Source organism: Pelophylax lessonae (assembly GCF_965119305.1).
Source record: "Pelophylax lessonae genome assembly, chromosome: 2".
NCBI lineage: Eukaryota > Metazoa > Chordata > Amphibia > Anura > Ranidae > Pelophylax > Pelophylax lessonae.
Genome location: NC_138769.1, coordinates 703,036,791 through 703,108,879, shown reverse-complemented (window position 1 = coordinate 703,108,879; position 72,089 = coordinate 703,036,791). Strand labels below are relative to the sequence as shown.

Here is a 72,089-nt window from a genome sequence, read left to right as displayed (position 1 = left end):
AGGAGGCAGCCGCTCCCCTCTCTCCGGGACCTGCTCTCTAGCCAAGGACCCCGCAGCACGTGTGCTCCTGGCTTTTATGCAGTATCCCAGAATGCACCGAGGCGACCTGCCTTCTGCTAATCACCAGGACGATGCACGATGGACTTCATCAAAATGTTTTTATTCAACCTGATTTCTCTAATGTGACACTACCCACAGTTTCTATGACATACTATTAGTTGGTATACATCATGCTATGGGCGATAGCCGTTGAGCTGACTTGCGGTTCTCCTTCACTACTGGTGTCTCTATGAATGTTGACATATTAAAAACATTTTCAGCTCTAAAAAAGAAAAGAAAATCAACATGAATGAATGCAACATTTTTATTAGAAATGCCTGTACTGACAAGGAAACAGGCAATCAGAAGGAGAGAGCAAAAGGAGGAGCCTGTCACTCTGCTACTTCTTCAATCAATCCAATCACAGCCTGGGGCCCAGAGCTGACAAAGCCTAACTACAGTTTATAACAGTGGTCTCTAAACTGTGGCCCGGGGGCCAAATGTGGCCCTTTGCTTGTCCATATCCGTCCCTTGGGGAACTGTTCCTCCCACTGGTATGAGACATTATTTTGCCAACTAACATTAACAATGGAGCTCTATTACTCTCAATAACACCAACAATGGGGCACTATTCCTCCCAATGATATCAATGATGGGGCGCTATTCCTCACGTAAATGTAGTGATGTTTACTCCCACTGATGCAAGAAAAATTTCCACTGCTGCTAGTCACAGTTTGGCCCTTTGTTTAGAAAGCTTGGCAACCCCTAGTTTATAATATGGCTCTACTGTCTGGAATAACTGGCAGTGGCGTAGCGTGGGGGGTGTGGAGGAGGCCGGTGGCAGCGGGCGCAAAATTTAGGGGGGCAAAATCCCGCGGCACCGTTTCACTCCCGAGCCGCCTCTGTTATTATTTTTTTATTGTGTTCCCGTGCACCATGCTGCCATGTCCCCTGTCAGGCTGCGCCCTGTTATTGGGCTAATAGGGTCATGTGCAGCAGGGGGCCTGGCCTGTCTGAGATTCCGGGTGGCACATGCGCACGGGTTGCTCCTGGAGTTCCGCCTCCATAGTTTGTGAGGTCGAAAAAAGACATCAGTCCATCCAGTTCAACCTGTGTGTGTTTGCTGTTAACCGTACATTGTATACCCCTGTAAGTTGTGGTCTTTAAGGTGCCCATCTAATAGGTTTTTTAAACTATCGATGCTCCCTGCTGATACGACTGCTTGTAGAAGAGAATTCCACATCCTTACTGCTCTGACAGTAGAGAACCCCCTACGTATTTTAAGGTTAAACCGTTTTTCCTCTAGTTTTAGTGAGTGGCCCCGTGTCTTATTGTATTCCCTTACTCTGAAAAGTTTGTTGTTTATGCTAGGGTCGCCAGTACAGTATTTGTAAATTGATATCATATCCCCCCTCAATCGTCCCTTCTCCAGAGAGAATAAGTTCAGTGTTTGTAGTCTTTCCTCATACCCGATGCCCTCCATTCCCCTAATTATTTTTGTTGCCCTTCTCTGGACTCTCTCCAGTCCCAGCACATCCTTCCTGAGGACCGATGCCCAGAACTGGACAGCATACTCCAGATGTGGCCAGACCAGAGTCTTGTAGAATGGGAGAAAAATCTCTTTATTCCTGGAGTGAATCCCCTTTTTTATACATGCCAGTATTCTGTTGGCTTTGCTTGCAGCGGCTTGGCATTGCATGCCACTGCCAAGCCTGTTGTCTACCAGGTCCTTTTCCATCCTAGACTCACCCAGAGGTTTCCCCCCCAGTGAGTAGCTTGCTTTCGTATTTCTGACGCCCAGGTGCATTACTTTACATTTTTCAACATTAAACCTCATCTGCCATGTAGTTGCCCACCCCATTATTTTGTTCAGATCCGCTTGTAAGTTTTCCACGTTTTGCATAGAAGATATTGGCATGCTTAGTTTAGTATCATCTGCAAATATGGAGATTGTACTCGATATCCCCTCCTCTAGATCATTTATGAATAAGTTAAACAGGATTGGCCCCAGGACAGAACCTTGGGGGACCCCACTTTCCACACCAGCCCAATCCGAGTACTCCCCATTAATCACCACCCTCTGGACTCTCCCCTGGAGCCAGTTCTCTATCCAGGTACTCACCCTATGGTCCATACCTACCTTCCTTAGTTTGTACAGTAAGCGTTTGTGGGGAACGGTGTCAAAGGCCTTTGCAAAGTCCAGGTACACCACATCCACAGGCTTACCTTTATCTAGGTGGCAGCTCACTTCATCGTAGAAGGTTAATAGATTGGTTTGGCAAGAACGATTTTTCATGAATCCATGTTGATTACTACTAATAATACCGTTTTCATTACTAAAGTCTTGTATGTGGTCCCTTAACACCCCCTCCAAAATCTTGCAGACTACTGATGTTAGGCTGACCGGCCTATAGTTATATCTCGGCCCTTTTTTAAATATTGGTACCACGTTGGCTTTTTTCCAATCAGCTGGCACCATACCCGTCTGTAGACTATCCTTAGATCAAGAATAATGGTCTAGCAATCACCTGGCTGAGCTCTTTAAGAACCCTTGGTTGCAAGCCATCCGGTCCCGGTGATTTACAGTATTTAAGTCTATCTTCTGTTAGCCATGGCGGTACTTCCTGGGGTGTATTATTTAGTTTAGCCTTACAAGCTGGGTTCGTGTAGCCCCTCGATTCTTTTGTGAAGACTGAAGAGAAGAAATTATTTAACACTTCTGCCTTTTCTCTGTCCTCTGTGGCCATATTTCCTTTGTCGTCTTTTATGGGGCCGATGTGTTCTGGCCTCGCTTTCTTACTGTTTATATACTTTCTTGGGGTTCTTTTTACTCTCTTCTGCTATATGTCTCTCGTGTTCTATTTTAGCCGCCTTGATTTCGTCTTTACATTTCTTATTACACTCTTTGCAATGCTTGAATGCTGCCAATGACCCCTCAGCCTTGTATTTTTTGAAGGCCTTTTCTTTAATATTAACATGCATTTTTATGTTGGAGTTTAGCCACCCAGGGTTTAGTTTTGCTCTTTTCAACTTATTTCCCTTTGGAATGCACTGGCCAATCCCTTTGTTAAGTATGCTCTTGAAGCACTCCCATTTTTCCGCCATGTTCTTTGTTCCCAGGGTTCTATCCCATTTGATATTTTCTAGCAGAGAGCGCAGTTTTGGGAAATTGGTTCTTTTGAAATTCAGTGTCCTTATATTACCCTTGTGTTTCCTATTACTGTAATTAATACTGAAACTAATTGACCTATGGTCACTGTTTCCTAAGTTGCCCCATATTTCTATATCTGTGATCAGGTCTGTATTGTTTGTAATCAGTAGGTCAAGTACCAAATTGTTTCTTGTCGGTGCGTTCACCATCTGACCCATAAAATTGTCCTGCAAAACATTTAGGAACTGCCGAGCCTTGGCTGAATGCGCAGTTCCTTCTGCCCAGTCTATATCTGGATAATTAAAGTCCCCCATTATAATGACATTACCCATCCTCCGCCTCTGAATGTGAACCGCAAAGGTCTTCTCCTCCTCCTCTCCTCAAGCCTGGATCTCAAGTAAGAGCAGCCACACAGCCAGACAGAGTGAGTTAGGGGAGAGCAGTTAGGGTCATGCTGTGTAGTGATCAGTATAGGAATACTGTAGGTAGGACAGTGTACTTTAATGGTTAGTGTAGTGGGCAGTGTAATGTAGTAGGCAGTGTAGTTTAGTGTAGTGTAGTGGGCAGTGTAGTGTAGTGGTCAGTGTTGTGAGCAGTGTAATGTAGTGGGCAGTGTAGTGTAGTGTAGTGTAGTGGGCAGTGTTGTGTAGTGTAGTGGGCAGTGTAGTGTAGTGGGCAGTGTAGTGTAGTGGGCAGTGTAGTGTAGTGTAGTGGGCAGTGTAGTGGGCAGTGTTGTGTAGTGTAGTGGGCAGTGTAGTGTAGAAGGCAGTGTAGTGTAGTGTAGTGGGCAGTGTAGTGGGCAGTGTAGTGTAGTGAGCAGTGCAGTGTAGTGGGCAGTGTAGTGTAGTGGGCAGTGTAGTGGGCAGTGTAATGTAGTGGGCAGTGTAGTGTAGTGGGCAGTGTAATGTAGTGGTCAGTGTATTGTAGTGTAGTGGGCAGTGTAATGTAGTGGGCAGTGTAGTGTAGTGGGCAGTGTAGTGGGCAGTGTAGTGTAGTGTAGTGGGCAGTGTAGTGTAGTGGAGTGTAGAGGGCAGTGTAATGCAGTAGGCAGTGCAGTGTAGTGGGCAGTGTAGTGTAGTGTAGTCAGTGTAGTGTAGTGTAGTGTAGTGGGCAGTGTAGTGTAGTGTAGTGTAGTGTAGTGGGCATTGTAGTGTAGTGGGCAGTGTAATGTAGTGGGCAGTGTAGTGGGCAGTGTAGTGGGCAGTGTAATGTAGTGGTCAGTGTAGTGTAGTGGGCAGCGTAGTGTAGTGTAGTGGGCAGTGTAATGTAGTGGTCAGTGTAGTGTAGTGGGCAGTATAGTGTAGTGTAGTGGGCAGTGTAATGTAGTGGGCAGTGTAGTGTAGTGTAGTGGGCAGTGTAGTGTAGTGTAGTGGGCAGTGTAATGTGGTGGTCAGTAGAGTGGGCAGTGTAATGAAGTGGTCAGTGTAGCTCTGCAGTGTAGTGTAGTGGGCAGTGTAATGTAGTGGGCAGTGCAGTCTAGTGGGCAGTGTAATATAGTGGGCAGTGTAGTGTAGTGGGCAGTGTAGTTTAATGAAGTGGGCAGTGTAGTGTAGTGGGCAGTGTAGTGGGCAGTGTAATATAGTGGCTAGTGTAGTGGGCAGTGTAGTGTAGTGGGCAGTGTAGTGGGCAGTGCAATGGGCAGTGTAGTGTAGTTGGCAGTGTAGTATAGTGGGCAGTGTAGTGCAGTGTAGTGTAGTGGGCAGTATAGTGTAGTGGTCAGTGTAGTGTAGTGGGAAGTGTAGTGCAGTGTAGTGTAGTGGTTAGTATAGTGTAGTGGACAGTGTAGTGTAGTGGGCAGTGTAGTGTAGTGTAGTGTAGAGGGCAGTGTAATGCAGTGGGCAGTGTAGTGTAGTGTAGTGGGCAGTGTAGTGTAGTCAGTGTAGTGTAGTGTAGTGGGCAGTGTAGTGTAGTGTAGTGTAGTGGGCATTGTAGTGTAGTGGGCAGTGTAATGTAGTGGGCAGTGTAGTGGGCAGTGTAATGTAGTGGTCAGTGTAGTGTAGTGGGCAGCGTAGTGTAGTGTAGTGGGCAGTGTAATGTAGTGGTCAGTGTAGTGTAGTGGGCAGTATAGTGTAGTGTAGTGTAGTGGGCAGTGTAATGTAGTGGGCAGTGTAGTGTAGTGTAGTGGGCAGTGTAGTGTAGTGGGCAGTGTAATGTGGTGGTCAGTAGAGTGGGCAGTGTAATGAAGTGGTCAGTGTAGCTCTGCAGTGTAGTGTAGTGGGCAGTGTAATGTAGTGGGCAGTGCAGTCTAGTGGGCAGTGTAGTGTAGTGGGCAGTGTAATGTAGTGGGCAGTGTAGTGTAGTGGGCAGTGTAGTGGGCAGTGTAGTTTAATGTAGTGGGCAGTGTAGTGTAGTGGGCAGTGTAGTGGGCAGTGTAATATAGTGGCTAGTGTAGTGGGCAGTGTAGTGTAGTGGGCAGTGTAGTGGGCAGTGTAGTGGGCAGTGCAGTGGGCAGTGTAGTGTAGTTGGCAGTGTAGTATAGTGGGCAGTGTAGTGTAGTGGTCAGTGTAGTGGGAAGTGTAGTGCAGTGTAGTGTAGTGTAGTGGTTAGTATAGTGTAGTGGACAGTATAGTGTAGTGGACAGTGTAGTGGACAGTGTAGTGTACTTCTACACTGACCACTACACTGTTCACTACACTACACTAAGCGCTACACTACACTACACTACACTAACCGCTACACTACACTACACTGTCCACTACGCTGACCACTACACTACACTGCCCACTACACTACGCTGACCACTACACTGTTCAGGCTGGTCAGTGTAGTGTAATGGACAGTGTAGTGTAGTGGTCATCGTAGTGTAATGGATATTGTAGTGTAATGCATAATGTAGTGTAGTGGACAGTGTAGTGTAGTGGACAGGTAGGACAGTGTAGTGGTCAGTTTAGGAATCAGGTAGGTCATTGTAGTGGACAGTGTAGGAATCTGGTAGGTTAGTGAAGTGGACAGGTAGGTCAGTGTAGGAACCAGCAAAAGACCAAGTTTTCCCTGGTTTAGAGATGGATGAGGGGACTCTGTGGTTATGTGAGACTCTAATGTGATGGGGAGACTTTGGTGTGAAGGGGGAATCTGTCATGGGGGTATTCTGATGTGATGGGGGCTCTCACCTCTAGGAGCAACTCTGGTGTAATTGGGAACCTCTGATTCTGTGATGGGGGACTCTGTGGTGATAAGGGGCTTCTGATGTATGGAAGGGGCTTTAATGTAATGGGGACTTTTAGCATGAAGTTGGGACCTCTCATGGGATGAAAACCTCTGATGTGAATAGAGAGTTTGATGTGAGGGGAGCGACCTGGCCCCTACTCCAGCGGGTCCGTGCGACTCCCCTATTCACCTGGATAGGGGACGGAGACATGTAGAGAAACCAATCCCTCTATGCAGCCACTGAACCCTCCTCTCCCTTCAGCAGACATTCAGTGGCTGCAGGAGGAAAATGGAGGGCATTGGCTCCTCCACATGCCGCTCCTGTCACCTCCCTTTGCCTGTCCTTCTGCCCCTGGACTCTGGCATGCTTCCCTGGCCCTCCCTCGAACCCCCCCCCCTCCCCCCCGCAGCACTGCTGGGTTTCCCCCTCCCACCTCCCACCTCCCGCCGGGGGATCTGTCAGGATGGAGAGCGGGGCAGGAGCCGGTAAATGTGTAATTTACCGGCCCCTGCCTTGTTTTAATGTATAGAGTCAGTGATCAGTATTGATCACTGTCACTGACTGTGTTTTGTACAGAACTATTCCTGTTCATTCATTCTGTCCAGCTGAGGCTGCAGAGTTAAGGACTGATGAATCTGTCCTCAGTCTATTTCTCAATGGGAGACATCAGGGGTTTGTTTAGACCCCTGATATTTCACCAAAGCCCCCCAAACAGGGGCCCTAAAAAATATGTAAAAAAAATAATAAAAAATTGTAAAAGTAAATAAATTATTTAATTAAAGATTAAAAAAATATTAAAAAAAAAAAACAACTGACACCAGTGGCGGAACTACCAGGGTTCGCACTTGCGACTCGGCGCTGGCATTCTGCCACTGTGGGGCAGGAAGGTAGCCAGCTACTTGATTGTAATAAAGGGCCCCACAATGGGAGTAAAGGGCCAAGGGATCAGTGGGAAGGGCCCCATTCAGGGGCCAGGGGGGCCTTCATGACTTCTTGCACCAGGGCCCTGAAGGTTCTAGTTACGCCTCTGACCCCAACTATGCCTGATTAGGGGAAGAAACATTTGGTTGGGATGGATTTTCCTAGCCAGTGCGGTTGCTTTCTCCCAAGACTAGCTGGGAATCCTTTTCTCCCTCCCTGCTCCATAGCCACAATCATGCAATAACATTCAACAATTATGCACATTCATAACAATTGTTCATAAGATTGATTGAACAGCGGCCAGATCGCGTCAATGTCTAATATCTGTAGGCGCCTACACATAAATATTCAGTCAAGCATAATACTATCGGGGTTTGCATCTCACTCATCCAAACCTTTACTTATCACATTTTATCTCAGCTTCTGCAGAACTCTTATAAATATGGAAGTGTTCCTCAATGAACTCTCTTCTACGATGAAATGGTTTGGAGCTCTCCCGTTTATCAGTCCTCGGGGAATGTCATAGAGCTGGTGAGGCTGAGCAGAGACACGCATTGAAATTTTGTAAAACGTACTTTTCTAACTGTAGGAAAATATAAAAGATCCAAAGTCCAAATGTTTTCCGCTGTGAGCTCTTGGAGGAGAATAGATGACATTCTGACTTGGAGAAAATGAAACACAAATGGATCATATTATTAGGATGCCTAAGTCCAAAGACAAAAATGTCCTTTGCAGGAGTTATATTGTAACCACTGCCAGCCTAAGATATCTGGACTTGTAAAGTCTGTTAGTGTACTTCATGAAGCCTTTTTCTAGGCTTAAAGCGTATCTAAACAAAAGAACAAAATTAAATATATAACAGTTTATCAGTCTTAATATGTGGTGGCTGCATTCTTTTTTTTTTTTAGGGTTTTTTTACTTTTATTTTAACCGCTTGCCGACCACCGCACGACTATTTTCTGCGGCGGTCAACCCCTCACAGGCAAAGCGACGTAGTACTACGTCGCTAGCCTGTGAGGGTCTAGGGAGCGAGCGCGCGCCCCCGGAGGCGCGCTCCCGCGCGGTCACGGACCCCCCGCGCGTGTGCCCGGCGGACCCGATGTCCGCCGGGCACTCGCAATCGTCCGTTACACCAGAAGAAAGGCAGGCGGCTAATGTAAACAAAGCCGCCTGTCATTCTTCCCTGTGTAAGAATGGAGATCAGACGGTTCTACTATGTAGGACCGTTGATCTCTGTTCTTACACTAGTAGCCACAGCCAATCACAGTTAGAAGCATGCCCCTAGGACACACTTAACCCCTCCCTCTCCAATACAGTTAACTCCTTCACTGTCAGTGTCATTTTTGCAGTAACAGTGCATATGTATAGCACTGATTACTGCAGTAATGTCACTGGTGACCCCAAAAGTGTCAAAAATGTCAGTCAAGGGTCCGATCTGTCCGCCGCAATGTCGCAGTCCCGCAAAAAAATCGTAGATTGCCGCCATTACTCGTTAAAAAAAAAACAACAAAAATTACAAAAATCTTTCCCTTTGTTAGTAAACGCGATAACTTTTGCGCAAACCAATCAAAATAAGCTTTTTGCAATTTTTTTTTTTTTTACCAAACATATGTAGCATAAAACAAATTGGCCGAAAATGTTAAAAAATTTAGATTTTTACATTTTTTTTTGGGGAATTTCATATAAAAAAATTTGAAAAATATTGTTATTTTTGCAAAATTGACGCTCTTTTTTTGTTTATAGCGCATGATCAAAAAATCGCACAGGTGATCAAATACCACCAAAAGAAAGCTCTGTTTGTGGGAAAAAAAGGACGTCAATTTCATTTGGGTACAGCGTCGCACGACCGCGCAATCGTCCGTTAAAGTCACGCAGTGCCGAATCGCAAAATAGGCCCTGGTCAGGAAGGGGGTAAAATCTTCCGGGGCTTAAGTGGTTAAACTGGCAAAATTATAATTGGTGTGTAGATGCCACAGTATTCACAGTATCTAGATCCCAAATTGATTGCCAAAAAACACAAAGAATTGTTATAAAGGGACTTTTTTTTAACCACCTGAGCTCCGGAAGGTTTTAGCCCTGTCATAACCAGGTCATTTTTTTCTAATCAGCACTGTGCTATTTTAACTGTCATGCGCTGCATCCAAATGAAATTTATATCATTTTTGTTTTTCACAGAAATTAAGCTTTCTTTTGCTAGTATTTGAACACCAATGGGGTTTTTTTTTTTTTTTGCTAAATAAACAAAAAAAGACCAAAAATTGTTCTACTCTCTGTTATATAAATAATATCCAATAAAATCACATTTCTTCATAAATGTAGGCCAAAATGTATTCTACTACATTTCTTTGGTAAAAATAAAATCCTTATAGGTGTATATTAGTTGGTTTGTGTTAAAGTTATAGCATGTACAAGCTTTGTTATTTACAGTATATTTGAAAATTAATCAATTCTGACGTACTGATGGCCTATCTCATTTCTTGAGGCCCTTAACCACTTGCCGACCAGTCACTGGGACTGTACTGCGGCACAGTGGCTCGATTCCGTCCAGCAACATAGACCTACGTCGCTGGACTCCTCCCCTTGTAGGCGGTGCTCGCGCGCCGCCGGAGGCGCGCTCCCGCTGTTTTCAGTCACAGCGGGAGTCGGGCCAGGGGAGGAGCGGCGGCGATTGCCGCTGCTCTTCCCCGATCGTCGGGGAATCGAGTTTGGAGATCCGCCCGCTTGTGTAAACAGAGCGGGCGGATCTCCTAAGTGACAGGCAGGGTCAGATTGCAGGGTTCAGCATAGCTGAACATGCGATCTGTCCCTGTGTCACTCGGTCCCCTCCCCCCACACACGTTAGTAAGCACCAGGCATACATTAACCCCTCCCTCTCCAATAAAATTAACCCCTTCCTTGCCAGTGTCATTTTACAGTAACAGTGCATATTTATAGCACTGATTACTATAGAAATGTCACTGGTACCCCCAAAAGTGTCAAAAATGTCAGTCAAGGGTCTGATCTGTCTGCCGCAATGTCGCAGTCCTGCAAAAAAAATCGCAGATCGCCGCCATTACTCGTTAAAAAAAAAACCACCAAAAATGACAGAAATCTTTCCCTTAGTTAGTAAACGCAATAACTTTTGCGCCAACCAATCAAAATACGCTTATTGTGAATTTTTTTACCAAACATAGGTAGCAGAAAACAAATTGGCCAAAAATTTTAAAAAATTTTGATTTTTACATTTTTTTGGGGGGAATTTCATATAAAAAAATGTGAAAAATATTGTTGTTTTTTCAAAATTTACGCTATTTTTTTGTTTATAGCGCAAAAAGTAAAAATCGCACAGGTGATCAAATACCACCAAAAGAAAGCTCTGTTTGTGGGAAAAAAAGGATGTAAATTTTGTTTGAGTATGGTGTCGCTCGACCGCGCAATTGTCAGTTAAATTCGCACAGTGCCGAATCGCAAAAAGTGGCCCAGACGTAAGACAGCAAAATCCTCCGGTGGTAAAGTGGTTAAAATGCAAGAACAGTACAAATCCCCCCAAATTACCCCTTTATGACAGTCTAAGGCATTTAGTAAGAGGCATGGTGAGCTTTTTAAAGGTGCAATTTTTTGTCACAATTTAAAAAACAAAAATAAATTCAACATTTATTTCACATTTTTTGTTTTACCTCTTGTCACCAGTGCAGTACAGCATCATTATATGACTGATGTGGCAGTGATCAGGGATATTGACTGACTGGTAGCAGTATGTTAAAGAAAAATTTAACATTTCTTTGTTTGCTTTTTTAAACCTTTCTTTTTAACATTTTCCTTTCTTATTTAACATTAAAAAAAGAAAAAAAAATACTTTTTTTTTTTTTTCATACACTCATTTGAGTAGTTCAGTGTCACCATAGTAACACTGTACTACTCTGGGGGGAAGGTGATCAGGAATTTTTTTTCTTCAATTGTCTTGATTTGGTTACATTCTTGACAGCTGTAGTTACTAGTAATCTGTGATTGGATACAGCTAATCACATGGTACAGGGCGCTGTGATTGGTCCAGGTCCCATGTGATAGCTGATAGAAATAGAAGCGATCTTACTGGCCACTGGCCAGGAAGAGGGAGGAGACACACGGCTGGAGGAGAAGCACAGCGGCTCAGCCATCCAGCGGTTCCTGGCTCAGACAGGAGGAAGGCGGAGGTAAGGAGGCAGGACGGCCGGCAGGCCGTTTGGGGGGGCGGGATATGGTGTGTTGTTTTGCCTGCCTTCTGGTCGGCCATCCTTCTGTCAGTCAGGGGAGAAGGAGAGTGGGGGGGGGTGCGTTGGTTTGTCAGAGAGTCAGGGAAAGATTGTGTGATTCAGCTAAGCTGAATCAAAGATCTCTCTGTGCCTCTGTTCAATCCACCCCCCCCTCTCCACAGTTAGTAAGCACATCTAGGGAACACACTTAACCCTTTGATTGCCCATGGTGTTAACCTCTTCCCTGCCAATGTCATTATTACAGTAACAGTGCATATTTTTATTTTTGTAGTTATGTCACTGGTCCCCCTAAAGTGTCAAAAATGTCAGTTAGGGGTCCGAACTGTGTGCCGCAATGTCGCAGTCCTGCTAAAAATTGCAGATCGCCGCCATTACTAGTAAAAAAAAATAAATAAATAAATAAAAATGACATAAATCTTTCCCGTCGGGGAATCGAGTTTGGAGATCCGCCCGCTTGTGTAAACAGAGTGGGCGGATCTCCTCAGTGACAAACAGTGACAGATTGCAGGGTTCAGCATAGCTGAACATGCGATCTGTCCCTGTGTCACTCAGTCACCTCCCCCCCACACACGTCAGTAAGCACCAGGCATACATGAACCCCTCCCTCTCCAATAAAATTAACCCCTTCCCTGCCAGTGTCATTTTTACAGTAACAGTGCATATTTATAGCACTGATTACTATAGAAATGTCACTGGTACCCCCAAAAGTGTCAAAAATGTCAGTCAAGGGTCCGATCTGTCCGTCGCAATGTCGCAGTCCTGCAAAATAAATCGCAGATCGCCGCCATTACTCTTAAAAAAACCCCACCAAAAATGACAGAAATCTTTCCCTTAGTTAGTAAACGCAATAACTTTTGCGCAAACCAATCAAAATACGCTTATTGTGATTTTTTTTACCAAACATAGGTAGCAGAAAACAAATTGGCCAAAAATGTAAAAAAATTTTGATTTTTACATTTTTTTCGGGGGAATTTCATATAAAAAAAATGTGAAAAATGTGGTTATTTTTTAAAATTTACGCTCTTTTTTTGTTTATAGCACAAAAAGTAAAAATCGCACACGTGATCAAATACCACCAAAAGAAAGCTCTGTTTGTGGGAAAAAAAGGACGTAAATTTTGTTTGGGTACGGCGTCGCACGACCGCGCAATTGTCCGTTAAAATCACGCAGTGCCGAATCGTAAAATAGGCCCTGGTCTTTGAGCAGCCAAATCCTCCGGGGGGCTTAAGTGGTTAAGGAGGTAAAACCTTCCGGGGCTGAAGTGGTTAAAGAACAGTCAAAATGAACAATGAAATAAACTACCCTAAATAAATCCCCACCCTTAAAATAAAGAAAAATAAATTTGAACTTAAATTTTACCTAAGCAGTTCAATCTGTGTTTCCACTTTGGCAAGATTTCACCAACCAAATCAGTTGGTGGAGTTTAGCCATGAAGCCTTGGAAATTCATCTTTGGACCCTAGCAAATATATATTTATACACATCCAGAAACTCGCACTTGGATCTCATTTTTGAAAAATATCAGCAGCTGCTACGCTTAGTATCTACGGATCAGAAGTAGGTAGGAATCTGCAATAAACTTAGCTAAAATCCTTACAATATGTATGGTTGTTCTGGTTTTCTCTTTTAACAAAGCTTCAGTTTCCCGTTACAGTTTCCTAACCCAATTTAAAGGGTTATTTGTTTTGTAGGCGTTATTTTTTTGTAGCGTAGTCTTGACGTGTATCTTCAGCAGAGCTTAAAACATTTCATTTATAATCCATGGTGGAAGGACAGATCCTGCCGAGAACATTTGTGTTCCCATCTCTGGTTACCTGGTCACTGCCATCTGACATTTTTCCTGGGATAAGCACTGATTGGGAAACCAATTGTGCAACAAGTCTGGAAAAACATCTGGGCAGCAAGAAAACAAATGAAGGAAAGCTATTTTTTCAAATAATTTTGAAGTTTATTTAAAAAAAATACAATATGTTGCTTATGGATACAATGGACCCTCTGATTCATTTTTATACTTTGGGACATGGGGTCTCCAAACTGTCTAAACAAAGGCCCGGTCTACTGTCCTTTAGACTTTAGGGGGGTCAGAGGGGCAAGTAGAAGTAGAAAATGCTCCAGCATCAATGGGTGTAAAAAAATGACATAGTGCCTGTAGTCAGTAGAAGGAGGAATAGTGGCCCATCATTGGTATTAGTGGGAGGAATAGTGCCTAATTGTTTATATCAGGGGGACGAATTATGCCCCATTGTTGGAGTCAGTGGAAGAATAGTGTCCCATCACTGGTGTCAGTGGGAGAAATAGTGTCCTATCACTGGTGTCAGTGGATGGAAAAATGCCCCATTGTTGGTGTCAGTGAGAGGAGTTGTTCCCCCTTTATGGAGTCAGTGGAAGGGATGGTGCAACCTTGATGGTGTAAGTGGGAGGGATGGTGCAACCTTGATGGTGTAAGTGGAAGGGATGGTGCACCCTTGATGGTGTCAGTGAAAGGGATGGTGCCCCCTTTATGGTGTCAGTGGAAGGGATGGTGCCCCCTTGATGGTGTCAGTGAAAGGGATGGTACCCCCTTGATGATGTCAGTGGGAGGAATAGTGCCCCCTTTTTGGTGTCAGTTGGAAGAATAGTGCCTAATTGTTTATATCAGTGGGACGAATTATGCTCCATTGTTGGTGTCAGTGGAAGAAATAGTGTCCCATCACTGGGGTCAGTGTAAGAAATAGTGTCCCATCACTGGTATCAGTGGACGGAAAAATGCCCTATTGTTGGTGTCAGTGAGAGGAGTTGTTCCCCCTTGATGGTGTCAGTGGAAGGGATGGTGCCCCCTTGATGGTGTCAGTGGAAGGGATGGATCCCCCTTGATGGTGTCAGTGAAAGGGATGGTGCACCCTTGATGATGTCAGTGGGAGGAATAGTGCCCCTTTTTGGTGTCAGTTGGAAGAATAGTGCCTAATTGTTTATATCAGTGGGACAAATTATGCCCCATTGTTGGTGTCAGTGGGAGAAATAGAGTCCCATCACTGGTGTCAGTGGAAGGAAAAATGCCCCATTGTTGGTATCAGTGAGAGGAGCTGTTCCCCACTGTTAGTGTCAGTGAAAGGGATGGTGCACCCTTGATGATGTCAGTGGGAGGAATAGTGCCCCTTTTTGGTGTCAGTTGGAAGAATAGTGCCTAATTGTTTATATAAGTGGGACAAATTATGCCCCTTTGTTGGTGTCAGTGGGAGAAATAGAGTCCCATCACTGATGTCAGTGGGAGACATAGAGTCCCATCACTGGTGTCAGTGGGAGAAATAGAGTCCCATCACTGCTGTCAGTAGAAGGAAAAATGCCCCATTGTTGGTATCAGCGAGAGGAGCTGTTCCCCACTGTTGGTATCAGTGGAAGGGATGGTGCCCTCTTTTGGTGTCAGTGGGAAGAATAGTGCCCAGAGGGCAAGCAAAGGGTTTTATTCGGCCCATGGGCCACAGTTTGGAGACCACTGCTTTGGGGACTGCAGTGTCATTATCTGGAGGCAATGCTGTGGGTGAACTGCTGTGGGCAATACCAGCACTTTTCTTTTAGCGAGTAACTCAGTGTTGGCCTTAAATACTGGTTTTACTGTAAGTAGGCTGATTGGCTTCTGGTGTTAGTGTGTGTACAGTAACTTGAAAAAGTATTCATACCCCTTGAAATTTTCCACATTTTGTCATGTTACAACCAAAAACGTAATTTTTTTTTTATTGGGATTTTATTTGATAGATCAACACAAAGTGGCACATAGCTATGATTTGTGAAGTGGAAGGAAAATTGTAAATGGTTTTCAAGATATTTTACAAATAAATATGTGAAAAGTGCGGTGTACATTTGTATTTAGCTCCCCTGAGTCAATACTTTGTAGAACCACCTTTCACTGCAATTACAGCTGCAAGGCTTTTTTGGGATGTCTTTACCAGCTTTGCACATCTAGAGAGAGTGACATTTTTGCCCATTCTTCTTTGCAAAATAGCTCAAGCTCTGTCAGATTTGATGTTGAGCATCTGTGAACAGCAATTTTCAAGTCTTGCCACAGATTCTCAATTGGATTTAGGTCTGGACTGTGACTGGGCCATTCTAACACATGAATATGCTTTTATCTAAACCATTCCATTGTAGCTCTGGCTGTATGTTTAGGGTCGTTGACCTGCTGGAAGGTGAACCTCCAACCCAGTCTCAAGTCTTTTGCAGACACTAACAGGTTTTCTTCTAAGATTGTCCTTTATTTGGCTCCATCCATCGTCCCATCAACTCTGACCAGTTTCCCTATCCCTGCTGAAGAAAAGCATCCCCAGAACATGATGCTGCCACCACCATGGTTCACGATAGGAATGGTGTGTTCAAGGTGATGTGCGATGTTAGTTTTCCGCCACACATACGTTTTTCCTTTTAGGCCAAAAAGTTACATTTTGGTCTCATCTGACCAGAGCACCTTCTTCCACATGTTTGCTGTTTGCTGTGTCCCCCACATGGCTTCTCGCAATTTGCAAACAGGACTTCTTATTGCTTTCTTTCAGCAATGGCTTTCTTCTTGCCACTCTTCCATAAAGGGCAGATTTGTGGAGTGCACGACTAATAGTTGTACTGTGGACAGATTCTCCCACCTGAGCTGTGGATCTCTGCAGCTCCTCCAGAGTTACCATGGGCCTCTTGGCTTCTTCTCTGAATGATGCCCTTCTTGTCAGTTTAGGTGGACGGCCATGTCTTGGTAGGTTTGCAGTTGTGCCATAATCTTTCCATTTTCAAATGATGGATTGTGCTCAGTGAGATGTTCAAAGCTTGGGATATTTTTTTGTAACCTAACCCTGCTTTAAACATCTTCACAACTTTATCCCTGACCTGTCTGGTGTGTTCCTTGGCCTTCATTATGCTGTTTGTTCAGTAAGGTTCTCTAACAAACCTCTGAGGGCTTCACAGAACAGTTGTATTTATACTGAGATTCAATTACACACAGGTGGACTCTATTTACTAATTAGGTGACTTCTGAAGACAATTGGTTCCACTAGATTTTAGTTCTGGGTATCAGAGTAAAGGGGGCTGAATACAAATGCACGCCACACTTTTCAGATATTTATTTGTAAAAAATGTTGAAAACCATTTATCATTTTCCTTCCACTTCACAATTATGTGCCACCTGTGTTAGTCTATCACATAAAAATCCCAATAAAATACATTTATGTTTTCGGTTGTAACATGACAAAAATGTGGAACATTTCAAAGGGTATGAATACTTTTTCAAGGCTCTGAAATTCTAGTAAGGAGATTAGATTGTAAGCTCCCATGGTGCAGGGGCTAATATTGAATTATTTTATGTATTCTGTAAATGGTTGAAGAATATATAGGCGGCATATAAAGAGGAAATTAAATCATAAACTTCAAATGCCAAATGAATTCACAGAAATAGATATAGGACCTGTGTTTGATGGGATTTTTTTTTGCTTCAAGCAGGTTATGCATTTTCATACAAGTCTATGGAAATACAAAATAAACTTGAAGCGGGTTAGATGGTCACCTGCAGGTCAAATATACCTGACAATGAATTCTGAATGCTCTCAAAAGAATCTCAAACTGATGCCATCAACACAAACCCACACATCGACTCAGTCTGTATAGTCAGATAGACATTGTACCGACACATCGGCTCAGTCTGTATAGTCAGATAGACATTGTACCGACACATCGGCTCAGTCTGTATAGTCAGATAGACATTGTACCGACACATCGGCTCAGTCTGTATAGTCAGATAGACATTGTACCGACACATCGGCTCAGTCTGTATAGTCAGATAGACATTGTACCGACACATCGGCTCAGTCTGTATAGTCAGATAGACATTGTACCGACACATCGGCTCAGTCTGTATAGTCAGATAGACATTGTACCGACACATCGGCTCAGTCTGTATAGTCAGATAGACATTGTACCGACACATCGGCTCAGTCTGTATAGTCAGATAGACATTGTACCGACACATCGGCTCAGTCTGTATAGTCAGATAGACATTGTACCGACACATCGGCTCAGTCTGTATAGTCAGATAGACATTGTACTGACACATCAACTCAGTCTGTATAGTCAGATAGACATTGTACCGACACATCGGCTCAGTCTGTATAGTCAGATAGACATTGTACCGACACATCGGCTCAGTCTGTATAGTCAGATAGACATTGTACCGACACATCGACTCAGTCTGTATAGACAGATAGACATTGTACCGACACATCGGCTCAGTCTGTATAGACAGATAGACATTGTACCGACACATCGACTCAGTCTGTATAGTCAGATAGACATTGTACCGACACATCGACTCAGTCTGTATAGTCAGATAGACATTGTACCGACACATCGACTCAGTCTGTATAGTCAGATAGACATTGTACCGACACATCGGCTCAGTCTGTATAGTCAGATAGACATTGTACCGACACTTTCCCATTACAGCAGTTGTACAGAGTGTCTAAGTGTGACTGCACGGTTCATTAAGCCCCAAAGTAAGGCCCAGGGAACATAAACAGTGAGCAAAAAGTCAGGTAAGAGACTCTCCTCCTCTATCTTTGCAATATAAGTCTGTGTGAGATCACATGTTAAGGGGCGTGGCTGTCACTCAGCTCTGCTGACATTGAGCATTGGAGTGGGAGGGCAGGAAGCAGCTTTTTACTTAGGTGTAGGGTATTTTAAAGGCAGTGGTTGGGCAAAATTAAAAAAAAAAAGAATAAATTCTGCCACACCTGTCTGTTTTTTCCTGCTTGGCTACAGAGCACATTCTTCTCTTCTCATATCCATAACATATTTGGAATATTTTTGTTTTGGGTGATTGGGGGAGGGGGGGGGGTGCAGGCACATAGTCTTGGCAGATACCCACTCCCATTTACTCTTTGATTGCCTAGGTGATCGGAGCAGAAGTTCAGCCTCTCCCTCTATGCCCTCAACCTCCTGAGACATGTCACAGGTCCCAGGAGGCTGCAGAGCCATTGTGACTCATATATGCACAGTGGGAAGCTGGCTGTGAAGCCTCAAGGAGTCACAGCCAGCTTCCCACAGTTCACTCTGGCACTGAGGACCCAAAGACCGGTGAAGAACCAGTCTAGGTGGGTACGGTGCTGGATCCCTGGACATGTGAATGTTTGTTTATTAAAAATCAGCAGCTACAATTTTTGTAGCTGCTGAATTTAATCTTTTTGGAAGTTCCTCTTTAAGGGGAGAACTCAGGGAGTGTTGACAACACTCCTTGGGATTTCAGTGCAACAGAAACGGTGTTGTCAGCTCACTACAGGAAGTAGACTTCTGGGAAATGAATAGGTATTTTTCTTGAACATTTTTTAACTTATTTAATTATGTTCAGGCATGCACTTAAAGGCATTTCTTAGCAAAAATAGGTCACAAATCAAAACATAGGAGATATTCCAGATTAAAAAAAAGCTTTGGGTAATTCTAAAAAATCAACTGATAATTTAATATATTTCCAATATTTATTTAGAAATCTATAGCTGTCTCCATTAAGCCACTTTCAAAGTTAAAAGCTATTGAAATGAACCTAGCTATGCATCCAAAAAACTTCTAGTGTCAGTTGAGACAGTGGGATATCCTTGAGTTATATCAATTCAAAGTCAAATCCAAACATGCAGGATGACAGGACTATATAGAGTTTAAAAAAGGCAGAAGACTTCAAGTGGCCTTCAACATAATAGTTCTATAAAATATTTCCATATTAGTGCATGTTCAGCGAAAATGATCACAAAATCTTTACTGTGTGCCATCATTGGGTAGCTGTCAAGGCAGGCAAAGGATGGTTGAAAACATCAGTAAAGATGTCACTTTGGCTCCACTGCACAAAAATTTCCGACAGGTTGCAAAATTCCTGTGAGCCAAAACGAGGGCTTCCAATATCAATAATGTTTGTTGTTATCCTCCTTGAGTATCCCTAAAGTACTTGGTGCTACATTGGTTTAAGGGGTTTGGGGCCTTATGGGCATCCTAAATGTTCGGGGACCTAAAAAAAACCTTACGTGTGCATTCTTGTGGCAACTAGTGATTGGCTTTTTCATTTCTGTCACTTTTATTTGCTTATTTATTTATATCTGCTGTCTATGAATATGCATGGTTGGTCAATTCATGGCTGCGATTTTTATTGAAACAAAGTATTGTAAGACACTGACTTTTCTGCCGAGTACTTTTTGATCTTTTACATGTTATTAAACTATATCCAGCCTTATATCTGAGGATGTGTGTCATTACAAATGAGCTACGTGATTTTGGCATTAGTGATATTTTGACAGAAGGTCTCAATTTCTCTTATTAAACTGTTTAGGTGAAATTTGATTACCTTTTCCCTTGATTCAGAGGGTTTTTTATCTTGAGAGGGTAGTGTTTTGGGTAATTTAGTTTGGTTTAGTAGTCTTAGTATTTGTGTTTATGCCTCCTTATTTTTAGGACGCACAGCCATCTATATTCAATATTTGGCCAATCACACATAGAAACCCCCAGGTTTCCTGCTGAAGGGTATTGTCAATACTACATCATACAAAGACCTTTAAGACATTTGTGCACTTCCAACCATGTGACAACATTTTGGGGAAGACCCTCTTCTGTTCCATCATGACTGTCCCTGTGTACAAAGCCAGATCCATAAAGACATGGTTTGACCAGTTTGGTGTGGAGGAAATCGGTTGACCTACACAGAGTTGTGACCGTAACACCTTTGTGATGATTTGGAATGATCCATGAAGACATGGTTTGCTTGAGTGGCCAGAGCCAAAACCTCAACCCTACTGAACACCTTTAGAATGATGTGGAACACCAATTGTAAGCCAGGTCTTCTCATCTACTGGACTCAACTACCCATTCCATTGTGGAAAGCCTTCTCAGAAAAGTGGAGGCTGTTAAACTATGATGTTTTTTTATTGGACTAAACTAAGGTGATGTTCTCTACACTCCAATGCATCTTCTTTATTTTTTTGCATTCATTTTCATCATATGTGCAGGTATATTGTCAGCTGGTAAGGCAAGCAGACTGCCTAGCAGTCACAGCAACCTAGATCTGTTTGTCAACCTTTTTTCTACATTACCACACATCAATAGCATTATCTACAATGAAATGATCTGTTTTTACATGTATATGTAATGTATAAATGTAAAGATGATACATCATTCCCTTTAAGACTCTCAGAATCCCACTCACCACATGCAGATTTGGATGGATTTACTTTGTAATTCTCTATTTCTCAGTCCACTGGCAGCAGAGAGCTCCACATCTCAGCTATTAGCTGTAGAACACTCTCCTCTCGAATGGTACCAGTTCCAGCACCCTTAGCAGCAGGGCAGGAAACATGGCACAGAGTCTTGAAACCTCTTGGATTGATTTCAGACTTTCCAGTTCTGGGTTTACCATCTGTAAAAGGAGTTATAGCCCCCTTTATCACTACAGACAGCCGGGGCAGTGCATGAGCAATGGTGGGGCTTGTGCCATCATAGGGACTCAGGCCAGGTGGTCTAGCGAGGATTTTCCCTTTGCTACAATGAGGAAAGAAAGGATTTACATTTATAGAGAATATTGCATCCCAGTTAAAGATTTATAGACCCAAAAGGCTGAAACGCTTTTCCTCTTTGGAACGTGGAGTATGGCAGTCGCCAAGATTTATTTACAGTACATCCAAAAACAAAACCCTAAATCCTGGGATAGAGTAGGGAAAGTCTGAACCTCAATCAGAATTTTTTTGCTGTCTGTGTCCTAGCTTGGGAAAATTCACGTTCTCTCTCTGGTAATTGGCAAAAGTGAAGACAGTGATGGGAAATCCAACATTTTAAAGTTTTTAGCAGAACAAAACGGGAAATCTTCCAATGGGGACACAAATTCTAGTGAGAGCGGATTTTCATTTGCTTTGGAGAGATTTCTTTTTACTCTATCTAGTCTGTCTCCAGGACAGGAAGTGAAATCTCCCCAGTGGGGGACACAGACAGCAAAAAAAGAGGGACCCTACCGCGCATGCTCGATTCACGCTCACGGTTTGGATATGACAGCTGGAGGTGAAGAGCATAGGATGTACTGAGATACACCGTGGAACCCTTAGTGTCTGGCAGACACTTTCCGAATGTGAGTTTTAACATTTAGCTTTTAATAAGCGGACATTACTATTTATGGAATTACGCTAGGTGGATCCTTTTTTCTTTCCAATACATGATATATCCTTACGTGCTCCTGTGGATCTTATTGTGGACCTGCACGCTGGACATATATATTCTTGATAAAAGACGTAGTAGCTGGTTTATAACTTTACCAGTCATTCCATTTGGTGAATCAGATTGGGGTGATTGGTGGAAGCAGCACTCAAGGTGTTATCTTAGCACTCATCTCTCACAGAAGATTCATTCGCACTCAGTTCATTCACTTCTTTGCACTTTATTTGACTTTCTTTTGGGACGTTTTGGAATAATAATGAATGGACATTATATATGATGATTTTTTTTGGACTTTTTTACATTATTTATCGATTTCATTGATTTTTTTTGCACTGATCTGAATAGTTTTGTTTTTGTTATACATAATTGCTTTTTCACATTGATTATATATGATACACATTTTTTATCTTGAGATAGTAATTTTAAATATTTTTTTAGAAAAGACGCTTTTCTGATGACGTCTGATGAAACGCGTAGAGCACCATTACCTCACCTTCGGTTCTGGCCTTTGGAACGCGCTGCGTTCCAGTAGTCACTATTACAGCGCTTTGATTCCTTTATATGCATGTGAGTACCTTGTAATTTGCTTTCAATAAATCCTTACATAAACGGTATCGCACTATATGGTCCCTTCTTGTTTATCTTTATGTGGGGAATGCCTCAGGACCTAAGGATTGCTGAAACCTGTGGATAAGCTTGGCACCACGGACACCCTATCCGGGAATTGGGGCGCCCATCCCTAGGAGACTCCAGTGAGTGAGACCCACTCTAGAGATCCACTCTAGCTATACTTTAGCGTAATACCCCTGTGTGGGGTTGTTTCATCTGGTGAGTGCAATATATACTAGCGGGATCACAAGAACTCCAACTTCACCTAGTTCCTATTGATGCTTGGGCAACAGCACGGCTATTGATTTTTTCATTGAATTTGTATGGTTGCAAGGACTTTTTTAAATTTTTTATTTATATTTGCTTTGAACACCTGATCATTCACCACTGTTTATTTATTTATTCAGTGTACATATATTTATCTAGTTTTGATATATTTAATCACTATATGCACTTTGTTATTGCACTTTAGTGTGTTGCTGTGAATTATTTCACCTTTATTTATTTATTTAACCATATATTCAATAATTTATTTGCGAATGATCGCAATTCACATATGACTGCTTTTTAATTGATTCACTTTATTCACACAATTAATATTCACTGGCCTTTACCGGCCAATTTATTGTTGTGTTATTCACACTTACCGGCTTGTATTTTTTTGAATATTACTGACACTCTATTTATATTTGTACTCTATCTCATATCAACACTTCCTTTATACTTACTAGGCCTCATCTCCCCAGGCAGCGCCACTATCCCTTCCATTTTTTCATTAAATCTTTTTTGCACTGTTTTTTAAAAACAGTTTTATATTTTTAAAATATGTGATTTTTCGATAGGCACTTACTGTATAATTAATAAGGATTTGCACTTGCACTTTTTTGGGATAGGGTATTTTTAGAACACTGTAGTACTTAGGGGTAGATTTGTGCTGATTTACCACTTGCTGATTCATCTCACGCTGCACAAGTCTGCAGCCAATTAGCAGCAACTACATACTTTAGTACACCCTTAGAAAAATTTACTGCCATCGATTGTTTTTTGGCGCCAGATCAACATTTTTTTTATTATTCTCAGCCACAAAAAAAAAAAAAAACAATAAAACAAAATAGTGGTTTTAACTAGTGATCGACCGATATCGTCTTTTTAAATGCCGATATCGATATTTTGGTCATCGGATATCGGTATCGGCCGATATTTTCGGACATTTAAAAAAACATTTTTTTTATTTTTTTTTTTTACACAGGTACTGTTGTGGAGGGATTTGGGGGTCTAAAAGACCCCAAACCCCTCCTCTGCACTAAAAAGCATTTAAAACGCCAAGTATGGCTGTTTTGAATGCTGTCATTTTTTTAATTTAGCGCCGAATACCTGGAAGTGATGTCATGACATCACTTCTGGGTTTTTACATGGAGACCCGATCAAAAGCCGAACGCGGCTTTGATCGGGTTTTCTCTTCGGCAGCCATGCAGGTAGGATGCCCAGGTCTCCTGGTGGGAAGTCCCCCCCTCCCACTCCTTGTAATGACAGCCGAGAGGCTTCTTAGCCACATCGGTTGTCATTACAAGACAGTCGACCGTCGGCTATAGACGCCGGTACCGGGGTGATGCCTCTGGCTGCAGGTATCACTCCAGTACAGCACTTTCCCTAAATATCGGCAATATCGGTAACCTCAGGGGCCTAATCCCAAAATATCAGGAAAAGTGCATATCGACCCCTGATATATCTGCATTGCCGATAATCGGTCGATTGCTAGTTTTAACCAATCCTACTCTATCCAACGCTGAAAAGTTGGCTTTAGATATACTTTAAACAAGGATTCATGATCAATAAAGCCATAAAAAAGTTGGGTTTGCATGTGTCCAAAAGCAGGTGCACAATGCTGTATTTAGAGGATATCCTAACTATGGCCCACAGGCCGAATCATCCATTCTGCTACAAGATTTTATCTGGCCCTTTGACGTAAGATGGACTGTGATGGGGACCATGATGTATGGGAATCTTTGATGGGGACTCTGATGGGGACCTTGATGTGAGGGGGGACTCTGATGAGGATGTTCATGTAAGAAGGATTCTGAATAAAGTGGGAATTTGATAGGGACTCTGATATTAGGGGGCTCTGATGGGGACACTGATGTAAGTGGGAATGGGTTTAGGTTTATTTGAAATTTCTATGCTTCGTTTACTGAAGTTTTTTCTCCCTTGATATAAATCTTAGGCTGATTACACAAAAAAATCCAAATAAAATGTATTCTTTCTTTCATAATTGATTTGTTCAATTATGAAGAAGATTTTTTTATACCCATGAATATTTTTAATATAGACGATGTGGCCTTCACACTGAAAAGTTAGCCAAACAACAAAATTATTAAACCCACGTTGGTGAAGCATTTCAGGAGGAGTGGTTCTTTTAGCGGAACCAATTGCTAAAGCTTTTCGACTAATTAAAGTTTTGGCTGTGGAGATATCATCGGTAGTGGCTTTATTCATTTTTCATTTTCTGCACTTTTTTCTAATTTGACTCCCTTTTTTTCTACTTTAACCACTGTTAGTTTGAAAAAAATGTAGTGCTACCATAGGTAAAATGTATCAATGTTATTCCATATTTTTATTATGTATAAGAGCACTAAAACTATGTTTGTTAGTACAAAGTATTGCATGGATATTTACATATGAAATTAAGACTTATTTTTTTCAGTTTTGTACATTTTTTTAAATGTGAGTCCATAATTCCAACAAATGGAATAAAAAAAAAACAAAACTTTAAAATGTTGTTGGTTTAAAAAAAGGAATAAAAACCAGCAGAAAAATAATAAATAAGAGGAAAAGACGATGAAGGAGCTTGGGCTGATTATGATTAGAGGAGTTGTAAAGTCAGAAGGCTTTTTATTGTCCGGACTGATCACACATGATGAATTAGCCAACAAGATTACCAGTGTCCTGTGCGAGCTGACTTCCTATGTGGGTGGAGGAATATGTCCGCCGTTCAGTTCCGCTAGAGCACCAATATGGCCGCACAATGTGTATTGGTTGCTAGGACACGATGGGCTATAAGAAGGCCGGGAGCACGTTAGATGGTGCTGCTCCAGTAGACGTCTGATGACGAAACGCATAGGGCGGAGCTACGTACACCACACGTCACTTCCGGCATAGTGGTTTGGAGCCATGGAACGCGGAAGCGGAAGCATCCCGGCGTCATTTGTAGCTGATGTGATCGGTCCGAATGTGAGTCTATCTATGCTTGCTATTTTACATTGATTGTATACTACGCCATTGGGGTCTCTGTCTATCTGCTTGAGCACCACAGATCCAACACATCGGACGGAGGCATCTCCCGGCGTGGCTCATTTAAGGCTGAAGGAACCCTGGACCCACAATCTTCTTCTCTGTGGCAATCTATCCTATCCATCTGGCCCAGAAGAGGGATAATAGGGTGAGAGTGATACCTAGTGGTTTCACCGGTATAGGCACTTTACTCACCATTACTTTTTTTAATATCACCCATTCATGGATTTACTACATTTTTAGGGTGTTTTTTTATTTTTTTCATTGTTTTGCTTATTGTCAGTGATATTATTTACAAACACCGCTGTTCACTATAACTGTATACTTGAGAATATGTCATAGATGCCAATGGAGTGGAGTTTATTGAGGAGGTGGTCAACTGTGTTAAAGGCAGCAGAAAGGTCTAAGGCATGGGTGTCCAACCTTTTGGCTTCTCTGGGCCACATTGAGTGTAGAGAAATTTTCTCGGGCCGCATATAAAATATACAGTATACTTTAGTTAAGATATATAAGTAATAAAACGCTGCTGCGCCCTCCCAGCACTAATTTAACACAACTAGTGGATGATCCCCTCTGAGGCAGCCTCTGCCTACAGTTAGTTGGAAACCTCTGTGGCCATGCCCCCGACTCGACTTCCTTCCTCCCTAGAAAAAAAAAAAAAATTGTCAGGGGGCAGTGGGCCGCATTGCCTGTGGTTCTGGGCCACATGCGGCCCCCAGGCCGCAGGTTGGACATGCCTGGTCTAAGGGTATGAGTATGGAGTACTGGCCATTGGTTTTAGCAGTTAGTAGTTCGTTGGTGAGTTTTAGTAGGACAGTTTCAGTGGAATGTTGTGGGCAGAAGTTGGACTGTAGGGGATCGAGAAGGTTGTTGTCAGTGAGGTAGCAACTCTTATGGTTGTGGACAAGGCGTTCAAGAAGCTTGCAGGCAAAAGGGAGCAGGGAAATGGGTCTTAAGTAATTCAAACAGGTGGGGTCCAGTAAAGGTTTTTTTTCAGTAGTGCATGATTGAGCGGAGAGGGAAAGGTGCCAGAAGAGAGGGAGAGGTTGAAGATGTGGGTTAGAGACTTTAGATTAGAGCGGAAAGGTAATCGCAGGAGTTGTGAGGGGACAGGGTCCAGGGGACAGGTGGTATAGTAGGCTGTGGAAAGGAGTTTGGCAACTTCTTCAGTGGTAACAGGGCTGAAGGAGGAAAGTGTTGAGTGTGATGTTGGACACATATGTTTTATATGTGTTCTTAGTCACACAACATGCCTAGAAAATGTTTTAAAAAATGTTTCTCAGGAGCAGGTCTTACCGCAAGCTTCAATAATTTCTGATCAACTGAGTCTGTCCCAAGCTAGTGGAGAAAGACAGCGTCTAACTTTTTACCCTTTGTTAAAACAGACAGTGTACAAATATGAAGAGGGAAGGATTACCGCTACTCCTGACCTGCCTTGGTGAATAAACGATAAAGAGCATCCTCAGCCTACATGTCTTCACCAAATCACACACCCTGATGCATTTCACCCCACCCACCAGGGACCCTATGATCAATCTGGGTCGGTAGTAGCGCCGATCCTTTCCTCTTTACATTTACTAACCCCCTGGATTGGTATCAGGAAAAGCCTGCACCCCATGTTTAGGGACACAAGGATATGCTTTTACCTTTACTTTGAGCAGCGTCATAAGCAATCAAGCAGGAAGCGGTGTACAAATATAGTTTACAAGTGATAATTAGATCTCCCCGACAACCTAATGAACAAAGAGAACAAATAGGATTTTTCAGCGCTGTATTTTTTAGAAAGGAACATCTAAAATGGAAAGTAGTAATTTGTAAATACTTTTTAACTGCCAAATCATTTACCTGTATGTCATTGGCTTCAAGTGGTTTTACCGGAGTGATGCCTGCAGCTGTAGGCATCACCCCAGTACCATTTTTTAGAGTCGACGGTCGGCTCTCTGGTAAGGCTGAGTTCACACTGGTATTCAAAGCAGATGTTTGAGAGGAGTTAAAAACACCCTTAAAACGCCAATGCAAATGATACAATAGACAGCACATAGTGCTGTTCACATTATCGAAAAATGAAGCGTTAGCGTCGCGTCACTTCAAAACTGAAGCTTCATGTTGAGTCAGAAGGAGTTTGAAGCCTTTCAATGCCTCCTGTTCAAGTCTTTTCCTCATTTTCCATATACAGGTATGGAGACGCTGAGCCTTACCTGGCTTGTGCCTCATTTAAAGTCCCAAACTGCCTTTATTCTACATATAGATAGGGATGGAGGTGCGTGCTCCTCAGCCGGTCATTTTTGTTTTGACCTTATGGCTATCACATAGCTATTAGATTGTAATTACAGGTGATGTTGCAATATACATTGAAGGCCAGTTATAGATGGGGCAGGGGCAACTTAGGGGAGGTCTGGGCTACCTCCAGGCCCACCTGTCCCTCATCTATCTATTAGCTAGCATGTGCTCCCACTGTGGAGACACTTATAAATTAGTAGTGTTAGGACTGCAAGCAATACAGGGTGTGGTGAAGTGGCCTTGCAGCTTACACATTTGTTTGCAAATTTGTGTTAACTAAACCCCTGTTTTTAATGTACATTGTTAAACAGGTCAATTCGATTTGCAAGCAGACTGGTCGATGAGAATATTTACTAAGGCCCGGTTGTTCTCACGCACCTCATTTAAAGTCCCAAACCTTTTTCCTCATTCAAGTCTATGGTGATGCTTCACAAATGCTCTGGCAGGCATTTGTGGTGCAATTGCGGAGCGTTAAGATTCATTTATTTCCTGTAATAGAATAGGCATTTGTGGAGCTGTTTTAACGTGCCTTAACGCTCATCAAACGCTTCAAAACTGCTCATAGAGCATTTGGGTAGCATTTTTTAACTAATCATTAACACTTGTAAAACGCAAGTCTAACACCTAAACAAATGCTCATTAACACGAGTCTAACGCCCATACTAATGCTATAGGAGCGTTTGTTAAGTGTTAGAAATTTTGTCAAGTGTGAACAAGCCCTTATAGCAACCGGAATGGTTAACTATCCACTCAGTTGCTATTACAAGCAGCGCGGCTCTCTCAGGCTCTCCTGTCCCACAATGAGACCTGAGCTGCTAGCTGGGACAAAATCAGCTTTGATCGGGTCTCCACTTTAGTAACCCGGGAAGTGATGCCATGATATCACTTCTGGTTTACCTAGCTGTCAACGGTGCCATTTATTGAAAATCAAAGGTATAAAATGCAGATCTTGGCGTTTTGGATGTTTTCAAGTGCATAGGAGGGATTTGGGATCTTATTGACCCCAGATCACTCCATAAAGAGTACCTGTCAGGTGCCTATTGCTGTCACAAGGATAGGATGTTTACATACAAATAAAAATGAAGCAACAGTGTAGAATAAAAAAGTTAATAATTAAAAAAAAATAATAAAGTCCCCCCCTCGTGGTAGCGTGCAAAGGCGAATGCGCGCTTCGGTGCCACACACACGCAAACAGTGATCAGTCAGCACATGTGAGGTATTCCCAGGAACGCTGGGTCATGGACAGTAATTCTAGTACTAAACCTCCGCTGTAAATATAGAGTGGTAACCTGTAAAGATTTTTATAGCATTGCCTATGGAAATAAAATTTAAGTTGTGTGTCGCCATCGCATGGGCATGCTCAATTTTAAAGCGTGACATGTTTGGAATCTATTTACTGGGCATGGCATCATCTTTTATATCTAACCAAAAAATTGGGTTATGTTGTTTTTTTTTTTGCATTAAAATTTTAAAAAAGTGTATTTTTCCCCAAAAATTGTGTTTAAAAAAACGCTACGCAAATACTATGCGACATAAAAAAATTGCAAAACTCTCCAATTTATTCTCTAGGGCCTCTGCTTTAAAAAAAAAAAAAAAAAATGAGCTACAACAGTTTGACCAATCAAGCGACTGAAGAATTCGAACCCAGAAGGAAGGCTGGCAAATGATGTAAGCGTCCGTGATGTAAGCATCCGTGACAGCTGGGAGCCATAGTCTGCCATAATGGGCATGCTAGCAAATTATAGCACAAAACTCAGTGGGGCCATTTTTTTTTTTATATTTTTATATCCCGCTTTCAATGGAAATGGGAAAAGGTAACAAGTATAAAGTAGGTGCTATCCGAATTTGGCTGCAAAAGTGGAAAATACATTTTAAGTTGTCATAATGGACCATGCAATGTATTTATGGTCCACTGAACTAACGCTTACAAAAACACAAAAATGCATTAAAAAGATATATTTTGTAATAAAAAAAAAACTTATACCAAAAATATCCATATTTTAATAAAGCCTTACCAGTAAATGTTAATTTTTGAATTCTTTTCAGTAGAACTAGAGAAGGATTTCTAAGGTGAAGTGACTCACGTTGACTTCTGATTTAGACCTGCAGTGGAATGTGAATAATATATCAGGAGTGAGTGTCAGACGGAGCCTCCGGTGTGGGGGTCATGACACAGTAAGGAGCAGAGGAAAACAATTAGTTCACTTCCATAGAATGCTGCCAACTTTTAAACATTAACTGAACAGAGCGCTTCCCCTCCTCTGCTGAAGATGAATTAGTTTGCAGATAAAAGGCCCGGATATCAGAATGTACTCTACCATCAAGAAACAAACAGACTTGGTGGATAGTTATAGCGCAACCAATTTTAAAAGAATCTATCATTTAAAATATATATTTTTAGATATGGACGGAATGTGAATGTGGTCATTATAATGTAACTAATCTTACCGTCTGTACAGTATAAAACCAAAAAGGTACAGGTGGTCGGCTCCAATGAAATAATGGGCGGGCAACAATATAGGCACAAGAGGCCGGCAGCATTTCAGAAATAGATCCCAATCCTGTTTTGGTTTAATAAAGGAGTTGTAAAGTCAGGAAGGTTTTTTTTTTATCTAAAAGCGGAGTTCCGGCCTAAAAAAAAATGTTTTCGAAAAAAATACCCCCGGGACAGTCAGGGCTAGTGCATTTCAGCAATGACAGCCTCTGAACTGTCCCCGGGTTCACTTACCTTTTAGAAGAAATACTTACGTTGAAAATGTCTTGTCCAGCGCTGCCAACTCAGGTGTGGGCAACTGAAGCCAGTGCGTCCTCTTCGGTGACGTCGGAGTCCCAGAATGCCCTGCACCGTCCCCTGTCCCTGTTCGTCACTTCCGGTCTAGGCGCATCATCCCTGCACAGCTTCTGGGCATGCCCAGAAGCTTTTTAGTAGGGAATGATGCGCCTGCACCGGAAGTGATGAGCAGGGTCGGTGCAGGCGCATTGACTCCTGGTAGAGATGACGTTCAGCTCCCAGGAGTCAATGCAAGCAGGAAGAGATGGCGCGGGCTGCGGCCGCAGATGGAGGAAGTGGAAGGAAGGTAAGTATATTTTCTTCAAAAACAAGGTAAGTAAAGCAAAAAAAAAATTGTGATTATCCAATTCTTTTTCAGTTTACTTAGAGCAAGCGGATGTCAAATTTTCATTTTGAGGCTGGAACTCCACTTTAATGCATTCTATGCATTAAGATAAAAAGCCTTCTGTGTGTAGCAGACCCAGCACCCCCTAATACTTACCTGTGCCCCCCTCTCTGTCCAGCCATGTCCAAGAGTGTCTCAGCCATCTGTCAATCAAAGTCAGTCAGCCAATCAGGAGAGAGAGGAGGGCAGGCCCGGGCTACAGCTCTGTGTCTGAATGGATACAGACAGGGCTTTTTTCTCAGAAAATAGGTACAGGAACTCAACCACCACCCCCCAAATTTTATCAATTCCAAACAGCATCAAATAGTAGGTGTGGTTAAATTTCACAAACAGTGGGAGGGTCTTAAAGGGTCATTAAATACCAGGATTGCAGAGTTTGAGAAGGGGGGGGGGGGTTACACACAGAGCGCAGAGTTTGGGGGTGCGCTATGTACTGTACATAGTGCAGAGTTCAGGAGTGTGCTACACACAGAGTGCAGAGTTCAGCAGTGCGCTACACACATACAGTAGTTTATAAAAAAGATATAACATATAAAGAAATGTGTTATAAAGGGGCACTACTGAGTGAACAAATTGACAATGGTATAACATCCAATGTGGCAATGTAAATAAAAAACGATAATCCAAATTGTGCAAAAAAAATGTATTAATATAGTGAAAAAGTCTCTTTCATCTAGAAAGGGTGACCAAATTGCCCAAAGTGATTTGTGAAGAAGGTCCAGCTACTGGAGTGGCACTGGTATGTATAAACCAAGTTGAATTGGCCTCTTACCAAATGGCAATCCACAAGTGTGATATGAAAACAAAAGGTGCAATCATGCTGGTGACACCCGGTGATGTGAATGGACAAATACCATTTATACCACAAATGAGGGAGAATGGAGCATTTGCTGTGGTGCCAAAGAATCCAATGTTAGATCAGCCAAGGATGATGGAATATCCAGTAGGATGGATGGATCAAAGCAGCTTCCTAACTGTACGGGTCCGTAAACTTCCGGGAATGGGGATTCCAGAGGGAAAACCACCATGGAAAGAAGGAAGGGACTAATAGTGCATTACCCACAAATTTTTATTAAACATGTAAAAGGTAAACACTTACAGACATCCGATGTAAGACAGCAAGTGCTCAAGTAAAAATCACGGTCGCCTGCAGTGCGATCTGAGACGTGTAGCAGCGCGTTTCTACTGAAGAGTCGGCTTACACATTTTAAGCAGCTGCAGCAGCAGTTTGCCTTTTGATGGAGGGGGGATTATGGTGTGGGATCGTTTTTCAGGAGTTGGGCTTGGCCCCTTGGTTCTTAAGGGTACTCTTAAGATGTTGGCATACCCAGACATGTTGGGCAATTTCATGCTCCCAAATTTGTGGGAACAGTTTGGGGATAGCCCCTTCCTGTTCCAACAGGACTGCGCACCAGTGCACAAAGGTCAATAAAGACATGAATGAGCGAGTTTTGGGGTGGAGGAACATGACTGGCCTGCACAGAGTCCTGACCTCAACCCGATAGAACACCTTTGGGATTAATTAGAGCGAACACTGCGAGTCAGGCCTTCTTGTCCAACATCAGTGCCTGACCTCTCAAATTCCCTCTGGAAGAATGGTCAAACCTTCCCATAGACACACTCCTAAACCTTGTGGACAGCCTTCCCAGAAGAGTTGAAGCTCTTATAGCTGCAAGGGGTGGGCCAACTCAATATTGAACCCTGGGATGCCATTAAAGTTCATGTGCGTGTAAAGGCAGGCGTCCCAATACTTTTGGTAATATAGTGTATGTTAACAAGTGCGTTGTCACAACACACACATGTGAATGAGCCCGAAGTGTTATGGACATGTTTTATTATGTTCTCTGAATATGCAAAAACAAAAAAGGACTACTGGCAGTGATGGTGAATGAATACGTCAAAATTTGATTTATTGTTGAGTCATTGGAAAAAGAAGGATAGGTGGATACTAACAATTTTGCTTTACAATAGGCAAACCATCTTACTAGTTACTGGACCTGAAAACCAGTGAGCTCCATTGTCTTCCTTACCATTATTACCATATTATTAACTAGCAGAAAGGAACATTGGTACCCCCTGTGAACTGGTAAAGAGTTGATTCACCCAACATATTAATGATTCCACACCAGAAATTGTTTCAATCTTTCTCAAATCCTGGTTTGAATGTAGAAATCTAATTGCCAAATTTAAGCAGCATAACCTAAAGAAGAACTTCATCCCTCAGTTATTTTTTTTTTATCCTTCTCTCTCTCTCTCTCTCTCTCCTAGTTTCTCCTGCCACATGCCAGGTCCTTTGCCATCATCTGCTTTGCTTGCATCCTCAGGAGCCATATGTCTCATTTCAGTGGCGGCTGGTGCTCAAAATTTTTGGGGGAGCGCAAAAAGAAAAATGTAATAGGTATTGCTTCGCGTCAAAAAACGCAGTAAAAAATTGCGTGACTTTGAAGTCATGGTACAGGCATGGCACAGGTGATGGTATAGGCATGGCATAGGTGATGGTACAGGCATGGCACAGGTGATGGTACAGGAGATGGTATAGGCATGGCACAGATATGGTATAGGCATGGCACAGATATGGTATAGGCATGGCACAGGTCATGGTACAGGAGATGGTATATGCCCGCTTTCAATGCAGAGACCAGCGTACATGCCCCCTTTCAATGCAGAGACCAGCGTGCGTGCCCCCTTTAATGCAGAGATCAGCGTGCGTGCCCCCTTCAATGCAATGAACACTGTGCTGTGCCCCCTTCAATGCAATAAACACTGTGCTGTTCCCCCTTCAATGCAATAAACACTGTGCTGTTCCCCCTTCAATGCAATAAACACTGTGCTGTGCCCCCTTCAATGCAATGGACACTGTGCTGTGCCCCCACAATGCAGAGTTCAGCGTGCATGCCCCCTTCAATGCAACTGTGCTGTGCCCCCTTCAATGCAATGAACAATGTGCTGTGCCCCCTTCAATGCAATAAACACTGTGCTGTGCCCCCTTCTATGCAATGAACACTGTGCTGTGCCCCCACAATGCAGAGTTCAGCGTGCGTGCCCCCTTCGATGCAACTGTGCTGTGCCCCCTTCAATGCAATGAACACTGTTCCGTGTCCCCATCAATGCAGAGTTCAGCGTGCGAGCCCCTTTCAATGCAGAGCACCACAGCATTGTCCCCAATCACTGCAGAGCGCCACAGCACTGTCCCCAATCACTGCAGAGCGCCACAGCATTGTCCCCAATCACTGCAGAGCGCCACAGCATTGTCCCCAATGATTGCAGAGTGCCCACAGCATTGTACCCCAATGATTGCAGAGTGCCCACAGCATTGTACCTCAATGATTGCAGAGTGCCCACAGCATTGTACCCCAATGATTGCAGAGTGCCACAGCATTGTCCCCAATGATTGCAGAGTGCAGAGATTGCAGAGTCTTCTTGCACCATGACCTCACATGCTTGTACCTACCTGTTCTGGCCTGGCCTGGGTCCATCCAACCACCCATGATGGATGGACCCAGCCCATGGCAGAACAGGTAGGTACAGCAGGCATGGATGGCATTGGTGATGGCAAATTGACAAGGCATGGATGGCAATCTAATTCGGCATGGAATGGATGGCAATGGCTGCCCAGTGCCCACAGTGCTGCCCACACTGCCCAGCATTTTTGTTAGGAGAAGACTGGAGGAGACTGACAGGATAGGACTGAGAGGATAGGACTGAGAGGAGGACTCACTTACCGGTGGTGACCGAGTCCCGACTGACTGGTTCGTGTCTTCTCTTCCAGATGACCTCCGCTCCTCGAGACGCTGCCGCTGCGGCCTGGTGAGGTGACTGGTCGTCTGGATCCTGGTCTCCTCTCGCTCTGCTGTGCCAGTGCCGCCGTCACTCCCGTCCGTCCACCCGACTCCACTGTCCACTCCAGTCAGGTGACTGGTCGTCTGGATCCTGGTCTCCTCTCCGCTCTGCATTGCCGGTGCCTGTGCCGCCGTCACTCCCGTCCGTCCACCCGACTCCACCGTCCACTCCAGTGACTGACGTACGCGACGCATGTCAGCGGGGTCATCATCGGATGTCCTGGATGATGATTGGTCCAGGCTTGAGACTGGACCAATCAAAGCCAGGATATCACGAAGGTGGGGGTGGCCAAGCGCTCTTTCCTGCGCCCAGGTTACGCCCCCAGAAGGCAGCCAATCGGCGCCTCTTCTGGGTCGTAAACCCCACCCCCCCTTTAGCCACCACATAGGCCGGTCAGGCCAGCGAACCGATTTTTTTTTCCTAACTTTATTGTTCTTTTTGTCTTTTTTCTTTTTTCCTTTTTTTTAGGGGGGGCGGCGCCCTGGCGCCCCCTATGCACGGGCCGCCACTGTCTCATTTGTATTCTTGCAGCTGGCCTCCTGGTGATGCACAAAGGCACACATGCAGTGCATTCTAGATTATCTGTGAAGCCTCCTGAGATGTTGTGAGTATACCAGGAGGCTTGTAGGCAGATGCAGTGCAGCCTCCCTTCATGGGTGGTGCTACAGGTGGCTGCTGTGCAGGAGAACAAGGGGGAAACAAAGTCCCTCCAAGGCCTCTGTAGGTCTCTTCAGGGAAGCAGCTGTCTGATTGGGCACTGTTCCCCTGGTGGACCTGGCAGCCACCTTTAAGTTAGGCAGGGCTTATAAAAAGGCGCTCATTCAAAATAGTGGATAGGTTAGAAACAGATTCCCCCCTGGCTAGGGAAAGTCAAAGTAGCATAGTGTCAGATTCCAGAGGAGGAGGGACAAAGCAGGGACTATCACTGTGTATCCACAGTAGCCTTCCTGTGTTGTTCCCAGGTTTCAGTTTGCCTTCCAGCCTCCTCTCCTTCCAGATGTTGTTAGGTGTCTCCAGTGTGCAATCTGTGCTCTGGTCTGGTGTGGCCATGTCTGAAGAGCTCACTGTCACTTCTCCATATTACTACGTTATTATACAGTACTTGGCTGCATCACTCAGTCTCCATGTGAGTTTTCTTCCCCTGCGAATAGTGAGCCTGGGCCACACCTACAGGCTGGGGACATCATTTTAGCCTAGGCTAGAAAGGCAGAAGCATGGGCGATCAGCAGAGAAAGGTATTTAAAAAACGATATCTGCAATTTGATTAAAGAAGAAGGGAGCCCTTTTCAAGCTGCCTCTCGTAGTGTGGCCAGCTGTTTATCCCCAGTCTGTCGGATTCGGGACTTTTAGAGCAGCCCATCGATGCCCGGGATAATTCTAAGCGAAGAAATAAAGAACGGAGTCGGGAAGAATAAGAAAAACTCTAAAACTCCCACACCCAAGAAAATCAAGAGGAAAATCCAAAATGGGGACACAGAAGAACTTGATTTTGAGCAAGCAACTGAACTCAATGGTTTGGTGAACGAAAATGTAAACAACAATGATCAGAAGACACCAAAACTGAAAAAGAATAAGAAGAAGCTTGCAGAAAATGAGAATTCTTTTGAAGCAGTTGAGAAGTGTAGTGAGGAGCTGGACAACTCGGACACTCCAACACCATAGAAAGGAAAAAAGAAGAAAAAACAAAAAAAGGATGTGGAAGAATCTGAAACAAAGCAAGATCAATGGAGAAAAAGGTGGCAAAAAAACGAAAGCAAAGAAAGTAAAGGAAGATGTTGACAATGAAGACAGAGACGTTCCTGCAGCTAAGAAAAGAAAAATTGAGCCTGAAATAAATTGGCTGAATGAGGAATCTAAAACAGAGGAAGAGGAAATTATCTTGGAGAAAATTTAGGGCGATTTTTCTAAATTTCCTATTTCCATAGAAAGTGTTGCTAATTTACAAGCCAAAGGAGTCGCTTACCTGTTCCCCATACAAACTAAAACCTTCCACACTGCCTACAGCGGGAAAGATGTTGTTGTTCAGGTTCATACTGGTACTGGAAAAACCTTCTCATTTGGCATTCCTTTAATTGAGAAGCTAAACCAAGAAAAGGAGCCGCTGGCACAAGGACGCCCACCGAGGGTGCTGATCCTAACTCCTACTAGAGAGCTGGCGATTCAGATTATGAATGAAATTTGCAGCATATCTAAAAAGCTAAAGACATGATGCTTCTATGGCGGAAGTCCATATCAACAGCAAGTACTTGCTATAAAAACGGGAATTGACATACTCGTTGGGACACCCGGTTGCATACTGGACCTTATCCAGAATTATAAATTAAACCTCACTGTACTAAAACATGTGGTGCTAGATGAGGTGGATATGATGTTTGAGATGTGGTTTGCTGAACAGGTGGAAGAAATTTTATCTGTCCATTACTCATCTGATCCTGAACAGAACCCACATACTCTTCTACTCTCTGCAAAATGCCCAGATTGGATGTACAATGTTGTCAAAAAATACATGAAAAAGGAGCACTCGAAAATTGACCTTGTTGGACACCGTAGTCATCACTGTTGAGTATTTGGCCATTGAATGTAACTAGTGTTGAGCGAACACGGACTGTATTATTCGTGTTCGTACCGAATAATTGGATTTTTTGTACCCGAACACGGACACGGACACTTTACTGTATGTTCGGGTAAAAATCCGTGTTCGGTCGTTTTATTTCCGGGTTTTGCATGCTTTGGCGCTCTTTTCATGGCGGGCTTTCAACAGCCAATCAACAATCGTTTAACTGGTGTGCCTTAAGCCATCCCAGCCATGCCTGCAAATGTCTCAGTAGCTGTGATTGGCCGTCTGAAGCATGTGACCAAGTCTTTATAAGTTCGAGGCAGCCGCAGCGGCGTCATTATGCTGCTTAGATTCAGGGACAGAGCACACATCAACGTGCTGGCTGCTGATTAGGGAAAGATAGGCAGGAAAAAACCATTTGTGTCCGGATAGAATTGAGGGACAGGTCGGAGTGTTTAGGCAGGGCGAGTTGTAGGCATTTTAGGGATAGAGTCTGCTGAATTATATAGGGTCAGTGTCTTCTACAAACTACAATCGATATTGCTGTGTGGGGGGTGGGGTCTGCACTCAATCCTGATCTACGATCTCTTCTCAATCCTGTTAGGGACAGAGTCTGCTGAATTTTAGGGAAACTGTGTTCTACAAACTACAATCGATATTGCTGTGTGGTGTGGGATTGGAGATAGGCAGGTGTCAGTGATCCACATCCATTTTTCTGTGTGTGAGCTGCAGTGAACACAATCTTTTTGGGCTGCAGTGAACACAATCTTTTTGGGCTGCAGTGAACACAATCTTTTTGGGCTGCAGTGAACACAATCTTTTTGGGCTGCAGTGAACACAATCTTTTTGGGCTGCAGTGAACACAATCTTTTTGGGCTGCAGTGAACACAATCTTTTTGGGCTGCAGTGAACACAATCTTTTTGGGGTGCAGTGAACAAAATCTTTTTGGGGTGCAGTGAACACAATCCTTTTTGGTGTGCAGTGAACACAATCTTTGTGGGGTGCAGTGAACAAAATCCTTTGTGGGGTGCAGTGAACACAATCTTTTTGGGGTGCAGTGAACAAAATCCTTTTTGGGGTGCAGTGAACAACATCCTTTTTGGGGTGCAGTGAACACAATCTTTTTGGGGTGCAGTGAACAAAATCCTTTGTGGGGTGCAGTGAACACAATCTTTTTGGGGTGCAGTGAACACAATCTTTTTGGGGTGGAGTGAACAACATCCTTTTTGGGGTGCAGTGAACAAAATCCTTTTTGGGGTGCAGTGAACAAAATCATTTTTGGGGTGCAGTGAACACAATCTTTGTGGGGTGCAGTGAACACAATCTTTTTGGGGTGGAGTGAACAACATCCTTTTTGGGGTGCAGTGAACAACATCCTTTTTGGGGTGCAGTGAACACAATCTTTTTGGGGTGCAGTGAACACAATCTTTGTGGGGTACAGTGAACAGAATCTTTGTGGGGTGCAGTGAACACAATCTTTGGGGGGTACAGTGAACACAATCTTTGTGAGGTGCAGTGAACACAATCTTTGTGGGGTGCAGTGAACACAATCATTGTGGGGTGCAGTGAACTCAATCTTTGTGGGGTACAGTGAACACAATCTCATACTTCTGAAGGTTTGAGGGTGCTGCCTGTTCCATACTCCCCCTACTCCTCATCTAGCCTTTTAGGGGTACAAACAATAGTAATTGGGGCCTAGTGTGGTTGTGTACGTGTGATATACATACACTTTTTTGGGATCATATTTTCTATTCCGCTATTTAATCAAAAACCTTTGGGGATCAGTTAAATTGGGGGATAGTCTGTGTTGGTACGTGTGAGAGAGATCCACCTTTCCAAGTTGTTGGGGTTCATCTCATACTTCTGAAGGTTTGAGGGTGCTGCCTGTTCCATACTCCCCCTACTCCTAGCCTTTTAGGGGTACAAACAATAGTAATTGGGGCCTAGTGTGGTTGTGTACGTGTGATATACATACACTTTTTTGGGATCATATTTTCTATTCCGCTATTTAATCAAAAACCTTTGGGGATCAGTTAAATTGGGGGATAGTCTGTGTTGGTACGTGTGAGAGAGATCCACCTTTCCAAGTTGTTGGGGTTCATCTCATACTTCTGAAGGTTTGAGGGTGCTGCCTGTTCCATACTCCCCCTACTCCTAGCCTTTTAGGGGTACAAACAATAGTAATTGGGGCCTAGTGTGGTTGTGTACGTGTGATATACATACACTTTTTTGGGATCATATTTTCTATTCCGCTATTTAATCAAAAACCTTTGGGGATCAGTTAAATTGGGGGATAGTCTGTGTTGGTACGTGTGAGAGAGATCCACCTTTCCAAGTTGTTGGGGTTCATCTCATACTTCTGAAGGTTTGAGGGTGCTGCCTGTTCCATACTCCCCCTACTCCTAGCCTTTTAGGGGTACAAACAATAGTAATTGGGGCCTAGTGTGGTTGTGTACGTGTGATATACATACACTTTTTTGGGATCATATTTTCTATTCCACTATTTAATCAAAAACCTTTGGGGATCAGTTAAATTGGGGGATAGTCTGTGTTGGTACGTGTGAGAGAGATCCACCTTTCCAAGTTGTTGGGGTTCATCTCATACTTCTGAAGGTTTGAGGGTGCTGCCTGTTCCATACTCCCCCTACTCCTAGCCTTTTAGGGGTACAAACAATAGTAATTGGGGCCTAGTGTGGTTGTGTACGTGTGATATACATACACTTTTTTGGGATCATATTTTCTATTCCGCTATTTAATCAAAAACCTTTGGGGATCAGTTAAATTGGGGGATAGTCTGTGTTGGTACGTGTGAGAGAGATCCACCTTTCCAAGTTGTTGGGGTTCATCTCATACTTCTGAAGGTTTGAGGGTGCTGCCTGTTCCATACTCCCCCTACTCCTAGCCTTTTAGGGGTACAAACAATAGTAATTGGGGCCTAGTGTGGTTGTGTACGTGTGATATACATACACTTTTTTGGGATCATATTTTCTATTCCGCTATTTAATCAAAAACCTTTGGGGATCAGTTAAATTGGGGGATAGTCTGTGTTGGTACGTGTGAGAGAGATCCACCTTTCCAAGTTGTTGGGGTTCATCTCATACTTCTGAAGGTTTGAGGGTGCTGCCTGTTCCATACTCCCCCTACTCCTCATCTAGCCTTTTAGGGGTACAAACAATAGTAATTGGGGCCTAGTGTGGTTGTGTACGTGCGAGATACATACACTTTTTTTGATCATATTTCCTATTCCGCTATTCAATAAAAACCTTTGAGGATCAATTGAATTGCGGGATAGTCTGTGTCGGTACGTGTGAGAGAGATCCACCTTTCCAAGTTGTTGGGGTTCATCTCATACTTCTGAAGGTTTGAGGGTGCTGCCTGTTCCATACTCCCCCTACTCCTCATCTAGCCTTTTAGGGGTACAAACAATAGTAATTGGGGCCTAGTGTGGTTGTGTACGTGTGATATACATACACTTTTTTTGGATCATATTTTCTATTCCGCTATTTAATCAAAAACCTTTGGGGATCAGTTAAATTGGGGGATAGTCTGTGTTGGTACGTGTGAGAGAGATCCACCTTTCCAAGTTGTTGGGGTTCATCTCATACTTCTGAAGGTTTGAGGGTGCTGCCTGTTCCATACTCCCCCTACTCCTCATCTAGCCTTTTAGGGGTACAAACAATAGTAATTGGGGCCTAGTGTGGTTGTGTACGTGCGAGATACATACACTTTTTTTGATCATATTTCCTATTCCGCTATTCAATAAAAACCTTTGAGGATCAATTGAATTGCGGGATAGTCTGTGTCGGTACGTGTGAGAGAGATCCACCTTTCCAAGTTGTTGGGGTTCATCTCATACTTCTGAAGGTTTGAGGGTGCTGCCTGTTCCATACCCCCCCTACTCCTCATCTAGCCTTTTAGGGGTACAAACAATAGTAATTGGGGCCTAGTGTGGTTGTGTACGTGCGAGATACATACACTTTTTTTGATCATATTTCCTATTCCGCTATTCAATAAAAACCTTTGAGGATCAATTGAATTGCGGGATAGTCTGTGTCGGTACGTGTGAGAGAGATCCACCTTTCCAAGTTGTTGGGGTTCATCTCATACTTCTGAAGGTTTGAGGGTGCTGCCTGTTCCATACTCCCCCTACTCCTCATCTAGCCTTTTAGGGGTACAAACAATAGTAATTGGGGCCTAGTGTGGTTGTGTACGTGTGATATACATACACTTTTTTTGGATCATATTTTCTATTCCGCTATTTAATCAAAAACCTTTGGGGATCAGTTAAATTGGGGGATAGTCTGTGTTGGTACGTGTGAGAGAGATCCACCTTTCCAAGTTGTTGGGGTTCATCTCATACTTCTGAAGGTTTGAGGGTGCTGCCTGTTCCATACTCCCCCTACTCCTAGCCTTTTAGGGGTACAAACAATAGTAATTGGGGCCTAGTGTGGTTGTGTACGTGTGATATACATACACTTTTTTGGGATCATATTTTCTATTCCGCTATTTAATCAAAAACCTTTGGGGATCAGTTAAATTGGGGGATAGTCTGTGTTGGTACGTGTGAGAGAGATCCACCTTTCCAAGTTGTTGGGGTTCATCTCATACTTCTGAAGGTTTGAGGGTGCTGCCTGTTCCATACTCCCCCTACTCCTAGCCTTTTAGGGGTACAAACAATAGTAATTGGGGCCTAGTGTGGTTGTGTACGTGTGATATACTTACACTTTTTTTGGATCATATTTTCTATTCCGCTATTTAATCAAAAACCTTTGGGGATCAGTTAAATTGGGGGATAGTCTGTGTTGGTACGTGTGAGAGAGATCCACCTTTCCAAGTTGTTGGGGTTCATCTCATACTTCTGAAGGTTTGAGGGTGCTGCCTGTTCCATACTCCCCCTACTCCTAGCCTTTTAGGGGTACAAACAATAGTAATTGGGGCCTAGTGTGGTTGTGTACGTGTGATATACATACACTTTTTTGGGATCATATTTTCTATTCCGCTATTTAATCAAAAACCTTTGGGGATCAGTTAAATTGGGGGATAGTCTGTGTTGGTACGTGTGAGAGAGATCCACCTTTCCAAGTTGTTGGGGTTCATCTCATACTTCTGAAGGTTTGAGGGTGCTGCCTGTTCCATACTCCCCCTACTCCTAGCCTTTTAGGGGTACAAACAATAGTAATTGGGGCCTAGTGTGGTTGTGTACGTGTGATATACATACACTTTTTTGGGATCATATTATCTATTCCGCTATTTAATCAAAAACCTCTGGGGATCAGTTAAATTGGGGGATAGTCTGTGTTGGTACGTGTGAGAGAGATCCACCTTTCCAAGTTGTTGGGGTTCATCTCATACTTCTGAAGGTTTGAGGGTGCTGCCTGTTCCATACTCCCCCTACTCCTAGCCTTTTAGGGATACAAACAATAGTAATTGGGGCCTAGTGTGGTTGTGTACGTGTGATATACATACACTTTTTTGGGATCATATTTTCTATTCCGCTATTTAATCAAAAACCTTTGGGGATCAGTTAAATTGGGGGATAGTCTGTGTTGGTACGTGTGAGAGAGATCCACCTTTCCAAGTTGTTGGGGTTCATCTCATACTTCTGAAGGTTTGAGGGTGCTGCCTGTTCCATACTCCCCCTACTCCTCATCTAGCCTTTTAGGGGTACAAACAATAGTAATTGGGGCCTAGTGTGGTTGTGTACGTGCGAGATACATACACTTTTTTTGATCATATTTCCTATTCCGCTATTCAATAAAAACCTTTGAGGATCAATTGAATTGCGGGATAGTCTGTGTCGGTACGTGTGAGAGAGATCCACCTTTCCAAGTTGTTGGGGTTCATCTCATACTTCTGAAGGTTTGAGGGTGCTGCCTGTTCCATACTCCCCCTACTCCTCATCTAGCCTTTTAGGGGTACAAACAATAGTAATTGGGGCCTAGTGTGGTTGTGTACGTGTGATATACATACACTTTTTTTGGATCATATTTTCTATTCCGCTATTTAATCAAAAACCTTTGGGGATCAGTTAAATTGGGGGATAGTCTGTGTTGGTACGTGTGAGAGAGATCCACCTTTCCAAGTTGTTGGGGTTCATCTCATACTTCTGAAGGTTTGAGGGTGCTGCCTGTTCCATACTCCCCCTACTCCTCATCTAGCCTTTTAGGGGTACAAACAATAGTAATTGGGGCCTAGTGTGGTTGTGTACGTGCGAGATACATACACTTTTTTTGATCATATTTCCTATTCCGCTATTCAATAAAAACCTTTGAGGATCAATTGAATTGCGGGATAGTCTGTGTCGGTACGTGTGAGAGAGATCCACCTTTCCAAGTTGTTGGGGTTCATCTCATACTTCTGAAGGTTTGAGGGTGCTGCCTGTTCCATACCCCCCCTACTCCTCATCTAGCCTTTTAGGGGTACAAACAATAGTAATTGGGGCCTAGTGTGGTTGTGTACGTGCGAGATACATACACTTTTTTTGATCATATTTCCTATTCCGCTATTCAATAAAAACCTTTGAGGATCAATTGAATTGCGGGATAGTCTGTGTCGGTACGTGTGAGAGAGATCCACCTTTCCAAGTTGTTGGGGTTCATCTCATACTTCTGAAGGTTTGAGGGTGCTGCCTGTTCCATACCCCCCCTACTCCTCATCTAGCCTTTTAGGGGTACAAACAATAGTAATTGGGGCCTAGTGTGGTTGTGTACGTGCGAGATACATACACTTTTTTTGATCATATTTCCTATTCCGCTATTCAATAAAAACCTTTGAGGATCAATTGAATTGCGGGATAGTCTGTGTCGGTACGTGTGAGAGAGATCCACCTTTCCAAGTTGTTGGGGTTCATCTCATACTTCTGAAGGTTTGAGGGTGCTGCCTGTACCATACTCCCCCTACTCCTCATCTAGCCTTTTAGGGGTACAAACAATAGTAATTGGGGCCTAGTGTGGTTGTGTACGTGTGATATACATACACTTTTTTTGATCATATTTCCTATTCCGCTATTCAATAAAAACCTTTGAGGATCAATTGAATTGCGGGATAGTCTGTGTCGGTACGTGTGAGAGAGATCCACCTTTCCAAGTTGTTGGGGTTCATCTCATACTTCTGAAGGTTTGAGGGTGCTGCCTGTTCCATACCCCCCCTACTCCTCATCTAGCCTTTTAGGGGTACAAACAATAGTAATTGGGGCCTAGTGTGGTTGTGTACGTGCGAGATACATACACTTTTTTTGATCATATTTCCTATTCCGCTATTCAATAAAAACCTTTGAGGATCAATTGAATTGCGGGATAGTCTGTGTCGGTACGTGTGAGAGAGATCCACCTTTCCAAGTTGTTGGGGTTCATCTCATACTTCTGAAGGTTTGAGGGTGCTGCCTGTTCCATACTCCCCCTACTCCTCATCTAGCCTTTTAGGGGTACAAACAATAGTAATTGGGGCCTAGTGTGGTTGTGTACGTGTGATATACATACACTTTTTTTGGATCATATTTTCTATTCCGCTATTCAATAAAAACCTTTCTAGGGCAAGATCTTAAATTACAGAAATATGAGGAGACCGTCAAATAAGGGCCGTGGCCTGGGTCGTGGTGCTGCTGGTAGAGCTCCTGTTGCAAGGAGAGGACATGGTCGATCTGTGCCAGCTACACGCACAAGTGAAACACCTTCCTCAAGTGTGAGTAGGCGACAGAACCTGCATCAGTATTTGGTAGGGCATCAAACGCCCCTAGAAGTGATGAGGCCAGAACAAGTTGAGGCGATAGTAGATTGGTTTGCTGCTGACAGTGCCTCCAGTTCCTTCACATTGTCTCCCACCCAGTCTACTGCAGAAAGGTCAGAGTTGGCACCTGCAGCCAATGTCCAACCGTCTTTCACCTCACCCCCTTGCAAATCAGGCCAGCAGTCTGAGCCCCAAGCCATACAGCAGTCTCTTATTCTTTTTGAGGACTCTGTCAGCAGGGTTTCCCAGGGCCATCCACCTAGCCCTGCCCCAGAAGTGGAAGAGATTGAGTGCAGCGATGCCCAACCACTTATTTCTCAAGATGAGTACATGCAAGGATCATCGCAGCACGTCTCCGATGATGACGAAACGCAGGTGCCAACTGCTGCGGCGTTCAGCATTGTGGAGACCGACAAGGAGGGCAGGGGTGAAGACTGGGTGGAAGATGATGTGGAGGACGATGAGGTCCTCGACCCCACATGGAATGAACGTCATGCAGGTGACCTGAGTAGTTTGGAGGAAGAGGCGGTGGTCGCACAGAGCCACCAGCACAGCAGAAGAGGGAGCAGGGTGCAGAAGCGGAGCGGCCGTGCCCTAGACACTACGCCCGCTACTGCCCAACGCAGCAAGGGAACGAGCGCACCAAAGTCAGCTCAAAGGAGTTCTCTAGCGTGGAAGTTCTTTAGAAAATGTGCTGATGACAGGACACGAGTGGTTTGCACCCTGTGCAATCAGAGCTTGAAGCGAGGCATGAACCTTCTCAACCTGAGCACAACCTGCATGATCAGGCATCTAAGTGCAAAGCACGAGCTGCAGTGGAGTACACACCTTCAAAACCAAGAAACGTCTCTGGCTCATCCTGCTTCCTCTTCTGCTGCAGTCTCGGCCGCTCCAGCCACATCTGTAGTGATACCGGCACCTGCCACCCCGCAAACAGACGATCTGTCAGCAACACCACCACCTGGGTCACCAACAACCATCTCCACAATGTCCCGTGGAAGCGTTCAGCTTTCCATCTCCCAAACACTTGAGAGGAAGAGGAAGTACCCCCCTACCCACCCGCGATCCCTGGCCCTGAATGCCAGCATTTCAAAATTATTGGCCTTTGAAATGCTGTCATTCCGTCTGGTGGAGACGCACAGTTTTAAAAACCTTATGTCGGTGGCTGTCCCACAGTACGTCGTGCCCAGCCGCCACTACTTTTCCAGGCAAGCCATCCCTTCCCTGCACAACCAAGTGGGGGAAAATATCAGGTGTGCACTGCGCAACGCCATCTGTGCCAAGGTCCACCTAACTACGGATACGTGGACCAGTAAGCACGGTCAGGGGCGTTATATCTCCCTAACGGCACACTGGGTAAATGCAGTGGCGGATGGGCCTGAGGCGGATAGCAATTTGGCGCATGTCCTTCCACCACCGAGGATTGCAGGGCGCTTCAGTTTGCCTCCTGTTCGTAACTCCTCCTACTCCGCTTCCTCATCCTCTACCGCCTCCTCATCCGGACAGCGTAACACCTTCACCACCAACTTCAGCACGGCCAGGGGTAAACGACAGCAGGCAGTTTTACAACTTGCCTGTTTGGGGGACAAACCACACACCGCGCAGGAGTTGTGGAGGAGCATGGAACAGCAGACAAATGAGTGGTTGCTGCCAGCGAGCCTCAAGCCCGGCCTGGTGGTGTGTGATAACGGGCGAAATCTCATAGCAGCTCTGGGCCTAGCCGGTTTGACGCACATCCCTTGCCTGGCGCATGTGCTGAATTTGGTGGTGCAGAGGTTCCTTAAAAACTACCCCGATATGTCAGAGCTGCTGCAGAAAGTGCGGGCCGTTTGTGCGCACTTTCGGCGTTCTCACCCTGCTGCTGCTCGCCTGGCAGCGCTGCAGCGTAACTTCGGCCTTCCCGCTCACCGCCTCATATGTGACGTGCCCACAAGGTGGAACTCCACCTTGCACATGCTGGAAAGACTGTGCGAGCAGCAGCAGGCCATAGTGGAGTTTCAGCTGCAGCACGCACGCGTGAGTCGCTCTGCGGAACAGCACCACTTCACCACCAATAACTGGGCCTCCATGCGAGACCTGTGTGCCTTGTTGCGCTGTTTTGAGTACTCCACCAACATGGCCAGTGGCAATGACGCCGTTCTCAGCTTAACTATCCCACTTCTATGCCTCCTTGAAAAAACAATTCGGGCGATGATGGAAGAGGATGTGGCACAGGATGAGGAGGAGGAGGAGGATGAAGAGGTAACATTTCCAAGGCTTTCAGGGCAGTCATTCGCAAGGGGCTCCGAGGGTGGGTTCCTGCACACGCAAACGCCAGGGACGCAATTGTCCAGCAGGGGCACAGTTCTGGAGGATGAGGAGGATGAGGAGGAGGAGGAGCTGGAGGAGGAGATGGAACCATGTTCACAGCAGGGTGGCACCCAGGCCAGCTCATGGCCATCACTGGTGCGTGGCTGGGGGGATACAGAGGACACGGACGATACACCTCCCACAGAGGACAGCCTTTCGTCGCCTCTGGGCAGCCTGGCACACATGAGCGATTACATGCTGCAGTGTCTCCACAACGACCGCCGAGTTGCCCACATTCTAACTTGTGCTGATTACTGGGTGGCCACGCTGCTGGATCCCCGTTACAAGGACAACGTACCGTCCTTAATTCACTCACTGGAGCGCGATCGCAAGATGCGCGAGTACAAGCGCACGCTGGTAGACGCCATGCTGCTGGCATTCCCATCTGACAGCGGGGCCACAGTGGAAGCACAAGGCAGAGGAGGAGGAGGAGGAGGTCGCCAACGCAACCAGGGCACCGCCAGCACCTCAGAAGGCAGGGTTAGCATGGCCGAAATGTGGAAAAGCTTTGTCAGCACGCCACAACAAACAGCAGCACCAGCAGCTCAGATGGAACGTCTTAGCAGGAGGCAGCATTTTACCAACATGGTGGAGCAGTATGTGTGCACACGCCTACATGTAGTGAATGACGGGTCTGCCCCCTTCAACTTCTGGGTCTCCAAATTGGGCACATGGCCTGAGCTTGCCCTTTACGCCTTGGAGGTGCTGGCGTGCCCTGCAGCCAGTGTATTATCTGAACGGGTATTTAGCACGGCTGGGGGCGTTATAACAGACAAGCGCAGCCGCCTGTCCAGAGACAATGTGGACAAGCTCACGTTCATTAAAATGAACCAGGCATGGATCCCACGGGACTTTTCCGTACCTTATGCAGAATAGCAATGGATACCGACCTTACCCACCCATTGTTCCATTTTTGCTCTTTCTCACTCTTTTGGGGTGTACCCTCATTTAAAATTTTTGAAAAGAAGCAGTGTTGGCTACCTCGTCCTCCTCCTCAGGGCCAGATTAATGTAGGGGCTATTGGAGCTGCAGCTCCAGGCCCCTACCTTTTATATAGGCCCCGGGTTGGCCATATTCACTGTTACCGCTCTTCTGTCACTTGTAAACACAGAAGTCTGGCTTCTATGCTCGCTTCCCCAGGCAGCACCCTCAGAACCTCCCCACACAGCGTGAAGGCCGGACAAGGAGGGACAGTTGGCGATGCATGGATGTGTTTATGGGCTTCAGAGACAGCATCCCATGTTGAATTAGGCATGCATGGCTGCACCCTTCCTCCTCTGGGTGCATGGCAAGGCACGGCCCTTAAGGCCCTTCAAAATCCTCAGCACCAAGCCCATGATGCTGTTAATCCGGCCCTGGTCCTCCTCCACCGCCGCTTCCACCTACACCGCCCATAGGTGTGCGCAGCCTATTGCATTAAGGTGTGCACCCCAAAGTTGAAATACACATGCATGTGTTTGCCAGCAGGGAGAGTAATGTATCGGGGCCATGTACCTGTAGGCAAGGAGAAATAGAGCAGAGCAGGTCCCAGGGAGATCTTTCCCATCTCCTCACTGGCAATGCTATGTGCCCTAGGTGATTAGGGTGTGCCCAGGCACACCCAGCACACCCTGTGCGCACGCCTATGTCACCGCCACATCCACCACCACCTCAACCTCCCTCCTACTCCATATGGGCCTCGTCCTTCAGAGATGAAGAAGAACATTGTTTTATTTTTCTGTTTTTTTTTTGTTGTTTTAAGTTATTTCCCTATCCACATTTGTTTGCAGAGCACTTGCCATGCTCTTAATTACGTTTTGCTGCCATTTGCAGCACTCTAGCCCTTTCCTTTGGTGTTTTAGAGCCATTTTAGTGCCTTAAAGTTCGGGTCCCCATTGACTTCAATGGGGTTCGGTGTCCGGGAAAAGTTCGGTAAAAGTCCGGGACACGGACCCGGACTTTTTTTTAAAGTTCGGCCGAACCCGTCGAACACGGACATCTAGGTGTTCGCTCAACCCTAAATGTAACAGATTCCAGAAGGCAGCTGTCCTTGGTGACATTGTCCAAGTTTATAGTGGATGTCATGGGAGAACCATCGTTTTTTGTGACTCCAAACTAGAAGCTCATGAGTTATCAACCAACTGCTCCATTGAAACAGTCTGCCAAAGCTCTACATGGTGATCTTCAGCAAAAGGAGCGTGAAGTCATCTTGAAAGGCTTTAGAAATTGATCTTTTCAAGTTCTTATTGCAACAAATGTTGCTGCTCAAGGTCTAGACATTCCAGAAGTTGATCTAGTTGTGTTATATTCTGCACCAAGGGAAGCGGATGCATACGTCTATCATTCAGGACGTACGGGTAGAGCTGGGCACACAGGAATTTGTATTTCTCTTTATGAACCCAGAGACAGATATTACCTTCAAATTGTGGAGAGGAGTACGGGTATCAAGTTCAAGCGGGTTGGTATCTCATCCATACTGGATGTTGCCGAGTCCTCCAGTGCTGATGCAATAAAGTCACTGGAGTCCATCCCAGCTGATGTCATTGAACATTTTAAAGTATATGCAGAAGAACCTATGGAAAAGAAAGGGGCATTGAATGCGCTTGCAGCAGCTTTAGCACATATTTTTGGAGCTTCATCCTTGAAACAACGATCACTTCTTAATATGGAATCTGGCTATATCACAGTTGTATTGAAGACTTTGGTTCTCATCCATACTTTGAGCTATGTTTGGCGGGCAATTAAAGAACAAATGGGAGAAGAAATTGATTCCCTAATTCACTGAATGTGCCTCCTATAAGATTCCATGTTTTTTTTTTTGATGTTGAGGAAGACACTTTGAAGACTTTTCAAGATTCCTGGAAAGATTCAAGGCATTGGCAGCTTTCTGTTGCAACTGAGCTCCCAGCGCTTCAAGAATCAAGGAGAGACCTAGAAGGTCCACGTGGTAGGGGCGGCAGAGGAAGCAGATCCTTTGACAGAAGGTGCAACAACAGGAATTCATCAGGCGGAGGCGGAAATAGAAGCAGAGGCAGACAAGGAGGTTTTGGAAGGAGGAATTAGGACACTCTGTTAATTTTGAACTAAATTATTATTTTTTAACTTCAACATTCATGAGGACCAGCACTGCCCCACTTTTTTTGTATTCCTGTTATCAAATATTAACAACGCCACTTGCATTTTATGCTATGTGAAGCTGTGTTACATCGCCCCTGAATAAAATTTACTAGTGGAAAAAAAAAAGAAAAGAATAAGGGAAAGGGCAGGATTTTTTAAAGTTTAAAAAGAAAGTGAAGGTCCACCTTAATATGTTTAAAGGCATTATATAGTACAGGGTCCAGTGCAGATCTGAAGCCAGCTACTAAAATCTCACACTAATGTCATTTCACAGTTGTTTTTTTATCTTTTTAAATCTGCTGCTTTTATTAAAATATACTTGGTGATCCTGCCATGAATGCCCTTTTTCAGGCACTTCCTGGTTGTGCAGGGGCAATGGCCTCCCGATTGTACACCTGCATTGTCACCCTGTCACCAGGTTGGGGCAACAAGCAGTCAAACTGCAACACATAGCCCATCGTTGTCACCAACAGGAAGCTGGTCCAGAGCAATTATGTGCAAAAAACACTAAAGTTAAGATTAATGATGTGCAACCCTAGGCATGCCTGGGCACAGCCTAATCCTGTGGTTGGCAACCTGTCAATTGCAATCTACCTGTCGATCACGGGCAGGTGACAGGTACACCGAGACCCTTCCTTGCCGACCCCTAGAACCAGGGAAGGAGGGGTAGTGGGGGTGGAATTTAGTGGGACCAATCTGTATTTTCATTCAGCAGCAGAGGTTCCTCCTTTCCCTCTTGCTGACATTCAGCTGCCATAGGAGGACAAAACTGGGGATCGGTACCAATCTATGCACCAGGATGGAAAAACAGTATGAAAAAAAGAAAACAGCATTTAGTGAAAATACAGTGAGCTTTATCCTCACAAAATTGCTTAACTTTTCATAAGGAATCAGATATCGAACACACATAATGTATGGCAACTGAGCCTTCAGTCCCACTAGCCTTGGCTTTAGCTTGCCGCAAGCCCTTTTGTTAAAATACAAGCCTCTTCCCAGCCCTAAGTGGGTGCCAACATGGAACAAGGTACTCATTATGGCAAATGTGTATACAATGTATAGACAAATTATAGGCACTATAAATATTTCGGAAAGTTATTAATAGCTTCTTTACATATTGTGTTATAGGTAGTGTTGAGCGAACACGGACTGTATTATTCGTGTTCGTACCGAATAATTGGATTTTTTGTACCCGAACACGGACACGGACACTTTACTGTATGTTCGGGTAAAAATCCGTGTTCGGTCGTTTTATTTCCGGGTTTTGCATGCTTTGGCGCTCTTTTCATGGCGGGCTTTCAACAGCCAATCAACAATCGTTTAACTGGTGTGCCTTAAGCCATCCCAGCCATGCCTGCAAATGTCTCAGTAGCTGTGATTGGCCGTCTGAAGCATGTGACCAAGTCTTTATAAGTTCGAGGCAGCCGCAGCGGCGTCATTATGCTGCTTAGATTCAGGGACAGAGCACACATCAACGTGCTGGCTGCTGATTAGGGAAAGATAGGCAGGAAAAAACCATTTGTGTCCGGATAGAATTGAGGGACAGGTCGGAGTGTTTAGGCAGGGCGAGTTGTAGGCATTTTAGGGATAGAGTCTGCTGAATTATAGGGTCAGTGTCTTCTACAAACTACAATCGATATTGCTGTGTGGGGGGTGGGGTCTGCACTCAATCCTGATCTACGATCTCTTCTCAATCCTGTTAGGGACAGAGTCTGCTGAATTTTAGGGAAACTGTGTTCTACAAACTACAATCGATATTGCTGTGTGGTGTGGGATTGGAGATAGGCAGGTGTCAGTGATCCACATCCATTTTTCTGTGTGTGAGCTGCAGTGAACACAATCTTTTTGGGCTGCAGTGAACACAATCTTTTTGGGCTGCAGTGAACACAATCTTTTTGGGCTGCAGTGAACACAATCTTTTTGGGCTGCAGTGAACACAATCTTTTTGGGCTGCAGTGAACACAATCTTTTTGGGGTGCAGTGAACAAAATCTTTTTGGGGTGCAGTGAACACAATCCTTTTTGGTGTGCAGTGAACACAATCTTTGTGGGGTGCAGTGAACAAAATCCTTTGTGGGGTGCAGTGAACACAATCTTTTTGGGGTGCAGTGAACAAAATCCTTTTTGGGGTGCAGTGAACAACATCCTTTTTGGGGTGCAGTGAACACAATCTTTTTGGGGTGCAGTGAACAAAATCCTTTGTGGGGTGCAGTGAACACAATCTTTTTGGGGTGCAGTGAACACAATCTTTTTGGGGTGGAGTGAACAACATCCTTTTTGGGGTGCAGTGAACAAAATCCTTTTTGGGGTGCAGTGAACAAAATCATTTTTGGGGTGCAGTGAACACAATCTTTTTGGGGTGCAGTGAACACAATCTTTGTGGGGTGCAGTGAACACAATCTTTTTGGGGTGGAGTGAACAACATCCTTTTTGGGGTGCAGTGAACAACATCCTTTTTGGGGTGCAGTGAACACAATCTTTTTGGGGTGCAGTGAACACAATCTTTGTGGGGTACAGTGAACAGAATCTTTGTGGGGTGCAGTGAACACAATCTTTGGGGGGTACAGTGAACACAATCTTTGTGAGGTGCAGTGAACACAATCTTTGTGGGGTGCAGTGAACACAATCATTGTGGGGTGCAGTGAACTCAATCTTTGTGGGGTACAGTGAACACAATCTCATACTTCTGAAGGTTTGAGGGTGCTGCCTGTTCCATACTCCCCCTACTCCTCATCTAGCCTTTTAGGGGTACAAACAATAGTAATTGGGGCCTAGTGTGGTTGTGTACGTGTGATATACATACACTTTTTTGGGATCATATTTTCTATTCCGCTATTTAATCAAAAACCTTTGGGGATCAGTTAAATTGGGGGATAGTCTGTGTTGGTACGTGTGAGAGAGATCCACCTTTCCAAGTTATTGGGGTTCATCTCATACTTCTGAAGGTTTGAGGGTGCTGCCTGTTCCATACTCCCCCTACTCCTAGCCTTTTAGGGGTACAAACAATAGTAATTGGGGCCTAGTGTGGTTGTGTACGTGTGATATACATACACTTTTTTGGGATCATATTTTCTATTCCGCTATTTAATCAAAAACCTTTGGGGATCAGTTAAATTGGGGGATAGTCTGTGTTGGTACGTGTGAGAGAGATCCACCTTTCCAAGTTGTTGGGGTTCATCTCATACTTCTGAAGGTTTGAGGGTGCTGCCTGTTCCATACTCCCCCTACTCCTAGCCTTTTAGGGGTACAAACAATAGTAATTGGGGCCTAGTGTGGTTGTGTACGTGTGATATACATACACTTTTTTGGGATCATATTTTCTATTCCGCTATTTAATCAAAAACCTTTGGGGATCAGTTAAATTGGGGGATAGTCTGTGTTGGTACGTGTGAGAGAGATCCACCTTTCCAAGTTGTTGGGGTTCATCTCATACTTCTGAAGGTTTGAGGGTGCTGCCTGTTCCATACTCCCCCTACTCCTAGCCTTTTAGGGGTACAAACAATAGTAATTGGGGCCTAGTGTGGTTGTGTACGTGTGATATACATACACTTTTTTGGGATCATATTTTCTATTCCGCTATTTAATCAAAAACCTTTGGGGATCAGTTAAATTGGGGGATAGTCTGTGTTGGTACGTGTGAGAGAGATCCACCTTTCCAAGTTGTTGGGGTTCATCTCATACTTCTGAAGGTTTGAGGGTGCTGCCTGTTCCATACTCCCCCTACTCCTAGCCTTTTAGGGGTACAAACAATAGTAATTGGGGCCTAGTGTGGTTGTGTACGTGTGATATACATACACTTTTTTGGGATCATATTTTCTATTCCGCTATTTAATCAAAAACCTTTGGGGATCAGTTAAATTGGGGGATAGTCTGTGTTGGTACGTGTGAGAGAGATCCACCTTTCCAAGTTGTTGGGGTTCATCTCATACTTCTGAAGGTTTGAGGGTGCTGCCTGTTCCATACTCCCCCTACTCCTAGCCTTTTAGGGGTACAAACAATAGTAATTGGGGCCTAGTGTGGTTGTGTACGTGTGATATACATACACTTTTTTGGGATCATATTTTCTATTCCGCTATTTAATCAAAAACCTCTGGGGATCAGTTAAATTGGGGGATAGTCTGTGTTGGTACGTGTGAGAGAGATCCACCTTTCCAAGTTGTTGGGGTTCATCTCATACTTCTGAAGGTTTGAGGGTGCTGCCTGTTCCATACTCCCCCTACTCCTAGCCTTTTAGGGGTACAAACAATAGTAATTGGGGCCTAGTGTGGTTGTGTACGTGTGATATACATACACTTTTTTGGGATCATATTTTCTATTCCGCTATTTAATCAAAAACCTTTGGGGATCAGTTAAATTGGGGGATAGTCTGTGTTGGTACGTGTGAGAGAGATCCACCTTTCCAAGTTGTTGGGGTTCATCTCATACTTCTGAAGGTTTGAGGGTGCTGCCTGTTCCATACTCCCCCTACTCCTAGCCTTTTAGGGGTACAAACAATAGTAATTGGGGCCTAGTGTGGTTGTGTACGTGTGATATACATACACTTTTTTGGGATCATATTTTCTATTCCGCTATTTAATCAAAAACCTTTGGGGATCAGTTAAATTGGGGGATAGTCTGTGTTGGTACGTGTGAGAGAGATCCACCTTTCCAAGTTGTTGGGGTTCATCTCATACTTCTGAAGGTTTGAGGGTGCTGCCTGTTCCATACTCCCCCTACTCCTAGCCTTTTAGGGGTACAAACAATAGTAATTGGGGCCTAGTGTGGTTGTGTACGTGTGATATACATACACTTTTTTGGGATCATATTTTCTATTCCGCTATTTAATCAAAAACCTTTGGGGATCAGTTAAATTGGGGGATAGTCTGTGTTGGTACGTGTGAGAGAGATCCACCTTTCCAAGTTGTTGGGGTTCATCTCATACTTCTGAAGGTTTGAGGGTGCTGCCTGTTCCATACTCCCCCTACTCCTAGCCTTTTAGGGGTACAAACAATAGTAATTGGGGCCTAGTGTGGTTGTGTACGTGTGATATACATACACTTTTTTGGGATCATATTTTCTATTCCGCTATTTAATCAAAAACCTTTGGGGATCAGTTAAATTGGGGGATAGTCTGTGTTGGTACGTGTGAGAGAGATCCACCTTTCCAAGTTGTTGGGGTTCATCTCATACTTCTGAAGGTTTGAGGGTGCTGCCTGTTCCATACTCCCCCTACTCCTAGCCTTTTAGGGGTACAAACAATAGTAATTGGGGCCTAGTGTGGTTGTGTACGTGTGATATACATACACTTTTTTGGGATCATATTTTCTATTCCGCTATTTAATCAAAAACCTTTGGGGATCAGTTAAATTGGGGGATAGTCTGTGTTGGTACGTGTGAGAGAGATCCACCTTTCCAAGTTGTTGGGGTTCATCTCATACTTCTGAAGGTTTGAGGGTGCTGCCTGTTCCATACTCCCCCTACTCCTAGCCTTTTAGGGGTACAAACAATAGTAATTGGGGCCTAGTGTGGTTGTGTACGTGTGATATACATACACTTTTTTTGGATCATATTTTCTATTCCGCTATTTAATCAAAAACCTTTGGGGATCAGTTAAATTGGGGGATAGTCTGTGTTGGTACGTGTGAGAGAGATCCACCTTTCCAAGTTGTTGGGGTTCATCTCATACTTCTGAAGGTTTGAGGGTGCTGCCTGTTCCATACTCCCCCTACTCCTAGCCTTTTAGGGGTACAAACAATAGTAATTGGGGCCTAGTGTGGTTGTGTACGTGTGATATACATACACTTTTTTGGGATCATATTTTCTATTCCGCTATTTAATCAAAAACCTTTGGGGATCAGTTAAATTGGGGGATAGTCTGTGTTGGTACGTGTGAGAGAGATCCACCTTTCCAAGTTGTTGGGGTTCATCTCATACTTCTGAAGGTTTGAGGGTGCTGCCTGTTCCATACTCCCCCTACTCCTCATCTAGCCTTTTAGGGGTACAAACAATAGTAATTGGGGCCTAGTGTGGTTGTGTACGTGCGAGATACATACACTTTTTTTGATCATATTTCCTATTCCGCTATTCAATAAAAACCTTTGAGGATCAATTGAATTGCGGGATAGTCTGTGTCGGTACGTGTGAGAGAGATCCACCTTTCCAAGTTGTTGGGGTTCATCTCATACTTCTGAAGGTTTGAGGGTGCTGCCTGTTCCATACTCCCCCTACTCCTCATCTAGCCTTTTAGGGGTACAAACAATAGTAATTGGGGCCTAGTGTGGTTGTGTACGTGTGATATACATACACTTTTTTTGGATCATATTTTCTATTCCGCTATTTAATCAAAAACCTTTGGGGATCAGTTAAATTGGGGGATAGTCTGTGTTGGTACGTGTGAGAGAGATCCACCTTTCCAAGTTGTTGGGGTTCATCTCATACTTCTGAAGGTTTGAGGGTGCTGCCTGTTCCATACTCCCCCTACTCCTCATCTAGCCTTTTAGGGGTACAAACAATAGTAATTGGGGCCTAGTGTGGTTGTGTACGTGCGAGATACATACACTTTTTTTGATCATATTTCCTATTCCGCTATTCAATAAAAACCTTTGAGGATCAATTGAATTGCGGGATAGTCTGTGTCGGTACGTGTGAGAGAGATCCACCTTTCCAAGTTGTTGGGGTTCATCTCATACTTCTGAAGGTTTGAGGGTGCTGCCTGTTCCATACCCCCCCTACTCCTCATCTAGCCTTTTAGGGGTACAAACAATAGTAATTGGGGCCTAGTGTGGTTGTGTACGTGCGAGATACATACACTTTTTTTGATCATATTTCCTATTCCGCTATTCAATAAAAACCTTTGAGGATCAATTGAATTGCGGGATAGTCTGTGTCGGTACGTGTGAGAGAGATCCACCTTTCCAAGTTGTTGGGGTTCATCTCATACTTCTGAAGGTTTGAGGGTGCTGCCTGTTCCATACCCCCCCTACTCCTCATCTAGCCTTTTAGGGGTACAAACAATAGTAATTGGGGCCTAGTGTGGTTGTGTACGTGCGAGATACATACACTTTTTTTGATCATATTTCCTATTCCGCTATTCAATAAAAACCTTTGAGGATCAATTGAATTGCGGGATAGTCTGTGTCGGTACGTGTGAGAGAGATCCACCTTTCCAAGTTGTTGGGGTTCATCTCATACTTCTGAAGGTTTGAGGGTGCTGCCTGTTCCATACTCCCCCTACTCCTCATCTAGCCTTTTAGGGGTACAAACAATAGTAATTGGGGCCTAGTGTGGTTGTGTACGTGTGATATACATACACTTTTTTTGGATCATATTTTCTATTCCGCTATTCAATAAAAACCTTTCTAGGGCAAGATCTTAAATTACAGAAATATGAGGAGACCGTCAAATAAGGGCCGTGGCCTGGGTCGTGGTGCTGCTGGTAGAGCTCCTGTTGCAAGGAGAGGACATGGTCGATCTGTGCCAGCTACACGCACAAGTGAAACACCTTCCTCAAGTGTGAGTAGGCGACAGAACCTGCATCAGTATTTGGTAGGGCATCAAACGCCCCTAGAAGTGATGAGGCCAGAACAAGTTGAGGCGATAGTAGATTGGTTTGCTGCTGACAGTGCCTCCAGTTCCTTCACATTGTCTCCCACCCAGTCTACTGCAGAAAGGTCAGAGTTGGCACCTGCAGCCAATGTCCAACCGTCTTTCACCTCACCCCCTTGCAAATCAGGCCAGCAGTCTGAGCCCCAAGCCATACAGCAGTCTCTTATTCTTTTTGAGGACTCTGTCAGCAGGGTTTCCCAGGGCCATCCACCTAGCCCTGCCCCAGAAGTGGAAGAGATTGAGTGCAGCGATGCCCAACCACTTATTTCTCAAGATGAGTACATGCAAGGATCATCGCAGCACGTCTCCGATGATGACGAAACGCAGGTGCCAACTGCTGCGGCGTTCAGCATTGTGGAGACCGACAAGGAGGGCAGGGGTGAAGACTGGGTGGAAGATGATGTGGAGGACGATGAGGTCCTCGACCCCACATGGAATGAACGTCATGCAGGTGACCTGAGTAGTTTGGAGGAAGAGGCGGTGGTCGCACAGAGCCACCAGCACAGCAGAAGAGGGAGCAGGGTGCAGAAGCGGAGCGGCCGTGCCCTAGACACTACGCCCGCTACTGCCCAACGCAGCAAGGGAACGAGCGCACCAAAGTCAGCTCAAAGGAGTTCTCTAGCGTGGAAGTTCTTTAGAAAATGTGCTGATGACAGGACACGAGTGGTTTGCACCCTGTGCAATCAGAGCTTGAAGCGAGGCATGAACCTTCTCAACCTGAGCACAACCTGCATGATCAGGCATCTAAGTGCAAAGCAGGAGCTGCAGTGGAGTACACACCTTCAAAACCAAGAAACGTCTCTGGCTCATCCTGCTTCCTCTTCTGCTGCAGTCTCGGCCGCTCCAGCCACATCTGTAGTGATACCGGCACCTGCCACCCCGCAAACAGACGATCTGTCAGCAACACCACCACCTGGGTCACCAACAACCATCTCCACAATGTCCCGTGGAAGCGTTCAGCTTTCCATCTCCCAAACACTTGAGAGGAAGAGGAAGTACCCCCCTACCCACCCGCGATCCCTGGCCCTGAATGCCAGCATTTCAAAATTATTGGCCTTTGAAATGCTGTCATTCCGTCTGGTGGAGACGCACAGTTTTAAAAACCTTATGTCGGTGGCTGTCCCACAGTACGTCGTGCCCAGCCGCCACTACTTTTCCAGGCAAGCCATCCCTTCCCTGCACAACCAAGTGGGGGAAAATATCAGGTGTGCACTGCGCAACGCCATCTGTGCCAAGGTCCACCTAACTACGGATACGTGGACCAGTAAGCACGGTCAGGGGCGTTATATCTCCCTAACGGCACACTGGGTAAATGCAGTGGCGGATGGGCCTGAGGCGGATAGCAATTTGGCGCATGTCCTTCCACCACCGAGGATTGCAGGGCGCTTCAGTTTGCCTCCTGTTCGTAACTCCTCCTACTCCGCTTCCTCATCCTCTACCGCCTCCTCATCCGGACAGCGTAACACCTTCACCACCAACTTCAGCACGGCCAGGGGTAAACGACAGCAGGCAGTTTTACAACTTGCCTGTTTGGGGGACAAACCACACACCGCGCAGGAGTTGTGGAGGAGCATGGAACAGCAGACAAATGAGTGGTTGCTGCCAGCGAGCCTCAAGCCCGGCCTGGTGGTGTGTGATAACGGGCGAAATCTCATAGCAGCTCTGGGCCTAGCCGGTTTGACGCACATCCCTTGCCTGGCGCATGTGCTGAATTTGGTGGTGCAGAGGTTCCTTAAAAACTACCCCGATATGTCAGAGCTGCTGCAGAAAGTGCGGGCCGTTTGTGCGCACTTTCGGCGTTCTCACCCTGCTGCTGCTTGCCTGGCAGCGCTGCAGCGTAACTTCGGCCTTCCCGCTCACCGCCTCATATGTGACGTGCCCACAAGGTGGAACTCCACCTTGCACATGCTGGAAAGACTGTGCGAGCAGCAGCAGGCCATAGTGGAGTTTCAGCTGCAGCACGCACGCGTGAGTCGCTCTGCGGAACAGCACCACTTCACCACCAATAACTGGGCCTCCATGCGAGACCTGTGTGCCTTGTTGCGCTGTTTTGAGTACTCCACCAACATGGCCAGTGGCAATGACGCCGTTCTCAGCTTAACTATCCCACTTCTATGCCTCCTTGAAAAAACAATTCGGGCGATGATGGAAGAGGATGTGGCACAGGATGAGGAGGAGGAGGAGGATGAAGAGGTAACATTTCCAAGGCTTTCAGGGCAGTCATTCGCAAGGGGCTCCGAGGGTGGGTTCCTGCACACGCAAACGCCAGGGACGCAATTGTCCAGCAGGGGCACAGTTCTGGAGGATGAGGAGGATGAGGAGGAGGAGGAGCTGGGGGAGGAGATGGAACCATGTTCACAGCAGGGTGGCACCCAGGCCAGCTCATGGCCATCACTGGTGCGTGGCTGGGGGGATACAGAGGACACGGACGATACACCTCCCACAGAGGACAGCCTTTCGTCGCCTCTGGGCAGCCTGGCACACATGAGCGATTACATGCTGCAGTGTCTCCACAACGACCGCCGAGTTGCCCACATTCTAACTTGTGCTGATTACTGGGTGGCCACGCTGCTGGATCCCCGTTACAAGGACAACGTACCGTCCTTAATTCACTCACTGGAGCGCGATCGCAAGATGCGCGAGTACAAGCGCACGCTGGTAGACGCCATGCTGCTGGCATTCCCATCTGACAGCGGGGCCACAGTGGAAGCACAAGGCAGAGGAGGAGGAGGAGGAGGTCGCCAACGCAACCAGGGCACCGCCAGCACCTCAGAAGGCAGGGTTAGCATGGCCGAAATGTGGAAAAGCTTTGTCAGCACGCCACAACAAACAGCAGCACCAGCAGCTCAGATGGAACGTCTTAGCAGGAGGCAGCATTTTACCAACATGGTGGAGCAGTATGTGTGCACACGCCTACATGTAGTGAATGACGGGTCTGCCCCCTTCAACTTCTGGGTCTCCAAATTGGGCACATGGCCTGAGCTTGCCCTTTACGCCTTGGAGGTGCTGGCGTGCCCTGCAGCCAGTGTATTATCTGAACGGGTATTTAGCACGGCTGGGGGCGTTATAACAGACAAGCGCAGCCGCCTGTCCAGAGACAATGTGGACAAGCTCACGTTCATTAAAATGAACCAGGCATGGATCCCACGGGACTTTTCCGTACCTTATGCAGAATAGCAATGGATACCGACCTTACCCACCCATTGTTCCATTTTTGCTCTTTCTCACTCTTTTGGGGTGTACCCTCATTTAAAATTTTTGAAAAGAAGCAGTGTTGGCTACCTCGTCCTCCTCCTCAGGGCCAGATTAATGTAGGGGCTATTGGAGCTGCAGCTCCAGGCCCCTACCTTTTATATAGGCCCCGGGTTGGCCATATTCACTGTTACCGCTCTTCTGTCACTTGTAAACACAGAAGTCTGGCTTCTATGCTCGCTTCCCCAGGCAGCACCCTCAGAACCTCCCCACACAGCGTGAAGGCCGGACAAGGAGGGACAGTTGGCGATGCATGGATGTGTTTATGGGCTTCAGAGACAGCATCCCATGTTGAATTAGGCATGCATGGCTGCACCCTTCCTCCTCTGGGTGCATGGCAAGGCACGGCCCTTAAGGCCCTTCAAAATCCTCAGCACCAAGCCCATGATGCTGTTAATCCGGCCCTGGTCCTCCTCCACCGCCGCTTCCACCTACACCGCCCATAGGTGTGCGCAGCCTATTGCATTAAGGTGTGCACCCCAAAGTTGAAATACACATGCATGTGTTTGCCAGCAGGGAGAGTAATGTATCGGGGCCATGTACCTGTAGGCAAGGAGAAATAGAGCAGAGCAGGTCCCAGGGAGATCTTTCCCATCTCCTCACTGGCAATGCTATGTGCCCTAGGTGATTAGGGTGTGCCCAGGCACACCCAGCACACCCTGTGCGCACGCCTATGTCACCGCCACATCCACCACCACCTCAACCTCCCTCCTACTCCATATGGGCCTCGTCCTTCAGAGATGAAGAAGAACATTGTTTTATTTTTCTGTTTTTTTTTTGTTGTTTTAAGTTATTTCCCTATCCACATTTGTTTGCAGAGCACTTGCCATGCTCTTAATTACGTTTTGCTGCCATTTGCAGCACTCTAGCCCTTTCCTTTGGTGTTTTAGAGCCATTTTAGTGCCTTAAAGTTCGGGTCCCCATTGACTTCAATGGGGTTCGGTGTCCGGGAAAAGTTCGGTAAAAGTCCGGGACACGGACCCGGACTTTTTTTTAAAGTTCGGCCGAACCCGTCGAACACGGACATCTAGGTGTTCGCTCAACCCTAGTTATAGGTTTTGCTTTTCAACAAGTCTACAGAGCGGTTGCCAAGATGTTGCAGCACTGCGAGGGTGAGCTAATGTGCCACAGTGAGGAGTTCTAGGAGTAGGAGAGGAGTAGGTCATGGATGCAGTAGAATGAGCTTCATTGAAGCTCCGGGCTGTAGGAGCCAGTATAGAGATTTATGTGGTGGTTTGGCAGGTGGAGAACAACCAGTGAGGTCATTGAGTCTGGCAGGGGAATGCGGGATGGATATAAGTTAGTAAAAGCAGGGTTGGTGGGGTGCCAACGATAAGGTGGTTACTGTATTAAAGGTGGGACATGATGAAAGAAGGGATTATGAGTTTATTGAGTAAGGGCTGGGTTCTAGAATGCTGTAGCAGATGGAATGGGCTGTCCTACCTCCATATTTGCCAACATTTTCAGGGGCTCTTGGTTGCTGAAGTAGCGTACTTAAAGTAAACGTGTCAAAGTGTGAAATGGAAATGCACTTTTATCATTTAAACACCCCACACAATGATATTTTATAACACTTTTAATTTAGAAAATCTTTTAAATATTATATGTTATTTCAATTATTTTATAAATTAATGTAATTATTTTTTGCATTATTTTAAAAGTAAGCTGGGTTTTCTAGGACATTCCAAGAACTGCCTGCATGATTTTCGACTGCCTCTGGACTGGACTAATTGGGAAATCCCTGCCTCTGCTAGGACAGAGCGGTATTCAGGTGCATTTTTGTTTTGTTTTTGTTTTTCTTGCATTTTTAGCACAATAGTTGCAGGTAGTAAAACCTGAAAAAGTAATACGTAGTATTTGCTGATTAAAAAGAAAGATGGTTTATTCTCAACAAAACTAAGGCTCGGTTCACATTTATGCGATGCGGGAAGGCTGCGAATTCGCAGCCTGTTCCCGCATCGCACACGCACCCCCGGCAGTTCACACTGCCATATGCGATACGCTGGGGGTGTCAATGTAATCTTAACGACAACCCCAGTTTGATCGCATATCGCAGTGCGATTGTGCAGTTCGCACAGGAGCGGATCGCACAAGTGTGAACCGCTGTGCGATCCGATCCTGATGCGGCTGCAAAAATGCCTCCTGTGCGTGTTTGCTGCGGGAGCGATGCGAATTTAGCCATACAAACTGTATGGCTAAACTCGCACCGCACAGCTGATCGCATGTAATGTCGGAGCAGTGCGCTCCGACATTACATGCGAACCCGGCACTCGCAGAAGTGTGAACCGGGGCTGAATTTACACATTAGAGGTTGAGGTTATGTATTAGTCTATTTGTTGAGGGTTAAAATGAAGAACTAATAATAAAACAGAACTAAAGTCTGCATATACAGACTAATGCCACTGACTGGGGAGCTGGGGGGGCTGAGCATAGTAATTGGATGCTGAGGGGAGCTAAAGACAGAAATAGGGCCCGGGGGGGGGGGAGTGGGGGGAAGCTGAGAACAGCGACGGGGCGTGCCTGAGGACAGTAATGGGGTGCTGTGGGGGGAGGGGCCTGAGGGTAGTAATAAAGTGCTGTGAGCAGGGGCGCTGAGGACAGTAATGGGGTCACTTAGGACATTAATGGGGGACTGAGGACAGTAATAGGGTCACTACGGACAATAATAGGGTCACTGAGGACATTATTGGAGGGATTGAGGACATTATGAGGGGGGACGAGGACAGTAATAGGGGCCTGAGGACAGGAATTAGGGGTCTGAAGACAGTAATAGGGCATAAGAACACTAATTGGGTCATTAAAGGTAATATTGGGGGTGACTGAGGACATTTTTGGGGGGGCCTGAGGACATTATGAGGGGGATGAGGACAGTAATAGGGGCCTAAGGACAGGAATTAGGGGCCTGAGGACAGTAATTGGGTCATTTAGGATATTAATGGGGGGGAGGGGGTAAGGACATTTTTTTTTGGGGGGGGGCTGAGGACATTAATGGGGGCCTGAGGACAGTAATTGGGTTTTTGAGGATATTAATAGGATCGCTGAGGACATTATTGGTGGGGGACTCAGGAAATTTTTGGGGGGACTAAGGACAGTAATTGGGGACTGAGGACAGTGATGGGGCCTGGGGACAGTAATTGGGTCACTGAGGATTATAATGGGGAGAGAGCCTTGCCGATGCACTAGCCTGCTCAGTGCCCTACTGGGGGGGGGGGGAGAGCATGGACACAGAATTTCGTCCTGAAGAAGCGTGCGTCACGCACGCGAAACGCGTTGACGTCACACGCCGGCCGCACAACACCCGGAAGAGCCACCGATGCGTTCCAGCTCCTGTGAATGGCGTAAAAAGTCCGCGACGTATGGTACATGCTGCCTCCTCGTGGAAGGAGGAAGGAAAACTTTGGGCCTTCATGCTTCACTTCACCCACGGAGGGGTCACAGCGGTCTCCCGTCTTTGAGCAGCTCTTTTCAGCCTGGAGAACTTACGGTGAGCCACAGTTCATTTGGAACAAAAAAGGGGGATAGAGAAAGGGCAGTGAACACCGGCAGGTCTGGGCTAAATAACTAGTTGATACCCATATCTCTGTGGTCGACTAAATGTCTATTATTATGTTATCATACCAGACACAGCCCTGAAGTGGTGTGAGCCTGCGCAGTTAGCAAACTATACTGCGTCTCTCCCCTAGCTCCCGTATTTGGTTCTTAATAAGGAGAGACTTTCATTGTGGCAAAGTGATCATGCTGGCCTGATCCCGTAACCCTTATAATCAAAGTGAACTTCCTTTGTCACCCACTAGGAGTCATTTATTACTATTCAGTTTAATGCACTGAAATTACATCCAGCTCGTCAGCAATGACACACAGACATTCCTCCAACTGCATTCCAGTCTTTGAGGACTTCAATTGAAGCTGCAGAGTCCCAAAAATTATCACAATCTATATGAGTTCAAGAATGACACGTATTGTTTTTGAATGAAAATTACTGGTTTTTCCTATTTTTTCATCCCTTTTTGAATTCCTGAACTCTAACCTTGTTCAGAGACTTAGTTTATTAGTAGCCTGCTGACCAATTAGGCATATACTATATGCAATATGTGTACTACACCGTGATGACAAATCCAGTTAAGTGACTAAAGTTTCCACTTTGTGGTGCAATTTTTTCTATTGTGGCATGCCGACCAACAGACTCATAACAGAGCAGCATTCATAGATTCCGTTTAGGAACGTATGCAGCCTGTATGTTATTCTGTTGGTCAGTACCTCCGGAGCGTATGTGTGGCCGGCTTTGTGTGTGTGAGTCATTGTTTCATGTTGATTGTCATGTCTGTTGTATATTTTCACCATTGATATCTTTATATTTTGTACTCTGTTCCCCCAAAGGGGGCATTTTAGACACTGTGTCTTTTTGCTCTTCAATAAAGATTTTTTCTAATTAACACAGTTGGTGTGAGCATCCCTTAATGCAGCCGTTCTCACGGAGCTGTTCTATAGCCCCCATCCTTTTTTTTATATTGTTAATGCGTGGATAGGTCTGATCAAATGTCAATGCGTTTCGCGATAAGCTTCATCAGGACCAGATGCAGACAATATTACTCTTGAAATAAACCAAAAAAGCAATATTAGTAAATAATACTGCATATGCATAAAATAGTTAATACAAAAAATGTACAAAAGATGCATATATACATATGTGATTCCAATATTGGACCAACCTTCTCCAAACAATGCAGGGTAAAGAATTGGCTTTCTAAATAATTTTAGAAGGGGTTCTTTGATAGCTGAACATATTTAATGGGCTTGTCTGTAGTAAATACATTGGGAAAGACTAGTCTAAATACTAGTGAAGAGGAGACAGAGGAAATGCATCCTTCTGCCTGCATCCAGCCTAGGCAAAGTCACTGGCTTGGAGCTCAACGACAGTTTTATTTTATTGATAAAGGGTAGAGATGATGGAGTGAAAAATAATACTGTTGTTGTGTAACGTTACCTGTTAGGAATTTTTTTATGTATATTTGTGGAGTCCATTTTAACAATAAAAAAAAAATACCTTAGTATTGTATATCATTAAATAGGATCCCGATGTAGGATATAAATGTTTCTTTCAATAAATACAAGTGTGGCACAACAGATCTCACCGACCCTTCCTGATCCTTCCCCAGACACATCTGCTAATGAGATTCGTCGCTGGACCTGTCTTGCGTTTTATTGGCTACATTGAGAAGAGCTGGGAATTGATACCCCTAATGTACAAAGAATAGTTTTAAATCTGTCACATAATTGCTTCCTATGTCCTGCGTAATGCACGCTGCATATGGTATTGTTTAATCCTCTGCAATTATTCCCTATTTCAGGAAGAGAGATGACATTGTGAAAAGATCCATCACACATAAGGATAGACGGCGAAGAGAAAGCACATCCAAGCGTCCTCATGTTTTATTAAACCCATATGTCCCCATATAGAGAGCCCAAATTTTCTTTTCAGAGTGTCTATAAAATTGAGGATTTGCAGGTAATTAAGGGCACGTTGGCTATTATCTGCATATAGTTTTTCAGCTGTTAAATAGCTTTATCTGGACTGCAGTGTTTTCATTGTTCTACCCTCCAGGAATGCACCAAGCATAACCAAACTTTATATTTGTTACTGTAAGGGAAAGTAAATTGTTTTTAACAGTTATTTCAGTACACATGAACTTGACCAATTTTAACCACTTAAGCCCCGGAAGATTTTACCCCCTTCCTGACCAAGGCCCATTTTGGGATTCGGCACTGCGTGAATTTAACGGACAATTGCGCGGTCATGCAACACTGTACCCAAACGAAATTGATGTCCTTTTTTCCCCACAAACAGAGCTTTCTTTTGGTGGTATTTGATCACCTGTGCGATTTTTTGATCATGCGCTATAAACAAAAAAAGAGCGACAATTTTGCAAAAATAACATTTTTTTTATATGAAATTCCCAAAAAAAATGTAAAAATCTAAATTTTTTAACATTTTAGGCCAATTTGTTTTATGCTACATATGTTTGGTAAAAAAAAAATCGCAAAAAGCGTATTTTGATTGGTTTGCGCAAAAGTTATTGCGTTTACTAACTAAGGGAAAGATTTTTGTCATTTTTGTTGTTTTTTTTTTAACGAGTAATGGCGGCGATCTGCGATTTTGTTTGCGGGACTGCGACATTGCGGCAGACAGATCGGACCCTTGACTGACATTTTTGACACTTTTGGGGGTACCAGTGACATTAATACAGTAATCAGTGCTATACATATGCACTGTTACTGTAAAAATGACACTGGCAGGGAAGGGGTTAACTTTATTTGAGAGGGAGGGGTTATGTGTGTCCCTAGGGGCGTGCTTCTAACTGTGATTGGCTGTGGCTTGAGGTGTAAGAACAGAGATCAATGGTCCTGCATAGCAGAACCATATGTTCTCCATTCTTACACAGGGGAGAATGACAGGAGGCTTTGTTTTCATTAGCAGCCTGCCTTTCTCCCGCTGTAACGGACAATCGCGAGTGCCCGGCAGACATCGGGTCTGCCGGGCACACACGCGGGGGGTCCGTGAGCGAGCAGGAGCGAGAGCGCGCCTCCAGCGGCGCGCGCTCGCTCCCTTGAGCCTCACAGGCTAGCGACGTAGACCTACATCGCTTTGCCTGTGAGGGGCTGACTGTCAACGTAAATCGTCGTTAGGCAGTCGGCAAGTGGTTAAGTGGAAGTCTTTGGTGGAGAAAGAGGTCCTGTATGCCCTTGGTAGGCAGTGGTGTATTTAGGTTTTGTGCTGCCCTAGGCCTGACTAAACTCGTGTACCCCCTAATTTAAATATGACCCACCCCTTCCTGCACAGACCACACCCCTTCCTATTTAAGACCCCTCCTATCATCTGTAAACTTTACCTCTTCCTCTTTAGGCTTCACTAACGCAGCGGCTGGTGTGAATGGACCCTAAGCTGTGTTGAGAAGCTTCTGCTTGCTTCAAGTAGGTTTTCCATATCTATGCAAGTCTATAGGAATGCAAAATCTGCATTAAGCACAGGTAAATGCAGGTCAGAAGGAGGTCAAGTGCGCCTGTCAATGAATTCTGAATGATCACTGAAACATCTCAAACTGATGTCAGAACAAATGCCAGTGCTAAGTGATAACAAATGCACTTCCAGTGGTGGAAGTGCTCATATTCTCTTGCTAAAATACACCTAAATGACATCACATTGGCCAGCAGATAGGGTTGGGCTAAATCCATATTTGTGGATTATCGGACATACAATGCTGATCTGATCTGGCCACTTATCCCAGCAGGAACACTGGGGATAGGGACCTTCCAAACTACAGTTCCATTTGAAGGTGCTCATGTGACATTCACAAACCAGCTTAACCACTTCAGCTCTGGAAGGTTTTACCCCCTTAATGACCAGGCCATTTTTTGCGATTCAGCACTGCGTTACTTTAACGAAAAATTGCACGGTCGTACCCAAATACAATTGATGTCCTTTTTTCCCACAAATAGAGCTTTTTTTTGGTGGTATTTGATCACCTCTGCGGTTTTTAGATTTTGGGCTATAAACAAAAAAAGAGCGACAATTTTGAAAAAAAAAACGCAATATTTTTTACTTTCTGCTATAAAACATTCCCAATAAAAAAAATGTTAAAAATCTAATTTTTTTCATCAGTTTAGGCCAACTTGTATTCTGCTACATATTTTTGGTAAAAAAAAAAATCCCAAAAAGCGTATTTTAATTGGCAAAAGTTATAGAGTTTAGAAACTACGGGATAGATTTTGGACTTTTTATTTATTTTTTATTAGTAATGGCCGTGATCTGCGATTTTTAGTGGGACTGCGACATTGCGGCAGACAGATCGGACCCCTAACTGACATTTTTGACATTTTTTGGGGACCAGTGACATTTATACAGTAATCAGTGCTAAATAATATGCACTGTTACTGTATAAATGCCACTGGCAGGGAAGGGGATAACACTGGGGGTGATCCAGTGCTGTATTTTGGCCTAGGCCAACAAGGCCCAGGCCTAGGGCGGCACTTTGCAAGGGGGCAGCAAAAAGGCTGCCCCCCCCTCCACCTGAGACTCTATTTGCCACTGGTTGCTATAGCCGCCTCTCTCCCCCCCTCTCTCTCACCCCTCCTCTCTCTCATCCCCCTCTTTCTCTCTCACCCCCCCTCTCTCTCTCTCTCTCTCTCTCTCTCTCTCTCATCCCCCCTCTCTCTCTCTCACCCCCCTCTCTTTCTCATCCCCCCTCTCTGTCTCATCCCCCTCTCTCAACCCACTCTCTCACCCCCCCTCTCTCTCATCCCCCCTCTCTCAACCCACTCTCTCTCACCCCCCTCTCTCTCTCATCCCCCCTCTCTTTATTATCCCTCTCTCTCTCTCACTATTTGATTCCCCCCCATCTCTCTCTTACCCCCCTCTCTTTCATCCCTGCCTCTCTCTCCCCCTCTCTCTCTATCATCCCCCCTCTCTCTCTCCCTCCCTCACCCACCCCCCTCTCTCTCTCCCTCACCCTTCTCTCTCTCCCACCCCCTCTCACCCCCCCCCCTCGGGAGATCTCAGGGGTTCATGCTGGGACTTGTAGTCCTTCAATTTTTGAGGGAGTCACATCCGTTAAAAAAGGAGTGGGACAAATTTACATAGGAGGGGGGGGGGGGGGGGCGCCCAATTTTAGTCTTGCCTAGGGCAGCACAAAACCAAAATACACCACTGGGGTGATCAAAGGGGTTAATGTATGCCTAAAAATGCTTACTGACTATGTGGAGGAAGGGCTCTGTGACAGGCACACAGAGATTGGGGTGTCAGCTTAGCTGAAACTCCTGATCTCTCCCTGCCTGTGTGACAGAAGACTCGCCAGCTTTGTTTACATAAACAGGCGGGTCTTCTGTCAGTTTCTCTTATGATTGCGAGAGGCCGGCAGTGATCGCCGCCACTCCTCCCGCAGCTGGCTCCGGCGGCGCGCACCGCACCGCCGAGATCATGTGCACGAAATCACATAGATATACGTGATTTTGCGCAGCCGAGCCACCCTACCGCAGTATATCTGGCAACTGGTTATTAGTCAAAGCATTAGGACTCAATCAGGCCAAAAATGACCCCAAAATATGTCAACACACAGACTGAAAGATCTTTTACCTGTGTATGTTTAATTACAATACATTTTGATAAATAAAACAGGATTAACTGGCATTAAGATGTTCCTATAAAGAAAAGCCTAAGACAAATCAGCAGGTTGCAAAAACCATGAGCAAACAAAGTATATGTTCCAGCTTTACTTCTCATCCAGTAGACTACAAAAGCCCGGTATGCTGCAAGAGGAGGGTAGGCGGAGCATTAGGCTGCTAAAACCCGCTGCCAGTGCTATAATTGGCGGCTGCCAGTTGTATTAAGTGCAGCCGCCGGTCTGTCCAAACAGTATTATCATACTAGCAGCAGTGCGGCTGCTTCATGGGGTGCCAGACCGATTTGCCTCCTAGGCCCTGCCACCTGGACCAGTCCGGCCCATAAGACTGGCACTACTCTAAAAGTGTAGCTCAATCGGACTCTTTCCGTGGAGGAGTCAGGAGGAGGCTGATTTTTTCATGCGGGGCGGCTTTTTTGTCGCCCCCCCCTGCAAAGTGCCGCCTTAGGCCTGGGCCTTGTTGGAATAGGCCAGGTTACAGCGTTGCTTGAAGGCTCACACTCCAAATTTTCCCCACCACTTTGTTCCTCTTTGCAAGCCATAGGTCTAATTACTGTGTAAGCCCCATGTCCTTCAGTGTCACAGTTTACATGCTCATGTGTGAAGTAATCTTTTATACAGGATTACCCATAGCGCTTGCTTAAAAATTGAATTCCTAGAAAATTAAATAATAATAAAAAACAGTCCTATGTTGTTAAAAAATTATCCAAAAATTATTAAAGTGCATATATAGTGTAAAAAAAAACCCCTGTGATCAATTATAAGTGATATACAAAGGAAATAATTCAAATAATACACTTTTAAAAATATATATAATATAAATTCAAGTAACGGAAAAGCATACGTTCATAAGTGGTGCATGAGGTATAAAAGAAATACTCTCACAGATTCTCCATACAGTTCATGTGCAAAAAAATGTGTGACTTCTTGTGATGAAAGTTCAATTAAATAAATACAGTGCATGGTGAATAGTGCTTAGTGATAGGTTTTCCACTCAATCCCTGGTGTCACTCCTTATGTTCCACCGTCCGTGACAAATAGAAGAATTTCTCACTCACCAGATCTATTGGGTTCTATATGCCTTATGGCACTAAGACCATCTGAGCTTTGGTGACCCCCAGGGCTTGGATACATTCCCTCCAAAGGGATACCTTCTCCTGTGGCAACACTCGTCCTGCTATACTCCTTCGACCAGGGATGTATATAAAAGAAGGGGAAGGTCCAGATAGTGCAGTAACGTTTTTTAAAATAAAAGGTTTTATTGCACAACATCCAAAAAAAACCATTTACAGGGTCCAATGTGAGTAAAAAGAGGATAAAACGCCGTCACATATGCAAGCTACGGTGTGGAGAGCGGTACTTCCGGCTTGCGTTCCATCCAGCACATGTGACGTCTCGACGTGCGTTCCACCTAACGCGTTTCCTCATTGGCTAGACGTCTTCAGAGGTCACATGCTGTCATTATTCTGCTGTCCTACCCTTTTG

At 44.8% G+C, this 72,089-nt stretch overlaps 1 pseudogene across 1 annotated transcript; it reads left to right on the top strand.

Moving 5' to 3' along the window:
- The first annotated feature begins 36,198 nt into the window (after positions 1–36,198).
- On the top strand, positions 36,199–50,707 carry LOC309546513 (nucleolar RNA helicase 2-B-like; annotated as a pseudogene). Its single transcript has 2 exons — positions 36,199–37,458; positions 49,513–50,707. The product of its transcript is annotated as a nucleolar RNA helicase 2-B-like (transcript).
- The last annotated feature ends 21,382 nt before the right edge of the window (positions 50,708–72,089 follow it).